General features: G+C 39.3%; 1 protein-coding gene across 1 annotated transcript; it reads right to left on the bottom strand.

Moving 5' to 3' along the window:
- Window positions 1-1,217: 1,217 nt before the first annotated feature.
- On the bottom strand, window positions 1,218-38,531 carry klf13 (Kruppel-like factor 13). The gene is given in 2 exon segments (NM_001100220.1): window positions 1,218-2,084; window positions 37,777-38,531. Coding segments are annotated over 2 exon segments (777 nt in total). The 5' UTR covers window positions 38,261-38,531; the 3' UTR covers window positions 1,218-1,791.
- Between the last annotated feature and the right edge of the window lie 26,092 nt (window positions 38,532-64,623).

Here is a 64,623-nt window from a genome sequence, read left to right on the forward strand (position 1 = left end):
GTTTTTCTTTGGTAAATGCATTATAGGGATCAGCTAAATTCTGCAACAGGTTGTAATCCTGTTACAATACCATAATCTCCTGCTTTTAATAAAGAAAATAAGCTTGATGTTACCCATTCCCAAACCACAAATGGGCCCATGTTTTGCAGGCAAAACAACAACGCTCCAGCACCTGGCCACATCTGCACCAATGCACCATTTTAAAGGCTTGTACACAGTGGTGTAAAGTCATGCATTACATTGCTCCTCATGGGGGGGTGGGGAGGAGGGTAAAATCACTGCAGGGAATATGAATGTAGTGTTGCCAAAAAAAACAAAAAAAACAACACCAAATTTCTAAGTGTCTGAAAATACATAGATGAATGAAAGCCCAGAGTGTACAAGCATTGACCAAAAAAGTGAGACATTTAAATAAACTGGTGAGTAAGTAGCACGGTTTGGTGAAATAAATTGGGTTCCCCCAAAAATTTCAGTCCTGCAGGATGAGGTACATTGGAAGCTGCCATTTGTGTGGCACTGCTGCAGGAACACAAATGCTACTTACTCAGGCACGTATTGCAATTGACTTGGTTGGAGACATTGCTTTCTATTGACCAAACTAAATTTAAGAATGTGCACTTAACCTTAAAGACTGAAGGGAATAATGCTCATTGCAGAGCAGGGATAGGCAATGTTGGTACTTCAGCCATTAAACTACAGTTCCGCAGAATGCCTGTGCCATCTCTGCTGCGAGTTGTAGTTTTACAACAGGTAGAGTCCCAAAGGTTGCTTATCCCTCTTGCAGAGTTTACAGTACAACTCATGAGCTAACAAAAAGTACAGATTAAAAAAAAAATGTATGATACATAATATTTGCAAATGCCCCAAAACTCAACAAAATGATTCACTGGTAGCATATATAAATGTTTACAATTTGACATGAGTATGCATAATATATACATTAAAATTATATAAGACTATTTGCAAATAAACCAAGTTTTCCACCCATGTAAAAGGGCACCATTTTCCAGTACTGGCATTTCCCAGTGTGCCTGAACTCAATATACCTTTGAGTGCAAACAAATAAAAATGTAGAGAGGGAGAGAATAAGGCTGCAGAAAAAGCTGTGACATCATTATATAATCTAGGAATTCATCCCTGAGATAGGGGAATATTGAAGAAGAGGTGAAATTCAACACTGAACTTTAAGCTGTAGATCAATGCTTCTCTTGTGCAACTTTTTTTTTTTTTTGAGTCCTGAGGTGAATTAGTTTAAGATTTTTTTGTCCTTTAAAGTAAAAACTGCTGTTTTCAAATGAGAGATGGATGCAAGACACAATAGTTAAGAGACTGGTAGTGAAACATGGAGGCGAATGAAACCCTGGAGATCCACCAAGATAAGAGACATAAATTGTGGAGGCTCAACGGAAGCCAAGTATAGAATTCTGGAGGTACAAAATGTGCAGATTGCCAGACGTAGAGATAAAATCTAGGTAAGATATGGTAATCTGGAGGTAGAAAACTGGAAGTATTGAATTCTGGAGATCCAAAACTGATTGATTTATATAATTCTGGAAATCCAAGAGAAAGGCAGCCAGGATAAATTTGAGAAACTGACCTAAAGGAATTACAGAATTTCAGATTTATAAAGGTAACTGATTCTGCATTGTTAGTTTAAAATAAGCAATCTTCAATCCACTTAAAAAAAATACCAAGGAAAAAATTTAAATGCATGTAATAAAAAAAGAAAATTCATTTCACAAAGTGTTCCACATTAGCAGAAGCAAAGTGCTAATGTCCAGTGCAAGTAGATTAAGGAGAGCTTGCTGGGCTAATGGCTGGACTAGATGCATCAGAACGGCTGTAGTCGCTGACAGACCCATTCCTTGAGCTGATGCCACCCCGCCCCTTAAGCATGCTGGGCTGGAAATTGGCATGGCGGCGGGCATGCTTGGTTAAGTGATCGCTTCTCATAAAACGCTTTTCGCAGATAGGACAGCTGAATTTCTTCTCTCCAGTGTGAGTACGGTAGTGTCGGGCTAGTTCATCCGACCTGGCAAATTTCTTGTTGCACTCATCCCAGCTGCACTCAAATGGTCTCTCCCCTGTTGGATGAAAGCACAGAAACTCAAGGTTATTCTCAGTTTCAGGTGACAGTGATTCATTATTTAATGTGATTTTTCATGCATGGAGTTTTACAGTATAAAGTGAAATTAGTTTATGCCAACACCATAGATTTTACAGCATGTGGTACTTAAAGAGTTAAACCTCTGTTGCCAACTGACATCTGTGTTACACTCATGCTTTCAAAGCTTTATACTAAGTAGTTCCCAACACTTTTCATGAAAATTTAGAAAACAGTGATCTCTGCTTAGACAGTGTTATAAAATGTTTAGCAGAAGTTTAAGTTCAGCTAAGGACAGCAATACCATATCTTTGACACTGTAGATCAGTGCCACCCAATGTGTTAAGATGGCCATACAAGGGAGGATTATAGGTTGCAAGGCTCTGCCCGAACCATATCTGGCCCAAAATAAGTTAGATTGGGCAGGTTTGAGAATTCTTTCAGGAAAGCATGGGCCTGTGCTGTGATTGCATCATTCTGATTTGGGCCACCAAACAACAAGATCTGCTTGTTAGGCAAGCTATATTATGCAAAAAGAGACTATGGCTTAGTAATGCTGGAGTAGGGTGCCAACTTTTTTAAAAGAAAACTTTCCAGCCAGTGGGGGGAGGGGGTGTTGCAACAAAAAGGGGGGTCCATGAAGGTGCTTCAATGAGAGATATGGGTATGTTTTGGGTGGATTCTAGTAGGATTAGGGGCTTAAGGAGTTGGACCAGGGGCTGTACTTTAGGGTACTACAAATTTATCAGCAAGGCCGGTAAAATACAAGCCGGTGGCAACCCTATGCTGGGGCCATAAAAATGAAAGAGGCCTCCAGATCAATATTCCTAAGCTAAATTTAAATGTATTCATTGCTCTAAAATAACTTAGTCACTGTAAACTACCAGTAGCATCTATTCTGCATGCACGTTTGCTCCTTATCTTAAGTTTCCCCCTTGTATCTGCTGTCTGTCTGGGGTCCATATAGATGCAAGGGAGCACAGTCATCCACACAGTAATGTAGGTGGCTTCTGCCCCACCATGTATCATTCTGAGGAAACTGTACACCATGAACACTGCTTAACACATTAGGCTTAAACCCCACGTAGAGATTTAGTCGCCTGCAATAGCTCTCTGCAACTGCGGACGACTAATCTCTCTCTTACGCATTGCTTCGGCTTTGGGTTACCAAAGAGATGCATAGGCCTTTCCACCGGCAACAAGGGGAAAGAGATTAGTAGTCTGCGGTAGCAGAGATCTATTGCGGACAGTTAAATCTCTCTGTGGGACATTAGACTTACACAAAACACATGCTCTACATATGGCATATTTGCTCCCTTTTAGGAATATATCACCTCCTTAAATATTAACTGTACGTTACGTATGTTCAAAAACTATTTAGGTATAATTGTTGTTTTCAAAAGTCTTCTATTTATAGTGCATGGTATTTGTCAGAAACTAGTATTTGGGTTGTCCAAACACAAATGATTATTTAAGAACTTTTAACTTAAAGTTCATATCTTACCACAAATAAGTGTTAACCAGCCTTAAATAAACAGCCTTGCCTTCTAACTGCACATTCAGCTGTCAAATTTCCTTTCAGTGACATTGCCTAAACCTCGGTATATAGCACCTATAAAAACACTTCATGCTGTCTTTGGGTAACACCTATCCGGTTCTTTTCAATTACTCGAGTAAACATGGGTAAGGTGCCAGGAAAGCAAAGCTTGTGGCATGGAAAGCTACACCAGATGCTCTGCACTCAAAGCAACTGTGAGAGCAACACTGTTTACACACAGACTTTGTTGTCTCTTAAAAAGGATGTGGTTTCGCTGTCTTGTATCACAGGGTTTCCTTTCCCTATCTCCCCAACTGTAACAGAAAAAAAATTGAAAGTGAAAGCTCTCTTTAAGTTAAACAAAGTGTTAGACTATAAGTATAGAGTATTGCATGAAAAAAGACACTTCTGGTGCTCCAGCAGTAACAGTAATTCAGTTTCAGCACACTTATACAGGTGTGGAGCTCCAACTGTTGCAAACCAGAGCAGCAGTAAGGCACATGGGATTAAAAGTGCCACTCACAAGAATGCTATCCAAGTTACGTGCAGCTATTCAAATAGGACACCAGGCCCATGTCATGGACCTATTTGAGGGCCTGCTGCTCACACTACCTTTTTCCAGTATTAGTTGTGTTGTATGCAAGGAACTGTGCAGAAGCTGCCATTAGTCGGATATTAATCAACAAAAAATGTGATTTTGCATGTTGTGTTCTGAACCTTTACTTCAAATTCACAATTAATGTTATTGATGTAATAATAACTTATTTTATATGCAAGAATTTGATCCTGAAACATCAGTATGGAATGGTCACTCCTTGATAATTGCTATGATGATCCTTCAATCCTTTTGCCTCCTATACGCCTAACAGCCTAGTTACTAACATTGCCCTGCTGCACAGCAGGCTGAGGAGAGAAGAGTTGCGTAGGAAGATCATCTCATTAAGCAAATTTCCTAGATATTGTTTGGTCAAGGAGGCTGTGGTTCTGGCCCATCAAGTTCAAAAGACATCTTAAGCCTTTTAGAAGGAGAATACAAGAAAGTAGTTGAATATAAAGTATACAGAATGTACAGAAAAATAAATATCTATAGTTATGGACTTTGTAGCTCAGTTTGATTGCTGCTCACTTAGAATGTAAATAATGAAATAATGACTGAACATATTTGATAACAACATGCAGAACAAGGTTGGGAGGAGTGTGAAGAACAAAACATCTGAAACTGTGTAGTTTGTATGCAAAGCACGCTTGTTGTCTTTGGCTTGTCTGCAGAAGAGACCTAGTAACACAAGCCAAGGCACAAAACAAAGCAGTTAAAGAGGGAGGGTTACACAGATAAGGGTGAGAAGCAGCCCTGTCTGTGGGATGCATATGAGGGGACAGGCAGACAACGGCTTCTTTAAGTGAATTTTATAAATATCTCTGGAATGTGACTCGGGAAGCTATAGTTTACAGCAAAGAGATAGGGAGGGGAAAGTTTATCCCTGCAGCCTGTTGTTGAACTTCAAATCCATCATGCTCAGTCATACCTAACCTGTTGGGGAAGATGGGTAGTGCAGTTTTATAAAGTCTGCTGAAAACCTTGTGCTAGCTGAACACACACTATCAATGATTCCATGCTTATAAGAACAAGATAAAGAAATAACTAATTTAGTATTCTGTATTTCATGCCAAAAACAAACACTCTCCCTGCAGCTATGAAGTATCAGTGTCCTTTGTATGACTCTTAGGGCTCTGGCACATGGGGATTTTAGTCGCCCGCGACAAAACTCCCTGTTCGCGGGTGACTAATCTTCCTGAGTTGCCTTCCCCTGCCATCCCACCGGCGAGAATGTAAGTCGCCGGTGGGATGGCACACGTGGCGGCGCGATTTCGGGAAATCGCGCCGCTGCGTGTGCCATCCCGCCGGCAACTTACATGTTCGCCGGTGGGATGGCGGGTCATGACAACTCAGGGAGATTAGTCGCCCGCGAACAGGGAGTTTTGTCGCGGGCGACTAATCTCCCCGTGTGCGAGAGCCCTTAACGGTCTTTCTTGATCAAATACTTTAGGGTTGTTTTTAACAGAACCCAGTGCTTACTGTAGTGCTGACCTCTATATTTACAAAGGAGGTTATGGAGTTCATTCCAGTTACTGAATCTCAGTGGACATAGCCTACTTCTGCAGGCACAGCCATATTCTTGACTCAGTTCCTGTCTTTCCATAATCTGAGTCACATGTGGCCCAAAGGTTTGTATATATTATTATATCACTATTTGTATATGCAGTACTGTACATTTTTATATAACAGACACAGGGTACAAAAACACTGCGATAATGAAATATACACAGCCATACTCATAAATAACAATATTACAGACATATACATTACATTATATACAGTTGCAAGAAAAAGTATGTGAACCCTTTGGAATTATATGGATAAAATGTGATCTGATCTTCATCTAAGTCACAACAATAGACAATCACAGTCTGCTTAAACTAATACCACACAAATAATTAAACGTTTCCATGTTTTTATTGAACACACCATGTAAACATTCACAGTGCAGGTAAAAAAAAGCATGATCACATTTTATGACCAATTTGTGCAGAATTCCATATAATTCCAAAGGGTTCACATACTTTTTCTTGCAACTGTACATGTTTTATGGTGTTCCTAAGAACACTGCATGAGAACCTAAACTCTGAAACAAGAAAACACTGTGCTGTATAGGACACCAGTCTATCTTTTTCTAATTATGTATAAATATTATTATTATTATTATTATTATTAAAGCAAATAACAATTGGCAGACTCAATAAAGGTCATAATGACCTTTAGAATTCTATTTTTCATCCTTTTCCATCACTAATTTTCTATTTCAATTCATATACCTCTTAATTTTCTTAGCCCTGTTGGGCAGCATATTACATTACTGGATGTCTATTAAAAAAACATTTTCAACAAAATCCATGGGCATAGGTTTTGAGGGGTTGGAGGGTTAATGTATCATGTTACACCACTGGCAATATGACATTCCTTCTCAAGAAATACTGTTCTGTAAAGGAAAAAGGGTGTGGACATTTGGCCAGTGTTTGTGCTCTTCCTACATGTCCTATGTGCGCATATTTCTCTTTCTGTGAAATTCAGCCTTATGAGCTTAAACATTTTAGGGCTCATTTATGTCCACAAGAGTAGTGGGCAACTTGCACTTTCCCCTTTCATTAAAGGTACTTGCGTCAAAATGCACTCCTTGCACTTTCATATAGTTGCGCTCAGCATTGTTCACTCCTTCCTGCCTCCTGTTTCAAAACAGTCACTGCTGTGCCTATTTACACAGGGGAACATTGGATCTACTAGTACAGGTATAGGACCTGTTATCCAGAATGCTCGGGACCAAGGGTATTCTGGATAAGGGGTCTTTCTGTAATTTGGATCTCCATACCTTAAGTCTACTAAAAAAATCAATAAAACATTAATTAAACCCAACAGGATTGTTTTGCATCCAATAAGAATCATTTATATATTAGTTGGGATCAATTACAAGGTACTGTTTTATTATTACAGAGAAAAAGGAAATCAGTTTTCAATTTCTGAATTATTTGATTAAAATGGAGTCTATGGGAGACGGGCTTTCCATAATTTGAAGCTTTCTGGATAAAGGGTTTCCGGATAAGGGGTCCGATAACTGTACCTCCTGACCAGAGGGTAGCTACAGGTTTCCCTTCACAGCCTGTGTCAATAGGTGCAGCGCACTTGCGCCCAAAGAATCGGGCTTAGACTTTAGCACAACTATGTGCTTTGCAGCATCTGCTTGCACTGCTCAGTGTGTCTGCGGAAGAAATTAGCCCTTTTGTTTGATATATAAAAGCAAGCTACTTCCAAAGCATCATGACTTCAGTACATAGTACAGTAGAACCCCCATTTTACGTTTTTCAGGGGACCATGAAAAAAAGATGTAAAATCAGGGAAAATGTAAAATCAGGGAAATGTGTTAAGGACACATAAATGTCAATGATTTAAAGGAAATAAGTACAGGAATAATTTTTTATTTGCAACACAGTTCCTTTACTGAGTTATTTCACAGGTTTTAGCAGAAGTACTTAAACAACTTTTTACAGTACTGTAAACATTTTGCATTTAATGCATGTGTTTGCTAAAAGTTTGAATATCACTATAAATTAATAAGATGCGGAAAAGAATACTGTACAGCACTGAAACAAAAATCTGTACGCTTTTAAAAATCTGCACCTTGTACAGCTGTTCCCCATACTTGTGCAACTCTCGCGGTATTTTGTACGCTCCAGGATAGGTACGCATGCGCAGTATGAAATATGAGGCGTTAGTGGTGCCGCTGACCTTCCTAAGATGGCGCCTGTGATCGCAAGACATGGGGGAAACTTTAATTCCTAAAGTAAGCTGTATTTTTACCTTAAAACTAAGCGATTTGCTAGGGAGAGGCATGATAAAAACAGTGTAAAATGCGGGAAATTCATATGTAAAATCTGGGAATAGAGCCCATAGGAATGCATTAAAATTGGTGGGACCACAAAAAAACGGTGTAAAAAGCGGGAAAACTTAAAATCCGGGGATGTAAATTGGGGGTTCTACTGTATTTAATGGCTTCACTAAAGCTAACTACACAGAGTAGGATACACCGAAAACATCAATAGGCAGGCACTCCGGGATTTCAGGTATAAAAAATTGCAGAAGTTCACAAAAAATAAAGTAAAATCAAAGTATATTTATTTAAAGCTAACACATGTAACAGCAGGCCTTACGCGTTTCGTACCTTGCGGTACTTAATCATAGGCTGGCCTTAATCATTAAGTACCGCAAGGTACGAAACGCGTAAGGCCTGCTGTTACATGTGTTAGCTTTAAATAAATATACTTTGATTTTACTTTATTTTTTGTGAACTTCTGCAATTTTTTATACCTGAAATCCCGGAGTGCCTGCCTATTGATGTTTTCGGTGTATCCATGATGGCTCCCTCTGGCTGAAGGTCTGGGGCATGAGCACCTGGGCCCAACTACACTATGGGTGAGATTTGATTTAAACCCTCTCTTCTTATGAGCATATGTATCCCCCTTTTTTCGTTACACAGAGTAGGAACATACAACTTTATTTCAGAAAGGCAATCCCAGCATGGCAGTTTTTATGCTTATAGGCAGCTTGTCAGCAGCTTTAGGCAAACTAAGTGACAGAGTTCTAAAAAGAGCTCTTTCCCCACAGAAACAAACAGCACGAATGCTTAAGACATGATTTCAGACGTAGAGCATGGGCAAGTCATAATGTCTGTAACTCCCATCTGTTACTCTGCTAAAATTAGGGCAGAGATACTCGGGGGAGTGGGGCTAAACCAATTGTAATTGCTTCCTAAACAAGATCTTGTTCAAATTAAGAAATGATCCTGAAATAATTATTATGTCTGCCATTCTGCTGTCTTTGTGGACCCTTTGTCCAGGTATAAAAACGCGCGTCCATTTGGGTTGGATTCTAAAAGACAATAGCACAATCAAGCTAACACATTCTTTATCATAATGCAGCACTGTTCCTAAACAGAGTTGTCCAACATTTCTGTCCATAACTCATCAAGATCTCACTCTGGTATCAGAGGAAAGGCAGCAGGACATGTCCAGACAGTGCACGTCTTTTGTTTAGTCTTTGCTTATAGAAATAAGTCTGGTTTTCTTGTACCAACAGAAATTATGCAGCAAAATAAAAGCAAATCATGCTTATCCCCCATACGTTTAGTGAGTAAAAAGCATAATGAGGATGTTAATGCAGCTTCACTGTGGGGCAGATTTACAGTCTATCGTTAACTTTTTACAAGTGGTACCGATGCATACAGCTCGTAAAAGAGTTAACAGCTCAATATTTAACAATTTATTTTCCATGCTGGGACAATTCGTTCTGACACAGAAAATAATTGCATGGTGCAAACTGCATGTGGGGATTGTCGATTCAGATAGAATTCAGCATGCAGTGATGCTGAAATGAGTTTGCATGACTAGTCAAAGCAGCTGCCCACTTTCAAAGAAGCAGGGCTATAAGGATAACGCCACACCATGATGTTTCTCCACCTGCAAAATAGCCGATCCCCTCCCATCCACTCCAAGTGCACTGGTAGGGATGTTGTTGGACTGTGTGCAAACACGGAGTGGATTTTTTTTCAAAAATGCACACTTAGAGGGTATATTTATCATACTGTGTAGTGAAGGGGAGTGAAGCATTACCACTGATGTTGTCCAGGGCAACCAATCAGCAATTAGATTTTAACAGTTAGAAAACCAAAGCAAAGCATCTGATTGGCTGCTATGAGCAACATCATGTCTTACTCCACATTTTAAACAGCATGATAAATATACCCCTAAATGTGGCATTGCCCTAAGCTTTGATAAATTAAAAGGAATTGATGTATACACAGGGTGCTTTTTTTGCACAATTTTGCAATTTATATTACATTTCTATTGTTATGGTTTCTGTTCGTAGGGTTAACTGAATGCACAGCAAATAGTGAGGGTCAGTGACACTCTTGGCCTTTAGAGAGGCCCAAGCCTGCCCAGCAGTATAACATCTAAGACTGGGAATATCTTATAAACCTCTAAAAACAGAAAATTCATGTAAATTGCACAAGTGCTCAGAGATGACTATATATATATATATATATATATATATATAAACTCATGGGAAACTTCCTATCCTGCTATAAAATGTATAGATAGTCTGGCAGGTGAAGGCAACCGGACCAAAATATGAGATAAACCCAGCTGATTGAACTTTGTGCATACAAGGGATACCCAGTCTGTTGTTTAACTCTTTTGGAGGTTGAAGTTTAACAGGTAGAGTGCTGCAGGATGGGAATCCCAGACAGTCACACAGCAGTGTTTGAAATTCCCAGTAAGACTGCAAATGTGGCAGTATGGGCAGAACTGTTTGCATTACTTCAGGCCTTGCAAACTGGAGGATAAACTGGTGCATCTTTTTCCGCTTTCCCTTGCACGAGCATATAAGTAGTACTGAACATGTTATCCAGTTTTTGGACCCCAGTAGCTGTCTTACCATAGTGTAAAGCATAGGTAACAGGACATGTCAAGACATCGCACATCTTTTGTTTAGTCTTTGCTTATACTGTAGCTGTAAGTCTGGTTTTCTTGCAGCTACAGAAATTGTGTGAACAAGGTATATTGTCTGAAATACAGTGTTGCAGTTTTCCACCAGGTTTCAGGTTGCACTATGCTGAAAGGTGAAGAAAACAAGCAGCTATACTGAGAGACGGTATTGTTCAGCTATTTTTGGTGCTATGACTAAGGAGATATAGGCTGAGTTTAGCAAATACAACAGCCGCACAGCAAATAGTTATTGAAAAATATACAGATAACTTTCGCACCTTTCCTAACAAGAAGAACATCACATCAGTCCCCTTTCTTTCACCTGACAGTAAACTGCAAAAGTACGAAATGCACCTAAATTAAACTGCAAAAGTGCTTAGAACAGCACTCTCAACAATTTTACACTCACATATTTTAAAGACTTACTAATCCTTTAGTTGTTCCTTTATGCATTGTTTCTATGTTAAAGAACTTCAGGTGCTCAAAAAGTTAATAAACTACTGACACACTGAGTTAATATTCATTCTCTCAGCTGGACTGAGGTCCTCCCCAAAGTGAATGAAAACAGTATAATTAAAACTTAACAGTTTTGGCATGGAAGGTTACCTGCAGGGAACAAAGCCAAAGTCAGAGTGGCGGTAAACCTCTCCTCTCTGACTAAAGCAGAAGAAAGGATTCCATTTTTCTTGACCTCACATAACAAAATGTCCCACACATTTGTATTTCTTTGCCTTTATCTAATTATAGATACAAAATTTTTTAGCATACTTTATTGTATCATCACCTAACAAGATGGCAATAGATACTTTTTAAGAGAGCAAAAGTTAACAGCATTTTGGGGAGAACCTGAATACTCTGAAGACAGTTATACTATAGAACTATTCATAAATATTCCCTTTTACAATTCAGCAGAAATATTTTACTTTACTTTACCCCTTGGGGAAAGTCTTTCACAGAACTGTGTGACCACTTGTACTTATGCATTGCACTGTAGTCATAAGTACTGCTCATTGTATCAGGTATGCTACAGTGTCCCCAGTTCAATGGAGAAGGAAATGAGACCTTCTGTGTACTAGGTAAGCTCCAGTGAATAGAATGACCCAACAGTTGAAATGCCAAATATCTGCCAACAGCATCATGCCATCAATGCATACAGCAGAGTTGCACCTGTTCTGTCTTACTTATGGGATTATTATGCACAATCAATAGTAGATCTGGAACATAAAAACATGTTCACACCTGAGGGAATTGGCATTGTGCCCTCGTAAATATTTAACTATCTCTTTATGTTCACTTTCCTTTCAAACGTTAAGATATTCTTCATAAGTCTTTTTTAATCTCCAGCACACTCAAATCATATGCTTTGAAAGTTAATAAAAGTTTTACTTCTGGGACAGTGTCTGGCAATTGAAAGACATTCCTACATTGTGTGAATATTGCCAAGTTTTATCCAGTATGATAATCCTTCAAATTCTAAGTATGAGAGCAAAAAATAATGTTAATTCAGAGCATATGTCCATAAGCATCTACTACAATGCAACTCATTATCTCTAGCCTCATGTTTCTCTATGCATTTCTAGAGAAGGGCATTAAAAATATATTGTGATTTGTTAATTTTGGCTATTTGACTCTGACATCTGCGGCTGAATTTGTGGCTTTTCTTCACAAAATCCACCCTTTGAGCTTAGCAGGTGCAAAGTGCCAACTTCCAGACGGCTCAGCTGTCTAAATAAAACACTATAATTTTGGAACAGGATGGAAACGAGTTCATGTAAGGTAAACCTCTGGCTGCTTTTCTTATTTTCCTTCGCCTCGTAACAAGTTAAACTGGGGTCTCTGTTTTAAGTTGTTGCCGAAGACGATGCCAGATGATTTTCTCCAGAGGATTTATTTATGTATAATAGTGAAGTTATTTCTGGGAATGGAAAAAAAGAAAGTCCAGCTGATAATTGGTTATTCTCCTGCTGCATAAGTCACATAACCATTTTGTGAAATTCTATGAGTGCATAAAGCACATTTAATAATATCAGATCTCTTAGTAAGTGTAATAGCTCACAGTTATAGCTTGGTAAATACATGTAATCAGTCTACAAATCTTAATTAATATGTGGGCAGTTGAAAATACTATTCTAGGTCTTTGGATACACAGCCCAATGCTGTGGTTTTAAAGTTTGGTCTCTGGCAGGAAATGTTGTAGAATATTGTGTGGCTATGTATAAGTGAGTGTGGCTAGGCATGGCTGGGCACTGTGGGTTCTAAAAAGTGCTGGCGAGCAAGAAAAATGTCTCCCTTCACAAGGAAGTAAAAGCAAATGGAATAATCTGACCATCTTCTTTTCTGTATTACCATAAGCTCATTAAATATGACTTGCATTAAACATATTTTTGGCAATTATATCTATCTACTTCATGGTCTATATGGCAGAAACCAGGGAAAGAGGTACAATCCCTGTTCACTTCCACTGTATATAACAAACAGTTAACTGGGAATAGTTTTTCAGACTTTAAGGGCAGTGGCACACAGGGAGATTTGTCGCAGCATACGCATCGATCTGTTTTCCTGAAGGTGCCTTAAGTTTCCTGTACAGAAAACTTCTGGCTACCTCGAAAAACAAAGGGCCGTGTGTTCTTTCCTAGAGAAGATTTGCTTTATTGCTGTTGGGAAAGCATTTTAGGGCGATTTGTTGTCAGCGATAGCTGAGATTTAACCACGGGCAACAGATCTCCCCATGTACCACTTCCCTAAGGGAATCTTAAAATGAAAGATAGCACAGAGGAACTTATAAGATGGCTTCTATACTTCTATTCTTTCCATTAATTTTTGTAAACCTACTGGCGACACCTATATTTGCATTATCAGTGCTGATCATTGCCTTTTATTTGTCTCTTGTCAGATGCAATCATTTGCTCAGGTTAGAAAAACACAATTTATAATCCTGTTTTTCAACCAATCTTTCCACCAAAATCACTCACACGTAAAAACAACTAATCCTGTTTGTCAATGAATCTTTCCACTGAAATTAATCATACTTTAAACTTCCAAACAGTTATTAAAACTCTGGCTTGGCGGTTTTAACCGTTTGCTTTCATTAATTGCAGTGCCCCTACAGCAATCTCTTCTCTAAATTTTACTGTGCAAATAAAACATATAGGATTCCATAAAGCTAATGGCACATTTGGTCTGACAGAACACAGAGGAGGACACAATGTCTCTGTCTTCCCATCATCACTCCCAATATTAATGCATTAAAAGAGCCAAACTCTATGCACATGCAGTGGCATTCAACAAGGCATTTTACATTCAGTTCTTTTAGGAGCAGTGACAGGCGGACAGGGGTGTTGTGGTTGTCACAATTTACCGCCAGGGAGCAGCAGTAGCCAGTATGCTTTCTGTGCCGTTAGCCAAATCAAGTCCTAAAAAGACCCATCCTGTCACGTGTATTTTGCTTAAAAAAAAAAAAAAGATGTGGCTCCACAAATAAATAGAAATATGACTCAATAAAAAGCCTTTGATCAGACAAACAAACCATGTTTTTTTCTGTAGAGCTGCCAATTCACACTGTATCATTACATCCTGCTAATGATAGAAAGCATAAAGCGTCCCCTAGAAAGTTTTGGAAAGATTGTTACAATTTCCCTACTATAGTCCCAGATGTATACCGAACTGCCCCAAATTTCACCCTATCCTCTATTCTGCTACAAATGTCTTCATTTATGGTGTGTCCACTTTAAGTTCTGTAATAGAACTTAAATGCATTAAAATACATATTCAGCTAATTGTGGAATCCCTGTAAAAAGCGTGTGTACACAAAACAATATGAGAATGTGAACAGACAAGCCCAGTTTTTTGCTCAGTTTAAAAATTAGCCAATCTGTTTGTTGCCATTATATCTTGAAACCAATCTCCAGAGAGGATTTAAGTGCACTTCCTGTTATTGTTCACCATGTGGTATAACGTAATCTTCCATTTAAACTGTAGCCTAACGTGACCTAAAAACCACCATACCACCAATGTAGTTACAACATATTTAGATAAGTCCCAATGAAGGAGCAGTTTTATAAAAATGTAAACATAGAGTGCTGCCTTAGCATAAAAGCCTTTATATTCACTATATGAAATCAAAGCATATTTACTAGGGAAGGCCCTGGCATGCAGAGTTCTACTACATAATACAAGCTTTGAGTTAATGTTCTAACTTTGCCCTTACTTATCATTAATTGCAGATTGTGATGACCACTATGTTACCTGTGCTGGGAGGGAGACACCAGTGCTGGCAGCCATTTTGGGACCCTTGCATTAAAGTCACAGCTCGCGCATTTATGCACATGCTTGTACCGTCACATACATAAGCATAATGTGCACACTCGGAGATTCACTAATTATGTGAAAGTCACCAAATAGGGAGATCCCAGTGTGGGTCGCATAGAACTCACTACAAGCATTTTTCCATTGCTGACCTTAAGGCTAATGTCCCATGGGGAGATTTAGTTGCTGCAATTTTTAAAAGGCGTGTTCCAGCACTAGATTGCTAGAGATTTCAACAACGGAGCGATTCTGTTTCCCACAAATCCAGGTGTCATATTCCCACAATTAGAAATTACATTCAGTGACATTAGCCTTGAGCCTGATGCCTGACTCATCTGTTTGACTCAACAATTTGATACACTTTTAGGGGGAAAAAAGCAATTGAAAAAACCTATTTTAAAACAATATGTTTTGTAAAGGTGAACTACCCCTTTAATACCCTGCCATAGACAATATTGAGAATTGCCACTACTAAAACACAGACACAGAGACAATTATCATATTTTCTGGCGTTTAGTAGCTGTGACGAGTAGCTGCTACTAAGTAGCTCTGTGTGTTTTCACACTAAAACCTAACAATTTTGGAACTTATGAGACCTACCAGTTTTAGGACTCTTTAGTTTAATACAAATAGTGATTGAATGACCTCAAGATCCTTGAAGAAGAAGAGGATGTTTCTCTTCTTCTGCTTTAAAGAAGAAGAGAAACATTTGTTTACCTTACTTTGTACAGAGTTGACTTTGCCTAAAAAGTAAATATGGTGAGGGGACAGCTCTACAAAATGTAAAAAAGTATTTTATTTGCTTGTCTAGCAGCAAGATCCTGTGCTGACTGTCCCAATCGAGGCGCTGATTTATTAACAAAAATTCTAAAGTTCCAATCTCTCCGCCTTCAAGAGATCTCTAAAAACGCATTTATTTAGAGAAGCTTACCCTAATCTAGTTTAGCAACACCCTGTGCCACACCTCTCACAACTCTGGTCATGCCCATTCCCACACCTTGTGTCTCAACCCTTTCTCCTTGTAGGTTATTGATTGCTTTATATGTTACTCTGTATGTCCAATGTATAAAACCCACTTATTGTACAGCTCTGCGGAATATGTTGGCGCTTTATAAATAAATGTTAATAATAATAAACTTCCAGACTGTCTTGTGGGCCGACTGGACAGATGTCTCATAGAAGACAAGGATATTGTAGGTTCTTGAATATCTGGGGTTACCAGTAATCTGATAAACACCCTAAAAGGGGCAATAGGGGCCATCTGTCAGCCAAGTGTACATAAAAGTTGACCAGTTAAAGGATCATTTAAAAAAGCACACATCAACAGCAACATATATTACTGATGGAAAGAGCTCACAAAATAAAACCAATGCTGTCCAGCTTCTTTAATTCAATTGGACATTAAAAACATGTTTACTTGTTTAGGGCCTGTATTATCCTGAAATCACATTATATAATTCAATCTGTTGAGCCTTTGAACAGACTGGAAACCCACTGAAATTTCTTTGATGGTCCCATCCAGTTTATGGACCAACAGAATGCTCTATTATAAAGACTGCAACAATCACCCATTATACATTATATAATTGCACCAGAATTTCCTTTTCAGACATATAAATAATTAACTGTCTGATTTTTGAGTAAACTACTCAGATTTACTAAATATCACAAACTGTTAATAGACACATATACAATTTTAGACTGCAGAGAGTGCTTAGTTGCTAAGATTTCCACCTCTGCCAGTACTTTAAAGGAGAAGGAAAGGTAAAAACTAAGTAAGCTTTAACAGAAAGGTCTATGTAAATACAGCCATAAGCACTCACAGAAAGGCTTCAGTGACTTCTCTGTGAAGAGATTTCTTGTGTGTGTAATTCATGTGCCAGAGACACGCAGCTGTCTGCTTCCTGCTCTCTCCTGCTCCCCCCTCCCTCAAGAATGCTAAGAACTCACCCCCCCCCTTAGGAATGCGGATCTGAGCCAATCAGCAGGAAGCTGACTCATAGTCTAACTAACTGAACATGTTCACTTGGTCTGGGTGTCTGTGCAGGAGTGAGGTATTATGGGAACTTTCTATACACAGCTCAGTGTTTTTTTTTCCTGTTTGGCTTCAGATCTTCTGAACTGGAGAAATATGGGGAGACTTAAGGGCACTATTGAGACAACTGAAGGTATGCCTGCAGCTTGAGATTAACTCTTTATTAGCCTTTCCTTCTCCTTTAAATGTAGTATTTCTTAACATAACTTGCCAGACATTTTGGCAAATAGTGTCTACTGAAGCATTTTGTTCCAAAATCTCAGTAGTGCTTTTATTATTAATTTATACAAGCAAATTAATTAGGATAACTGATACAAATAGAAAAATTGGTCTAAAAGGAAAATTGTTGTGTGAAAATGTTGTGACCTACACTGATTAGTCGGCGCAACTTTTATTTAACCCAGTAGCGACGGCTAATCACTTCGACTTTTCGCACATGGAGAATAATTGTGTCACTGCAACAAATCACGCGTTCATTTTCGTCTCACGGATTAGTCGCAACAATGACTAATCGCCCCGTGTGTCTTCGCCCTTAAAGTCAATGTCTCCCAGCTTAGCTCACCAGCAATGAGAATGATGAGAACCATAAGTTTGTCCTGTCCAAGTTTAAGTTGTAGATTTATACAGATCAGAAATGTTTCTGCTTAAATAGGAAGATAAGTAATAAAAAATATTTAAAAATGTACGCTAAAAATGATGTACCAATAATAATGAATGGTTAAAAATACTGACCCGATACCTACTGTGCATTAATAATTGTTTAACATATTTATTTCTTCTGTTTGGTAGGTCAACTTCATATAACTCAAGGAAACACAGAGGGCCAGTGTTTTTTTTTTTTTAGGAAACAAAATGTCAAATATTCTTCACTTAACATGCTAGTGTTACTTAGTCAATACACCCTCCCCAATAGCCCTAAATTCTCAGGGCCTGGGACACACGTGCTCTGTTGGAAAATAGAGGGTGCTTTGTTGCATAGCCCTTGTCATGTCTCATTGTGAGACCAGTTTTATGGAAGAGGCTTTTAACAAAGCTAGTAGCATTCACTAATTGTGCTAGATGGAACAGATGAACAAATTAATTCTCTATATGATATTTCAATGAATTTTTGCTGGATAACTCTTTTGAAAATGTAGAAGTGTGTCTAGTATCTATTCAGAAGAACTCCAATAAATAGCACAATCCTGTCTATAACCAGCTATAGGATTGCAAATCTTTACTGAGAAGGGTTAGGGGGCTGAACAACAAGGCTGATTTATGAATTTGCCCAAGTGCAGTTGCTAATACCAACCACTCAAGTCTTTGTTTTCATTTTTCAGCCTGTAGTAGACTATTTCAAAATAATTGCTGACTGGTGTCTACTGGCAACTGCAATTTAGCACGTTAGTTTGTAAAGTCCTAGTAGTTTTATTACAAATCTGTATAGTTTGCACTTGTGGAATTTTAGCAGATACACTGAATGCTCTTCTAACTATTACTATACAGATTCCCTGACAGGGATTCTGAGGACAGCACAAGCCTCTAATGCCACCACAATGTTACATCTTAGGGCAAGGGCACATGAAGAATTGGCTCCACTGCTCTACTGCAGCTACCCACAGGCAGAAGCTGTAATTGTCAATACAGCTATACAGAGAGGCAGAAGGGAGCGGCTCCACTTCTCTTAGCCTGCAGAAAAAATGCTGGCTAAGTGAAGCGGAGCCAACACTCCATATGCCCTAGCCCTTAAATGCTAAATGAGCTTGTTCTGGAGGTATAGCATTCCATCTGTGCTATAGTTCTCATACACAAATACACAAACGACACCAAGTTGCCCACTTTACATCCTTTAAATTTTTCTAGGCATGCACCACAAGTTTAGTATCCCTGATTCCAAAGAACATTATTGAAACAAAGAAAGGGGAAATTAAGGGGCCCACTCACAAACTGCTGGTCTGCCAACTCAAACCAAAATGACTACACTGGAAAATCAAGTTGCTCTACATACACTGCTAACTTTAGAGGGACCTTTAGACCTAAAGGCTTCAGGATATAAACAAATGGATCAGTGTTCTAAAATAACAGCAACTAGTTTCATACTACACCCTTTCAGATGAGGTATGACCGGTGCAGACTTTACCTAAGAAATTAACCTGTGGAAGTGTAGAAAACAACAACCTGCATATTACTAAAAATAGGTTTATAGTTTCCCATGTGAAACACACATTCCCAACAATTACAACAAAACTAAAATTAGTTTCTTCTAAAAACAGACACTCAAAATGACATTACTTATATGATTGCCCAGTAAAAACCACTTGTATCCTGCACTTAAACAGAGTTTGGGTGCCGTTGTTGTTTTTAGCTTTGGCTGTATAGCGGTCAGGTGCCCCATGGTTTCTCCCCCTTCAACTCATTGTTGCTTATCCATTTACCCCTTACTGCCTCCTCTCAATATCTACTTCCTTGTTCACACTTCACTGACCCTACCCGCTGTCTTTTGGTTCTTGCCTCGTTGGTTTTTTCCCCTACTCCCTTATGGTAGCTCTAAGAAAGTACTTCATGGTTCTTAACGCTCTAGACCTGCATGTGATCTCTTAGTCCTTGCATCAATGTTCTTTCCTTGTCTGGTTATTCCATTATTCGTTGTTCCTCTTTGCTGTGGTACTTGGCTCACAGTGGTTTTTTCTTTGCTATGAGCTCTGGTGTTATTCTACCTCCTTTTTCAATCTTATATTTCCTCATCCATAAGCTGTCCTATTTTTATACTTTTTGGTATGTTTAACTATAAGTATATAAATAAATACATCCTTTGTGACTTTAGCAAACCATAATGAGCTCCTGCACATTGCTTCACCTGATCATTTAGGATGATTTACATGGTCCTCCTGGCTTTTTCTAGTGTGTTGTAGCATAATTCTGTCTATAATTGTTCCAGGTCGAGTCAAATGATCAGAAATCTGTACGTATATAAAAGACTTTATACAGCTGCATGAATAACTGTGAGAGTTTCAGTAGTAGGAAATTTAAACAAGAAACCAGGGGTTTGCATGTGAATGCTCTATATTACATCCAATTGAGTTTCTAGGGAACCAACTGTTTTTATTTACATCTGCAGAGTCATAAAGGGATGTCCTCGAATTACCCATTTTCTGAAGTGGAAAATAATGAATCTGCATTTCCTGTATCCTGAAAAGTATATCTCATATAAACATGACTGGCCCACTGGATACATCTAGGCTTAACTGTTAACAATTATTTTGACAGTTGCTAAACTGACCACTGCATATTTTCTGGCTGCTGCCGCTGAATGGATGTGAAATGATGCAGGAGCTTTGGAGGAGTAGAGGGATGCCAAATAAATAGTGCTTGTACAGCGAAGACCATGTTGAGATAAGGGGGAGTAAAATTCCTGTCTCATGACTATAGCAACGAAGGAAGGGGAGACAAACAGCACTGAGTTTATATACACATCTAAGAAAAATAGTCCATTACTTCTAAGAATAAAAGTAAATGATTTATCTATCTAGGGTTGCCATTTTAGCCTTTCAATTAAGAAAACTGCCATTATGTGTCACTTTTACTTTCTGGGTGAGCAAAATACCATTACTTGTCAACTTTAATATTTTATTCAGTAAAGGGTATATTAAGCCTTTCTTAGGGAGACAGGTTAGCTATAGTCTCAAAAGCCCTGTAGAAGAAGGCTTTCCTATAATACATAGGGAGCAAGACAAGACACAACCAGTAATAGCACAACTCATATTGCCGACTTTAAGAACAGAGGTGAACAGCATACAATGAAAAAGGGCCAGGTGAACCATCCCAAAATCTTCAATAAATGTGATAGCACTGATAGTTCTACAACCCTGTATGTTGGCATATTACTGAAGCAACATACCCTAGAGACATTAAAGCACACAAAAATAACTTTAATAAAGTTAAAAGGCATTATGTATCCTCACAAAAATATCTATCAGCACAATTAAAAACCCTAACCCATACAAATTACAGTTCGTAGTGGAATCAAGCATTAGAGATATATCAATTGAACTTAATTGTCTAAACACCAGTTGGAGTTTCACAAGTCTGTAAAATTAGATGGCTAAATAGCAGTCATTACATGTAGGTGCTGCACTATATCCAAAGCTGTAAACATATTCAATAATATCCCCAAGTCTGTATGACTGATAAAGGAAAAAACCAGGGGAATGCTGGAACAGACGCAGCCCATTCTTCCCTATCCTGCTATACTCACACAGGCGTATGTATGTGGCAAACACAGATAGAACACAAAATGCTGTGTTGGGGGCTTAAATGAGCCTGTGTGAGTAAAGCACAATAGTTTAGAAAGGGCTGCATTTCGCCCTGTGTTCCCCTGCAGTGGAATGTAGGAAAACACCAGTGTAGGGGGAAACACATGTGTACGGACCCTTATAGTAGTGGAGAAACTTTATTTGAGACAATATGAGGCATTATAGAGAAGTTAGAATATTGTGATTATAAATGTGAGTGTCATTTGCAGTGTTAAACAAAGACAATCCATAGATTAATGAAGTGTCACTGGTTTCCAGCTAATCATTTAAAAAAAAAAGCATTAATTCAATAATAAAATATAAAGTAATTGCTTTCTGTAAATCTTAACCTAATTGTTAAATTCCCCTTAAATCAACCAATAAACAGAACCTGAACTGCTGAATAAAAAGCAAGAAACAAGTGGCTGGAACCAGCAATAAATCTGTACTGTGTTGTTTATCCCTGTGGGAGCCCAGGAGTAGCACATACTGTACATGTAACTGGAAGGCCCTGTTCTGCTGCATACCCAACAAACAGCAGCCTTCTCAACACAAATTTATTCTCACTTTATCTTTATTCCCATCGGATCATTTACAACAACTGACACTGAGCAATTATTTTCTGACAAATATTATATCTTTCTGCCTTTTGTGGTTTATGGTTTGTTTTTTTTTAAGCACATTGATTTTACTACAATGCTGCAACCAAAAGCAAACATGCTGATGCTGACTGCCAAATGCCACTGACTTGACATAACCAGAAATCTCATTTGCTGTTTAAATAATGTGCAAATTTCTTCAGAACGAACTTTTGGCTACAAGGTGGATGAAACCAAACTTGTACCACTACATCAAGTGGTAATTTGCATCCCTTAATAAATGTTGGGTCTACTCACCTGCAGTTAGAATAATCTCTCTGCCAGATAGTTACTGACTTATTTGTTAAAGGAGAACTAATGCTTAACTAAAGTTGTAGGCTAGAAATGTTGTACATTATGTTTAAAGCTGGCCATACACGTGGCGATCCGACGATGTTTCGTACGACCATCGGTCGCACGAAACATCGTCAGATCCGCCACACACCATTCAGGGCTGAATCGGCAGGTAAGGAGGTAGAAACAATAGGATTTCTACCTCCTTCTGCCGATTCAGCTCTGAAGGGAGAATTTTGGTCAGGCGCCTTCTATGGCGCCCGATCAAAATTTTCTAACCTGGCCGATCGACGAGCCGACCGATTTCAGCAGCTTCCTGCGACATCGGTCGGCTCGCTGACATACCATACACGCACCGATTATCGTACGAAACGAGGTTTCGTACGATAATATCGGTGCGTGTATGGCCACCTTAAGGCTTTTGTACCAGCCCAAGGCAACCACAGCCCTTTAGCGGGGAAGATCTGTGCCCCAGAAATGACCCCAGCCCGCTGGTGCTGTTCTCTCTGAACAGGGGCACCAGCCCGGGGTAAAAGGTAGGCTATTGAAGTCACTTGGGGTGCCTAACATTTTGGCACCCACAAGTGACTTTGACTTTCCTTCTCCTTTAAATGGTGTATTTTTAAAAGATGAACAATCCCACTTCCAAACATTAAGCTGAAAACCTTTTTCTGATCACATGCTGAATCGCCAAACTTATAATGCTTGCTCTTAACAGAAGAATTTTCACAAACATATATACAGCAATCCTGTAACAAGTTTTCATTTGTCCTTTATGCTAATAAGGTAGCTCTACACACACACAAACATTGTCAGCCAAGCATATAGTTACAAAATACAGTATATGATTTGCATAGCACATAGTCCCTGGTATAAAGGCACTGGAATGGGGAACTTAGTGTGTTCAGTTTTCAACTGTCTCAACTTCACAGTCTAACTAGCTACAACAGTAACATATAATAAACCACAGGGTACAAGGGGGGTTACGATATAAAACGTCGCGGGCGACTTATCTCCCCGTGTGCCAGAGCCCTTAGGGTGAAGACACACTGAGCTCCTAGTAGCAGCTACTTTTTCATGGCTACTAAACCACAACATATCTTGCCATAGACAATACCTAGAATTGCCTCTGCTAAAACACACATAGAGAAAATTATCAGTAAATTATCAGCATTGTCTTTTTTAGTAGCCACTACAAGTAGTTGCTACTAGTAGCTCCATGTGTCTTCACCCTTAGGGGCGTATTTATTATGCTGTGTAAAACTAATTCGCCGAAAAAACGGAGTAAAAAGCTGTGTAAAATAAATGGAAAAGATCGCCATCTGAACACCCGATATTACGCCGTTATTTTCCATAAGTTCCGGTGGAAGAAAAAACGCGTAAAACAATTATGCCGATTTTACACCGTTTTAACGCCATTTTTACACGGCGAAGCCTGGTGATGTGTGGCGAATTTTCTCACCGTTTTTTACACAGCATAATAAATATGCCCCTTAATGTACTACAACTGGGAAAGAATATAGCATCCTCATTGGACTAGAGATCTCATTTATTACACAAGTGCAAAACATAATCAGTATGTATTTTTTTACCCACAATGTAAGTTACTTTCCTCATTTCCAGGTATCTGAACCCGGCACAGTCAGAAACAACATTTTATGACAGATACTGTAGGACTTGAGCTGGTTTGGTAAACTATACACAAATGGGCACAACATGGAAAACAAGGAATACCATAGAGGCAAAACATAAGAGTTAATTTGTATATCCTTTCAACAAAATAGGTGCAACCAGCAAATTCATGCAAGGCACTATCATAGATGCATAGAACCACTTTGTATATAGCGTGATTTGGGGCATTTCTGTGGCAAGTGCTGTGTGTGTCTATCCTCTATACCAGTGATCCCTAACTAGTGGCTCAGAGCAACATGTTACTCACCAACCTATTGGATGTTGCCCAGTGGCCTCAAAGCAGGTGCTTATTTTTTAATTCCTGGCTTGAAGGCAAGTTTTGGTTGCATAAAATCCAGGGGTATTGCCAGACAGAGCCTCCTATATGCTGCCAGTCCTAAGAGATGCTACCAAATAGCCAACCACATAATAAGGCTTGATGAATATTTATTTGAAGGCAGCTTAAATTGGAATTTTTTTTAGATCTGGAGCCTCTGGTATGTTTAAAGGGCTGCTAGCTCCAGTCTAATCTATGGCAATGTATGATGGATACAGCCTAAGGAAGTGTGATCTATGGAAAGGCTTATCACGTCCCATAAATACATATAAGAACATCTCCCCACTACAATGGAGAATGCAGTGTATAGCAAATTTCTCTTAAAGGTTGTGGTGTTTTTATCCCACACAGAAAATAGAAAAGATAGACTTCTCAGCCTAAAACAAGGAAATGCTTTTCATTTACCCTAAAAAAAATGTATCTTAGAATGGAAAGAACATTGTTTGAAGCAGCCACTGCCATACTTTTGCTGATTAGCTGCTATGTTATTGTTGGAGGACTACAGTTCCCAATGTACCTCATCAGTTATGCTGGGTGTGGTAGAAATAACAGATGAAGGGCCAACAGGTTGCAACAAAACACACATATCCCTTTGGATTTTTCTTGTGCATTAAGGCATAAAATAGGAAGGAATAGTGCCATTTGCAACTCAGGCTCATGCTGGCTATTTTTGTTGGCATTCTGTGATATATTTACTCACGTTAATTAAATCTTAACCCTCGGCATTCACACTGCATTTAGAGGTGTTCCCATACACTTTGTTTCAGGTGAGAAAGCTCACTGTCCACAGAACAAGGAAGGCCAAACAAAGAAATATGCAAAGGAATTGCTTTTGTCACTTTAACCCAGGACCCAGACCTTTTGACTGAGATCAAGTCAAAAAGTCACAATCTTTAAATCACTGGTGTATCTGACAGACAATTTGATATGTAGCCAGTCTGGAGTAAAATTTTAATTCTCCATCAAATCTCCAAAGAGATTAGTTTTCAGTAAGAATTACTGTGAATCCTAGTGAAGTAGGAAGCAAACTTGGCAGCATGTACTTTTGGCAGCAATTTCATTTTTTTTCAGCTGACCCACTGAAGGGCCTGATATTACATTATTGTAAAATAGAATGCAGCCAACTGCAATATTCAGTCCTCTGGGATTTACATCATTATTTTAATGAGTAAATGGCTATTAGGGATTTAGAGGAAAATAAGTGTTCCTCGATAATGTGTTTCTAAAGCTGCCCTCAGCTACCAGAGCAGCACATCACAGAAAATGCCTTCTGGGCATAACCAGAGTCCAATTTGCCTGGTGCCACATAAAATGCTTAAAAAACAACTGCAAGCAGTTTTGTACCAAATTCAGCTGTGTGTGCCTGCACTTGGGCCGAAACAATAGCACCTGGTGTGGCATAGGCCTTAAGCACCTTTATATGTTTTAGCCTAAAATGTCCACAAAATCTTCTTTTAAAATGTTATCATATATACATTTATAATTGCTTGTTTTTTGGCCTCTGTACAAGACCAAAACAGCTGCTATTGTGGCCTTGACAAAACACTATATACCTTTGCACCAGGGCCTTACTAATATTGCCTAATTTGTACATAATTGGGTTTCCTCAATATCTTTAGTACTAGTTATTCTAATTTACATGTATGGTCAGACTAAAAATCAAAATGAGATCAAAATGAGAGATTAAAGCTTACCATAGAAAAATGTACCCACTTTCTATTCATTCCTATGGGATTTTTAGAAGTGTATTTATTAATAAAATGGTGAACTCTTTCACCCATTGATAAATACACTTCTACATATTTTGATATATCTGCCTCTAAAGCTGGCCATACACGCACCGATAATATCGTACGAAACCTCGTTTCGTGCGATATTCGGTGCGTGTATGGCAAGTTGGTGAGTCGCCGATCGGCCAGGTTAAAAGATTTTGATCGGGTGCCATAGAAGGCGCCTGAGCAAAATCTGCCGTCAGGGCTGAATCGGCAGAAGGAGGTAGAAATGCTATTGTTTCTACCTCCTTATCTGCCGTTTCAGCCCTAAAGGTTAGTGGCGGATTGTACGATCTTTTGTGCGACCTAAGGTCGCGCGAAAGATCGCAAATCGCCACGTGTGTGGCCACCTTAAGACTTTTTCTGTGGAAGTAAAAAGGAATTTGTATAGCACCTTTGTTTGCAGATCCTTTAATAAAAGAAACATTTCAGAACGTCTGCCCTAGATTGTATTTGAATACATGAAAATATTTCACGAAGAGCTACTAGTAGCAGCTACTTGTGTTGATCATTTACTGATAATTGTCTCTGTGTTTTAGCAGAGGCAATTCTTAGGCGCATAATCATTAATGGACAATTCAGTCCGAATACTAAATTTTTTTTATTTTTTTTAAGTTTTAAAACTGTGTATTTTCTACAATATTTTCGTCAATTTCTGTGACTTTTTCGAACTTTGCTACGTTCGTATTTGTCGCAATGAGTACATGCGTTTCGTTATTCATTCAAGCTTTGGTATCGTGACTTTCCTTGGGCCAGGCTGGAGCAGCGTACCATTGAGTCCTATGGGAGGCTTCCAAAAACATGCCCTAAAGGTTCAAAGAAAGGTTTTTGTGCGAATCGACCACGTTCCAAAATTTTCACGCTATTAGCGCACATCAGAAATTATCGCATTTAATCCGAATTTTTCCTATTGTGCTTTCTAATGTCTGAAATTCGAACTTTGATAAATGGGTCCCTTAGTATTGTTTATGGCAGGGTATTTTCTGAGTTAGTAGCCTTGAAAAAGCAGCTGCTACTAGTAGCCCAGTGTGTCGTCACCCTGATACAAGTCGGGTCAGATAAAGTTAGATGGTGTTTTTGTTCCTGCATCTACATCTGACAATGTATTTCAATAAGAAAAAAGTATTTCAGACACCATTTTTTTATCTTGTTGGATGCAGGATTCAGTATTCCTTACAACAGGCATGTCATATGGCAAATTTTATGTAGTTTAGTTTACACACTAAATATTGGTAACAGTCCCATTATATTTTTACCATGCAAGTACATTGACACAATCTGTTGATCTGACACATCCTACAAAATTTCCCGTGGAGTCTAGTTCTAATAGTTGAGATTGTATTGTGTTGTGTTTTTCCGAGCCCTTTCTATTCCAGTCTATTCCAACAGCCTTTTTTAATTAAAATCAGTGCATGGTTAATAGGGCCAGTGGCTCTAGCAACTAGATACTAAAATGGAAAGCTGCAAAGTAAAAGACCAACTCCAAAATCCAACAGTTTATTTTACTTACCAATTTCTATAAATACTTCTATATTGTCAAAGCTATCAGATTAAAATATATTACAGTTGGGACTTGACAAAAAAATACCAACCTTTCTATATTTATAACCTTATTCCTTTTCATAACATTGGCATCAAGCATCATTTTTGCCAGCCTGGCTTTTCCATGTGAAAACCAAGCCTACCAGGGGCACACACCTTCATCAGAGACTATCCCTGGTGAAGAAAGTCAGATGGGCCATTATCCTATGAAATGCACAGTCTATGTTCACCCCTCTCTTACCATATATCCAGTAGCTAATGATTAATCATCAATTTTTAGCAGACTAAGTAAGTTGTTTGTTTTTTCCTTCTGGCTTATGAAAGTATATCCTATTTATGAATATTTATAACCAAAACCAAGCAAAAATGAGTAACAGCCTGTACAGGCTATGAAAAAAAGGTGACACATCCACCAACCAACAGGCCAGCACCTACGTGACCGTGACTGGGAACACAAACTGTGGCTTGCATCCCACCAGCATGGGACAATTTACCATTCAACTAGAGATTACATATAAGATGTGGGTTTTTTAAGCCTAACCTAAAGCATAAGCCTTTATTTTTAGTACATTTATGGACTAATTATGGAGGAGAAACAAATGGGTGGAGTGGGAAGAACCCCAATTTTCCAGAAATTCTGACAAAGTCCAAACACCATCACCACTGAAAAAAGGGCTGATACATAAGATGGTTCTGTATTGTGGGTCGGCGGGAAGCTGTTCTCATAGGAAACCTTCAAGCTTCTGTTTGCTTGGAGGTTTTATTTTGGGAATGATGTCACTTTCCGGCTTCCTTCTAGGTGGTGATGCTTTTTCAGCCCCTTTAAACCTGCATACACCAGTGTATTGTGGTTTACAACATGGCAGCTACATAATGCACTGAATTTTGTATTTAAATAGAATGTGACAGATGCAAATAGGTCAGCACAAAGTTAAAATCCATATGGCATTTTACAGAAACTGACCAAGACAATGTGCTTGAAATCAAACAGCCAGAATACAAGTTTTTTTTTTTCTCATACAGCACTACGTGGAGAAGCTATATGAAGTCAGCACTATTACCATTTAAAGTGAGTATTTTTCCCTCTTAAATACAACACAGTAAATAAAATTATACTAGCATAACTTCCATCTTAATTCAGTTGTGTTTAATTTAAATTACTCCCCTCACTGCTGCTTGTTCTTTACTGCTTCATAGCTTTCATTTTCCTATGTGAATTAGCGAAGCCAAGATCATTCTGGCACAAATAATACAAGCAACATAGTAGCACTGCAAAACACTGAGCTGAGCACCTCCTGCTGGAAAGTGTACTACCTCACCTGCAAGTATGCAGAGCATATCCATAGAAGGGCTGCCCCCCTTCTCTGGAATTCGCTCCCACAATTTATCAGACTTTCTCCCAATCTCTCTGCCTTCAAGAGATCTCTAAAAACGCATTTATTTAGAGAAGCCTACCCTGATCTAGTTTAGCAATACCCTGTGCCACACCTCTCACATGTCTGGTCATGCCCATTCTCACACCTTGTGTCTCAACCCTTTCTCCTTGTAGATTGTAAGCTCTTTTGGGCAGGGCCCTCTTCACCTCTTGTATCGGTTATTGATTGCTTTATATGTTACTCTGTATGTCCAATGCATGAAACCCACTCATTGTACAGCGCTGTGAAATATGTTGGCGCTTTATAAATAAATGTTAATAATAATAATAATAATACTGCAAAGCTGCTTCTGTACTGTAACAGTAGTAATAACAGAGAGTAAATAAGGCGATTCTAACTATACACCTAAGCAACAAGTTCATGTTTCTTCACAAAATTTTTTTCTTCCTGTCAGACGTTTCATACTAATTATGACCCCATTTCCTGCACTGCAGACCAACAATTTAAACTATACCAGGATTCAAAGGCCCCTTTCATTGCAAGCTTCTGGAATAACTACATAGTCAAACAAAAGAGCATTTACAATGTGGCAGTGTGGCAAAGTCACCTGTTTTAGTGCCATTGACTTGCACGTCAGTTCTAAAGCCATCACCTGTTTTGAACCCATTCACTACAGATGGGTGCAAAGCAGACTGCAGAAAGGTTTAGTAGGCCATAAAACTATTGTGCTGTATACACTTTAGACAGATGTCCTTGTCTATCTTCTAAAAGACAGAAAATTGGGCCATAAACTGGTCAATATTGCCAGCCAACACGACCACTCCTGACCCAGTTGGCTGATATCTAATCTGGGCTCTGTAAGATAATCAACTGTTGGTAATCAATTCCTGTTGGTAAAGTACCACATTTGAGGCGTGGCTTCGGCTGTACCGGACCCTAATGTGATTTGATCAACGTCTAAAGAGCCTTTTTTTGGTATTACTCTCTGGGTGTCTAAATTGCACCATACATGAAGATCACACTTTGCATGTATAAAGAGATTTGTCCCTGTGGGCATTTTTCAGTGATTATGCCAGATCACATCATATAAAGTGTCACACTGATCACACAGGCCATACGGTCAGCCTGTGGACTCAGGAACCATTGACACCGTCCGTGTGCAGGCACCCTGGAAGCATTAAATCCGCCCAGGTGCTAGAACACACAGCCTGTATCCACCAAGTACTCTGTATGTCCAATGTATGAAACCCACTTATTGTACAGCGCTGCGGAATATGTTGTCGCTTTATAAATAAATGTTAATAATAATAACACGAGACTTGGCATTTGTTGGAGGATATTGGCTGTGTGTGCCTGCACCCGGTTGGATTTAATGCATCCAGGTACAGACACAACAAGATTTTTTTTAAGCGTAGGGGTGAATTGTCAGTCTGCGTTTATCTGCAGGTTGACAATACACCCTGTGTGAACTTTCCCTTATGATAACAAAGATTCATGAATCCATATTGGTTGCAAATCAATCCTACTGGGTTTATTAAATGTTTAAGTGGTTTTTAATAGTGATCCAAAGTTATTGTGATCCAAAGCAGAAAATCCCATCACTGTACAAAGAAGTTTACAGAGCCACCCTCTAACAAAAAGGATTTACAGCAGTTCCTCTCCTATTTGCCAGAACTGTGTGAAAAGATGTATTGAATGCATTCCCTTCTCCGCAGTACTGGCAGCAAACTGTCCATAATACAAGGGTGTGATTTCTAGGTAGCCATAATCACTAACAACAATTTTGGATTATGAGATTACTATAATTCAAGGTTTAAAAATATTTCAGCCAACACCACGGCTAAACAGGACATGGTTGCATTTTTATAGTTTGGACAAGATTTGGCGGATATAGTAATTCAAAATGTATCCATAAACTGGTTCAAATCCTTATGTTACTGCAGAGCTGCTCACAGCAAACATTCACATACATGCACGCTGTAACTGGCACACTATAAAACATTTGCTAACTATACACACAGGGCTTTAGTGCTAGCCTGAACTAAACCTGCAATGCAGTATATTTTTCTTGCACTTGTACATACTTAACCCACTGTACAACCCATGTGTAACTGTGCCTGAATTTTCCCTCTATTCCTATTTCTTCATTTTGATATTTGGCTTACACCATCAGAGCAGTACTATTTTTATTTTCTGTTCTACCACTGGTCATTGTACCTTCTTTTTAAACTCTTTCTATGATTTATTTATAGTAGTTCTGAAATGAATGGTTAGAAAAGCCGCTGCATCTAAAACCTCTCAAATCAATACCAAACAGCAGTCATTCTACAGTCTCATTAAGCTAGTGGCAAGCTCTATATATCCATATTACTTACAGAAGTGCAGTGTGCAAAGTGTAACTTCAGATGCATAAAACCATATTTTTACTCACAATTCACATTATTTCTCTCAATTCTAGTTTGCCTGCAGTTGCATGAGGAGCTGCACTCACTTCAGTTGCACCCACTGTATCCAAATGAACACAACTGCACACGTGTGTGGCTGCAAATGGTATGCAAGTATGCTGTAAATCAGGGATCCCCAACCTTTTTTACCCATGATCCACATTGAAATATAAAAAGACTTGGGGAGCAACACAAGCATATAACATGTTCCTGGGGGTTGCAAATAAGTACTGTTACTGTATATGGACTGACAGCCTACAGAAGGCTCTGTTTGGCAGTGCACCTGGTTTTTATGCAACCAAAACTTGCTTTCAAGCCAAGAATTTAAAAATAAGCCCCTGCTTTGGGGGTTACTGAGAGCAACATCCAAGGAGCTGGAGAGCAACATGTTGCTCACGAGCCAATAGTTGAGGATCACTGTAAATGTTAATTTGCATTCATAAATGACCCCTACACTATATTCCCTGAAAATTGAAATTTTTACAAGAACATTAGTTCTGTAAAATTGCAATACTCTTATTAATTGGAATCAGAATATCAAGGCATGTGTTTTTTGCTAAAGAATGCTGATAACCATTGAATTTCTCCTCTAGGGACCTCTCAGAATTTAATATTACTATAATATAATAGAGACTTAATAGTAATTGAATATAATAGTATAATGCATTTAGAATAATAATAGTACAGGTACTTGGGTCTATCAGATCAGTTTTTTCACATACTATAACTTGATTCCCTCCTGCTCCTCTCCTGCCTTGTGCCCATACTGATCCTTTGCTGCCAGTAAAGGGGCATGAAGGGATCAGAACGGGGTGATTGAAAGGAGGGGGGCACAAAGGGATTAGTATGGGGTAGAAGTTAATAGAGATGCAGCAAGGGATTAGATGGCAGAAAAGAGTAGTGGGGTCATGAATATGGGATTAGATGGTAGGTGGGATCATGAATATATGTAAGCCTATATATGTAAGGTTACCTGTAGGAAACTTAACAAGGAACCTAAACTCTTGGAGGGTAATATCACTTATTTAATGTTTCTGCACACACTTAATTCTTCCCACAGATACAGTGTCTAGAGAGGGCAGGGCTGCCTGTAGGAGGTGGTACTTTACAAGTACCCTGCATCTAACCTTTACAGTAGTTATACAAGCAGCCCAACCCTCCATACACAGTTTACATGTAGAGATGAAGCTAAAGCTACTGTATGCAGGCTACATGTGTATATGGAACAAAGGAAGACAAGGAGCAATGGCTACTGAGACCCTATCAACATAGTCTTACTAAAGGTGGCCATACACGCACCGATAATATTGTATGAAACCTCGTTTCGTACGATATTCGGTGCGTGTATGGTATGTCGGCGAGTCGACCGATATCGCAGGAAGCCGCTGATATCGGCCGACTCGCCGATCGGACCAGTTGGAAAATTTTGATCGGCCGCCATAGAAGGCGCCTGACCAAAATCTCCCTTCAGCGCTGAATCGGCAGACCGATGGTCGCACGAAACATCGTCAGATCGCCACGTGTATGGCCAGCTTTAGGCATAATCTTCAATAACTCCAAATGTATAAAAAATTACATATAATTAAATATGTTGACCAAAGCATAACTATTTCCTTACGCGCTAGAAATGAAGAGGACCACCATTTGACCTAAACTGCCTTTTTTGTTTTTTCAAATTCCCAGTTGATCCACCATACATTGATAAACAAAAGCACAAAGGGCCTCTGTGTAACTCCCACCAACAGACACTGGCAACATATACGGAGTTTCAATCTTTTTTCCATGGATCATGCACATTCATAATAAATGGTTACCCATTCTGCCTATAAAAGAAACAATATTCCCCAACATTATTTCCACATAAGAAATTTTGAATCTTGAAGCATCAGCCAAGAAAAGTGTTTTTAGCTACACAATATACGATATAAAAAGCATGTGGATTACAGTGTATTATTATTTGGCTATGGCTGAATATGGAGGCTCCAGAGGCAGAAAATAAACTTGGATCCTAAATATATTTGACATGTGGTTTTTGTTCTGTTTTTAGTATTAAAGCATGTGTTTTTATTTTTTTCATTTGTAAATCGGCTGCTTGGAAAAGCCAAAATGCTGAAAGTGCCAAAAAAAATCCCTCATTTCACTGTCCAGATTTAGAGACATTTAATACAAATAAGATCTTCTACATTTTTCCTCCTTTTTGTTTCAAACCTTTTTTGTGCAGTTTGTTGAAATCATATGACCTAGCAGATAAAGATCTTGCATTGTTAGGATACAATGCAGGTCATATGAGTGCAGACCAAATGCAGACACTTACATCCTGCTTTGCAGACTCAGCAAGTACCTCTCAGTCTCCATTAGGAGTAAGAGCAGCAAAAAAAAAAAAAAAAAAAATAGTTCAAAGTTCTACCCAGGCAGCTAGAAATGGAACAGTGATCTCATGTATTTACTGCTGCAGTAGTTAGCAGGTAAATGTTTGCTCTCTAGGGACTTGAACGTTTAGATTTTAACCACTTCTGCAGCAGAAAGCATTGAAACTTTTGACTGTAAGAAATGTTCCCTTTATTCTCATAAAATAATTATATGGATATATAGAAAGCTGAAATTGTCACAGATAAGATTTCTATAAAGGGTTATTTCTCTTTAGGTATAATTAAGCCTATTAGAGACCGCAAAAGTGTCGCCAAAAGGCAAAGCCAGACTTTAAAAAGAGGAGTAGAATGGAGAGCATAAGCTTGTCTAAAAAGCTGAAAACTTTAATAGCCCTTTAATTTGCCCTTAATTCCGGTTTGTCAGGAAGCTGTGCCAAAAGACTTTCATAGATAGTGTTATTATGACAGGAAGGAAGTAAAAGTTACTTAACACTTATGCCACTCTTGGAAATTTGTCAAAGTACCTATATCATATACAAAAATAACTTTTACATTCCCCAAATTTAATGGGAAAACCTGAGTACGATACATATAAGTATAACTGTCCAGATTGTTGGGGAGATTGTCACAGGCACAGTACTTTTTCCTCTCAAGGCAACTTCCGCGATTTCACTGAAATCGCGCCGCCATGTATGCCATACCACCGGTGATTTACATTTTCGCCAGTGGGATGGCATTTTGGGAGATTAGTCGCCCACGAACAGATAGATTTCCCTATGTGCCAGAGCCCAGTCACTGTGATTTATCTCTAGACAAGCTCAAGTGATAAATGTGATTATTTCTGCTATGGTTATTAGGATGCTGTACACAAGTTGATGTAGAGCAGCCCTGTAAAAATAAAGAAACTGCCCCTACAAACACAATTTTTTCCACTCACTCTCATTCACTATGCTTTACCCTACAGGCGATAGTAAGCTGAAAATGTGTCACACCACTTTTTTGAGAATTATCGCCTAACCAGCACTGACATGAGTGCTTTCCAGACTATTTACATTCATGGCTATAGGGTGTCTGCTCTGGGGGGTTTGGCGGTGCCTAAAATGCCTAAAGTAGCACCATGGGCCTTTGCCCTAAAAGTGAATAGCCAGGATTAGCACAGTACTTCTTTGCTGTAAATTACCAAAAATGACTTTAGTACTCTCCAAACCAACAAATACATAACTGTCACCTAAAATGTGTGCTCATGAATCTGACTGAATATGATTCCCCAAACAAGTTGCCTTGCTGCTGGAAAGATGTTTATTTCCATGGATGGCCAACACGCCAGGAATAAATGTCAGGGGAATTGGAGCACTTATCCAGCAAGTCCCATCAGCAACAATGCATAAGGAAAGCAAAGGTTGAAACGCCATACAGTACTTCACAGTGGTTTATCTGGGGTGGTGATTGGGTCTAAAGGTAGCCACGCTACAATTATGATCTCTCCCATTACCATTGGTTGTATGAAAGATTGTTTGTCCACTCTACTAAAGTTAAGAGCTGAATTGTCAAATACGCAAGTAGAAACAAAGGAATTCTTTACCCCCTATCTGACGAATCAGCATTAATGTTGTGATGTCCAGGCATCTTTAAAGGTGCCCAATCGACAATGCAACCGATATCCAAGGCTTTTTATTACCAGTATCAGTTGCCTTGTTTCCCACCATACACACACTGATTGTCATATGAAAAAAGTTTTGCATGATGATATGTGTGTGTATGGCCACCTTAAACACACGTGTGTTTAGGCACCATGACTTTTACCATGAATAGTTGCAGTTACAAAATTGTGGGGAACGGTCACTGATTACTTACCTTTATGGATGATGGAAACTTCCCCAAGTATGACACAGATGCAGCATTGTCACCCTAAAATGCAGCCATGTACTGAAGTATTAACTCTATATGGTCAGATATACAGAAATTCAAATTAGTCAAACTAGAGGCCTGCTTTTAACCCTAGACCACAGGTTATGGCAGGACTAAAACTCACTACATCATCAAGGGTTATTGTAGAGAACTGTAGTGCAACATCTGGGGACTGGAATAAGAAACAGGCACCTAGTGGCAGTCTACCTCCTTTAACAAAACATTGTGTTTGTGTCTGCATCACCTAACAAATGAGACAGAAGCCCTGCAATAATGCAGTTGAGTGAATTTGAATCCCTTCTTGCTGGGTGTTTGCCAGACAGCCCCTTTAATGCCAGTAGCCCATCCCCCACCATGTCTAGGAACCTAACTACAGCTTGGCAGCGAATCCGTCTGTCTGATTACACAGTGCTTTATCTCCTGCTGTGTCAACAAAAAATGCCTAAAAATTTTACAAGTTAAATGCGGAAGAATAAGAAGAACCTTAATTATATTATTTCTTTGGTTCAAACTTTGATTTGGATCAGTGTTGTAATCTCCCAACCCAAGGCTGCGGTATAGGGTACTTTCGTCAGTGAAAATCGAAATGATAAAATTGTAACCATTTGATTTTGGAAAGTCTGTCTACAAAAGAATGCTTCATAGTCTATGATATTGCAGTTAAATCTAAAAATACAATAAAAACCTTTGCACATGAAATATGTATAATACAGACTTCCGTGCAAGCACTGACCAGTATAACAGAGTATAATATCTCCATTTCTAGCACTGCATTACACAAACACACGCTCCTATGATGAAGGGATAAACTGAGGCAATGGATTTGCTGTCCTTTTCCCACTGAGTACATTTTAAACAAAGTCTATTGTCAAAAGCAAAAAGGCCTGAAATGCAGCTGTAAAACCCCTATACAAATGAAATATTTTACTAGCAAAATTCAAAATGCAAAATGGAGCTAGCACTAAACCTATTTTAAGTGAAAACTTTTATTATGTTAACAAGAGAGTACTATGTGCAGGGTTATTTCCCTGCCATGCTTGCTCAAGCCCCACACCAACTTATCCATGCTTAGCTCAGAGCAAGCCCTAAACTGAGATCAATCTGGGATCCGTTAGTGATGTCTGTTGCTGGCCAGAAGAGTGGGCTGCCCTGCAAAGGGCGAGGTCGCCTGCTTTGGGGGGAGGGAGAATGTGTCTGGAAAGATGGGCGGCAAATGCTTAGAGGGCGTGTCCAAAGGGGGCGTGCTCCGCATAACAAAGAACCCCAGAACTTTTTTGTTTCAGTAAACAAATTATTTCGGAATCGAATGGTCTGGTTTACATTGAATAGTTGTAGTTTTTAGAGCGGAACGTAGACTGCACCTAAACTCGAAGGTGCGCCTAGTCATTGCTGTATGTGCCGGGGGAACGCAGTGCATGTCAGAGGTCATTTGAGGTGCGCTACTAACCCGGGACCCTGCGGGACACGCCCCTCCCAGCGCTCAGCTACTTCCCCTTTTCACGTTTGAGTCCTGTCGTGGCAAATACAAATCTCATCCTACTGTCCCCACAAAGCAGAATTCCTACAGTGTTTATACAGGTAGGACGCAGCAAGCAGTCAATCAAGGGGCGTCAAACTCACCAGCTGATAAGAACTACAACTCCCGGCATCCTCCCTTGCGGGTGATATCAGGAGAAGAAGTTCTTTCCAGCAGCTGGTGCGAGTTTGGCATGTACGTGTCAGACTGATGCTATTTGAGGGGACAATGGAGTGCAAGCGATGTGTTGCACAGACACAATGTAACAAGCCAATTCACTGCGTTCCATGAGGAGCCTAAAGTGCCCCCTCCCCGTCCCTCACTCCCATGGGCCCCAACAGTGGAACGGCCGCCCCTCCCCCTCGCACACTTGTTAGCGCTCGTTGTACGGCACCTGCCTGACACATATGGGTGTGACTGTCACCGGGCGGCCCCATTATCCGTACAATCCGGCTGGGAGGCACCTGATATGAGCACTGAGTGGCGCTTGTATGTAATCCCCCCTCAGCCCGCTCAGGATCCAGCATGGTACAACGTGTGCTGGCAGCATGGCACCACTGACCTGTGTGTGTCCTCAAATGCGCTTTCAGGTGGGAGGATTTGCCATAAACTTTCTCACAGCCGGAGTAGGGGCACTTGTGCTTTTTGAGGGGTGACTCGGGGTCACATCTGCTTTTCCCCCGTCTGGCTCTTTGTTTAGGGCTTGGCTCCGGCAGGAGGGGAGGTGTGGCCGCTCTGTCTGCACGTTTGCCGGCTGGAGGCTCCCTATCCGCCTCATTCCCAGCGGGCAGCAAGCTAATGCCACACTCTGCCTTCTCCCCGGGCTTAGGGGCTTGCTGGTTCAGGTCAGCCAGAATCCGGGCCACCACAAACAGAGACGCGTTCTCTCTCCTGTCTTCCCCCGGCGGCGCAGGAGGAGGTGCCGCGGAGCTGCCTTGGCTTTTCCCATCCGGACTGCCAATAGGCGCAGTATGGACAATAGCTCGGCTGGACATAGAGACAAGGCACTCTGCAGCGAACTGATCCACGCAGGCTGCTGATGACATTTTCCTTCTTCTCAGTTGCACAGTATTTTCTCTTTTGCATATGAAAAGCCGATTTCTTTGCCTTTCTTTGCAGGGTCTGCTCATTAACTGACGCCAGATTGCACTTGGTCCATGGAGATCACGCCCAACTTGCATAGAAATAGAAATCCATCTGAGTGTTGGGGACAGTAGATGAAAACTGACATTGACAGCTCTTGCCAGACCCCCTCATGAAAACGTAGAAAATCGGCGCTACATGCCGAGCTGCCCTGCAGCACCGAGAAGTGCCTATTTACTCGCAGCTATTGCACTGGGTGAATGGGTTTCAGTCCCACGTGGGGGCGTGGCCTGGAGAAACATCTGTGGGTGACGTCACCAAGAAGCCACATCCTGGGCAGAGCAGTCTAAGAAGAAGTCATCCCTGACTCCTAGCAGCAGATCTGCAGAGCTTGGGGTGTTCTGTTCAAGCACAGCCTGTAGCAGAAGGGATGAAACCAGCACCCTCGGCCAATCACAGGCTTGTTTATACTGATCCCATTGGCCCTTGAATTCTTGCAGTTTGGGAACTGCAGGCAACATGAGAAGGGATAACACCACCCTTGAGTTCAATAATAATTTATTCATCATTGTACAGCTCTGACAATGAGTCTACTCAGTGCCTCACAGAGCTGGATTTACAGGCTCACTAGTAGGATTTACAGTTACAATTAATCCTTGCCAACAACCTTTTTCCCCTTATACACTCCTCATTTTATAGGAAAAAGGTATTTCTTTTTGGCAATGGCTGCTTCTATATGGAAGAGTGTCTTTTCCATAAAGCTACTGGAGGCATCATTGTAGTGGCTTTACCATTTATTCCTAACCTGATATACTGATCTTTCCCATGAGGAGGAAATAGATCTGCAACACACAGAGCTTCTCTAGCAGCCTATAAAGAGGCAAGGTGTTTCCCCCTTTTCATGTTGTACTTATATTTATTATTATTTATAGGTTCTTATCCCTTTTTTTCTGTGCCATCTTGATATACAGCTCATACTTTCAGCACCATCACTTACAACAGCATTTAACATTAGGTATATTAGGCACTGCTTGGGGCAGGGGTGACAAGCAGTGCCAACATCAGCAAGTGTCAAGTTTGTACCTGAATGATGTGTCAGCATCAGACACTGGGAAAAGGGAATTTATCTATCTGAAAAAATAAATTTCCATGTATTTCAGATAATTTTCGTGTGCTAAGAAAGATGCTTGGTTGCTTTATCATCAAAGGTCAGTAGTGCTGTCCAGTATTTGCCATATGGTGTGCTATAATAAGTTGGTGATGTACTCTAAAAATAAGTATACCTATATCTGGGCCGCAACATGGGCTATAAAGTGAAAAATGTGTCTTTTTCACTGCCAGTCCCTCAAGTTGGACACAGTTTAGCACTTGTAGAGAGTTCTGCCACTGGCACTGTGGTACTTCAGTACAGGTTTAGTATTTGTTATCTGGAAACCCGTTATCCAGAAAGCTCCGAATTACGGAAAGCCTGTCTCCCATAGACTTCATTATAATCAATGAATTCAAAATTTTTAAATTGATTTCCTTTTTCTCTGTAATAATAAAACAGTACCTTGTAATTGATCCCAACTAAGATATAATTAATCCTTATTGAATGCAAAACAATCCTATTGGGTTTATTAAAGTTTTACTGATTTTTTAGTAGATTTACAGTATGGAGATCCAAAATATGGAAAGACCCCTTATCCGGAATACCCTTGGTCCCGAGCATTCTGGATAATGGATCCTATACCTGTATATGAATACAGTTTTACAGAAATACCAGTAAGGCAGCTCCTTTACATATCAACATATCAAATAGAAAAATATGGTTCTCTGTGCAGAATAATCTGTACTCCTAAACTTTACTGAATGTCTCTGAATATAAAGCTAGAATAAATGTTAGAAATTATGTATCTTTTTCCCTTTTAACACTCCTCTTTTGATTTGCAGCTGTCTCCTGATAAAAAATAGACGTATGCTTGTTTTATAACAGGATTGCCCCCCAAGAGATTTTAATCCTGCTTGATAAGGTAAATTTACTCCTTATGCCAGATATGGCTTCTGTTTTCTGCATTAGTGCTGAAAGAAAAAAAAGCATTTCATTTGATACAATGTAAATTACAAGATAACAGAATAAAAAATTATACTTTATGTTATGTTGCAATTTTTAAAAAATGTGATACAGTAACAAGGAAAGCATTAGCAACAAGTTGTCATTTTCAGAGTATGAGTGTTGCAATATAATAGTGATTAAAGAATATATTAGGATGGAATTCTGCACATAGGGCCACAGGATCAGTTGTTAGCACTGTTGCCCTGCAGTGATTGGGTCCTGGGTTAAGTTTCAGCCAGGGCACTATCTGCAAGGATTGGTATATTTTTCCCATCAGGTAGAATTATTTACTACTGATAAAAAAAAACATTTTTAAATTTGATAAAAACCCCAAGCTAGCTATAAACAAACCAATAAATGTTGCTGACTCGGCCCTTTCACACTGACTTGTCAGCTTATTACACTGTGTGTGGGGCCAGTGGACAGCCTGCTTGGCCAAAAACCTGCCAGATATCTATAGGACAGGTTTAAAAGAAAAAAATTTGATGAGGACTGCATCACTACAAAAAAATAAAAAAAAGTACCTTATACTTGATCACCTAACAGCTAGTATAGAGCCATATGGGTAGCTAATTGGATTTATTTAATGTTTAAATGATTTAAGGAATGGTGATTATGGAAAGACCCCTTATTCAGAAAACCCTGCATCCTGAGCATTCTGCAATAGATCCTATACATATATATATATATATATATATATATATATATATATATACATATATGTTCAAAGTGAAGTCTGCACTCCAACTTAGGGTGCACGGTCAATTGCTATTTATAGAAAAAGGATCATTTTATGCGGTCCTGAGCAGAAAAATGGCTGTGTGGGGTATATTATTTCTAGTGGACTGGTTGATGGAGTAGAGACAAAAACAAACAATCCAATTGCTTGCTCACAAAAATCATCCATACTTAAGGTGATTTCACAGTGTTATATAGAGCAATACTGTGGCGTTAATTGTCACAAAAAATGATGTTTGATCTAAAAGACTCAGCACTGTACTGACCCAGAGAACCAAGCAACCTGAGTGTTATCCTGACTGAACAACATGAATATTAAGTAAGTAGTGATCCTGAAGAATATTATAGGGTTCAATTACATCTGCAAGCACAGTGGCCAAATTGTGCTTTTTCCCAGAGTGAGGTGTGTCTAAAATCTTTCATTACTAATGAATGGGATATGCTCGGGTGCAGGCACATGTAGCCGATATACGCATGAAAACGCGTGAGAATGCAAAGTCTCGCGTTTTCTTGCGTATATCGGCTACATGTGCCTGCACCCGAGCGTATCTCATGCATTCGGGTGCAGGCACAAGTAGCAGGCGTAGGGCTGAATTTTCGGCAAGCGTTTATCCGCTTGCTGAAAAAATCAGCCCTACGCCTGGTGTGGCATCAGCCTTACATTCCATTCTAAATCAGGTAATGCTGCACCTATTGACACAGGGGAACCCTGGAGCTACTGCTATCTTCTGACCAGGTTTGAATCCCTAATGAAGCTGGAATTCTGAGTATAGGATATTATTATGGTGCTATATTATGTACTTTCTGCACAGATCGAGGATGTCTGGTAGCTTGGGCCACCCGTACAGTGTTTGTGTTTGAGTGGATGCTAAGTTCTGAAACTGTATTCTTATACATACATAGTTAAATAACATATAGTTAAATAAATTAAGTCAGGTTGAAAAAAAGACCATCAAGTCCAACCTTTCCAAGCAAACCCCAACGCACATACATAGACCCATACTGACCTATAAGTACACTCACATACATTAACTATATATGCCAACATCAATATTAATTGTAGGTTTTAGTATCACAATAGCCTTGGATATAACACTTGTTCCAGAGATCATCCAAGGCATTCTTAAAGGCATTAACAGAATCTGTCATCACAACATCACTCAGAAGGGCATTCCACAACCTCACTGCCCTCACCGTAAAAAAAACACGCTTCACTACATATCTCCCAACTGTCCCGAAACAGCACTGCTTCAAATGATACTGATACTCAAGGTGAGGCCTTACCAGAGACCTATAAAGAAGCAAAATTATGTTTTTTAAGGAAAGGTAAAATCACTCGGGGTACCAAAATGTTAGACACACCTTGCATGCACAAGTGGTGCAAAGACACAAGCAGCGCAAAGAATTGCTGCTAAATTTTGTCAAAATCGCTCTGAAAGTGGCAGCATCCTGCATGGAATTTATTGTTTTGCCCAGTTTAGAATCATCTGCAAAAACAGAAATAGTACTTTTAATGCCCACCTCCAGGTTATTAATAAGTTAAAAAGCAAAGGACTAAGGACTGACCCCTGTGGTACTCCACTAACAACAATGGTCCAATTTGAAAATGTTCCATTTACTACTACACTCTGTAATCTCTCCTTTAAAGGCCAGTTCTCTCTCCAAGTACAAATATTATGTTCCAGGCCAATATCCCTTAATTTTATTATTTATGTGTGGTACTATATAGCAAAGTCCAAGTAGATGGCATTAACTGCTATTGCAGCGTCGAGGTTCCTGCTCACCTCCTCGTAAAAGGCAATTCAATTAGTCTGGCACAATCTGTTATGCATAAAACCATGCTGGCACAAACTCACATATTGGGATCTGTAATGTATTCAAGTATCCTATCCAGTTTTACCCCTTGCAACAGCTTTTCTACCATTGATGTCATACTAACAGGCCTATAGTTTTCAGTCTAAGAATGGGATCCCTTTTTGAATAACGGCACCACATTAGCAATATTAGTAATTTGCAATTCCCTCGGCACCAAGCCAGACCTCATTGAATCCTGAAAAATTAATTGAAGTTAATCTTTTGGTTAATAAAAGATACTTATCCTTTTTTGTTGATTTGATGAAGTTGCTTTAACCAGCCACCAGCCTGTTAAAGTAAGCAGCATAAGGGTGATGGCCCATGGAGCAAGTTAGTTGCCCGCGATAGATTTCTACTGCCATGGGTGACTAACCGCTCCGAAATACTTTTCCACTGGAGTCCTGCAGGCAAATTTGTGCGACTTAGGAAAAGCTGAAGGGATGTGTAGGCCTTTTCACAGACTCCTATTGTTGCCAGTGGAAAGCCAGCATTGTGTTTACCTCTGCCATAGGGCAGGCAGAAATTACAGGTCTCCTTACCAACTTGCAACAGTTGGTCCTCCCTAACTTGTGTGTTTATGACAACGTGCCAACACCAGCCTGTCCCTCATAAATACAGAGCTACCAAATCCTGCCCTGCCCTGCTATTACCCCTTTAAAGGAGAAGGAAAGGCTAAGTCACTTGGGGGTGCCAAAATGTTAGGCACCCCCAAGTGACTTAGAGCGCCTACCTTGTACCCCGGGCTGGTGCCCCTGTACGGAGGGAACAGCACCAGCCCGGGGCACCTGTAGACACCGCTTCCTCCTTCCTTTGCGCGCTGCCGGCGAAATCCGCCGGCCGGCGCATGCGCAGTAGAGTGAAAAGCCGACTTTAATGTTTAAGTTCGGCTTTTCACTCTACTGCGCATGCGCGCGCAAGCGAGGAGGAAGGAGGAAGCGCCGGCAGCTACCCCGGGCTGGTGCTGTTCCCTCCGTACAGGGGCACCAGCCCGGGGTACAAGGTAGGCGTTCTAAGTCACTTGGGGGTGCCTAACATTTTGGCACCCCCAAGTGACTTAGCCTTTCCTTCTCCTTTAATACTGCTCACTGAATGAAGTACTGTCAAGTGTCAGTCCTACATACTGCTGACTTTCCCTTTTGCTATGGTTTATACAGGAGCAGAGGCCAGCTCTATGTTGTAGCTCACATCACCCCCAACTTTTGTGAGGTGATCCATTGCATCCAGGGATGCAGTGTTATGCTTACAGGAGCATAACATTGCATCCCTGGAACTCCAGCCAAGTATATTTCTGGGCCTCCCACTCCTATCCTCTAACTCATCATGAAATAGAGAGACATATGTTAGGTGTTGTGCGCCCATGGGTACATTATTTAGTGGGGGGTGAGGAGAGGTCCTGGAACTGTACTGGGCCCCCAAGGCCTCCCTGAAGTTATGAGGTTAACTGGCCAAAAGGTTGCACCCCTGAGTATATGCGTGTTTCTCTTGTATCTGGACCCTGACATATTTTTAAAGTCTCTTGTATATTTAAGTTTAAAGTCTGTTGTTCCTGGAATCTGTCATCAACACTGCTTTTGATGAAACAGATATAACAGAGATTAGTGGCTGTTCTGTAAGAAGCTTATCCAGTAATCTTTATTGTGCAGTCAGCCAAATACATAGACATTTAAGACATTTGGGGGACCTAAATCAGATCTGTTCTTTACATGCTCTGCGGCTAATCTTATTCAAAGCATTAAAAAGGTGAAAAAATATAAGTAATAGTGGTTTCCTGCATCATAGCAATCATAGACTGTAGCATTTTTAAAGAAGAAAATTACTCCATGCTTTGTGGTGGAATTGCATAATGTGGGTGTAGCAGAGTAAGTGCTACAGACTGACTAGATGGGCCTTATAGGACTGGTTAATAAAGAAGGCAAAAAAAACCCTGGCTTGTCAGTTTGAGTCTCAAACTTGAGCTTAACTGCTATGGGAGCTTTTGTTGGATGTTGTTGGACAACATATCATGCAAGTCAGATGTAGTAACATGGGTTAAAAAATGACAGGATTGATAGATAAAATCTTATGTGTGAACTACATTAAAGCCTGTTGGAAGGGTTCACTGCATGCTGCATCTGTATCCAACAAGATAAAATCTGATGGTGTCTAAAAGAGTTTTCTAGGATGTAGATGCAGGAACAAAACACAACATCTGACTTTATCTGATCCAACTTTATATTACAGCCTATGGATATCAGATTTTGTAGGATCCTACATTCTTGCTGGTGGGATGGCATATCGAGGAGATTAGTCGCCCGCGGTAATAAAGATTTATCGCAGATGACTAATCTCCCCGTGTCCCACTGCCCTAAAGAAAAGCTCAGAGCAAGGTTTACTGATTCCTGATCTCATAGCTCTTCCATACCATACCTCTTTGAGGACAGGTAAAAAAAACAGAGCTTTAATTTCCAGTCAGATTGTGATTATTGCATAGGTTGTAGCATCACAATTATGACCTGCTGACACTTATTATATGTGAGTTGTGTTACTTGTGTGCTAATTAGCTTTCATATCATCTTATGCTATCTTGGATACTATTTAGATTGGGTGTGGTAAATAGAAATATGTGTTCACAAAATGTAAATGTTTCAGGGTTTTATTAGATGCTGTTATATCCAGGATGCCTGAAAGTCAAAAAACAACTTTTAATCAATTCTGGGTGTTTTGTTTTCTGCCCCACTTAGTTGATAGCGACAAAGCAAGCTAACATGTTTGCATCTTAACAAAAGATAACATATGTTTTGGAGTTTACAGGAAGGTTTGTACAATGTACGTAATAATAAGCAGGTGTGAAAACCCTTAGTACTAACCAACATCATGTTTCCGCAATGTTAACCACTAACTTCATTTTCCAGTAAGCCCCAAAACATAAAAAGATTCATGACATTCGGCTTATTCCTTTTCAGTACTCAAGCAAATGTTTTAACTCTAGAAAAGGTTTTATATCCACTTCTTTAATTTGTTTTAATTTATTATGATTATACCTGTTCAGGCTTAAGACAATGGCACACTGAGTGCTTTCTAGCATTTTCTCCCTCTGTGTGAGGGGTACTGAATTACAGGTGTTGCTGGAAAACACATGATTTCCAGCATATATTGGTGATTCCTGCTGGCAATTTCTAGTGTTTTGCTCTTGTTGTGTTTTTCTGTCTTTCCCAGGATATGTACACATAGGACCAAACAATCTCATTTCAATCATGGGGATAGGAAAAGTTGGATCAATGACCGCATCAATGAGCCTATGCAGTCCCCGGTCCAATGGAAAATCAAGCCTGTCCAATTGATATCTGGCCAATTTTTGGACAGATATTGGTCAGGGAGGCCGATCAGAGGGCCCATGCATGAGCAGATAAGCTGCCTAGTGGCTCTTAAGGACCTGAATCTGCTGAAATCTGCCCATCTATGGCCACGCTAATGTGATCTAGCCATCCACTTGAAAAGCAAAATAGCAATATTCTAGCCATCGTGCTAAAATAATGGATCTGAGAGGAAATTAGAAGGGGCTCCTCTTACTTTTGCTTATGCCGTTTACCTTTCCACACACCAAGGAGGTGTAACATTTTCTGTTACACCTGTTTTGAATTTATGATGTTAATCCAGTAGGACATACTGTATGAATAGCCATCCTTAAAGCCATCATTTTCAGATGAGGTCACACACTACATAGAAATATCCATGAGAGAAAGTGCTCAATACCCCTGTGCAGAATCCCATTGACTATAAGGGCTGTGGCACATGGAGAGATTAGCCGCCCGCGACAAATTTCCCCTGTCGCGGGTGACTAATCTCCCCTATATGACATCCCACCGGCATACTCGAGGCAACTTCCAAATTACAGTATGATCCCTTATCTGGAAAACCCCAAGTGGATAATAGATCCTATTCCTTAAGGAAAACTCACTCAGTAGCACCCAATACCGCCCTTGTAGCCTGCCACTGACTATGATGCCAATTGTATGTCACTGAGCATTAAAGATATATTCATACAGTATGAATGTTGAAATGCGATTTAAGCATACCTGCTTTTCATGTATTATATACACTGCGCACAGGTGCATGCTATAACATTAACAATATTTCTTCCACTGGCTGATGAGGTTACTAATTAATTTTGGATTTTGTTCTGCAGCTCTCTAGTGTGGAATTTTATAAGGATATTCATGGCTCTTGTTAAGCCTGGACTAGCAATCTGTGGATTCTGGCAAAGGTCAGAAGGGCTGCTGTGAGATGCCATAGACAGTCACTATTTATTGGGCTGGTGGGGGGCTGTTTGAACCTCTATGTACTTGGCCTATTTTGAATCCCAGTTCAGGCATGGCTTTTGCGTATTATGGACAGCACAGTGGAGCAATGGTTAGTACTGCTGCCTTACAGCACTGAGGTCCTACGTTTAATTTCAACCAGGAGCTTGTATATTCTCTCCTTCTGCATAGGTTTCCTCCAAAACTCCAAAAACATGCAGGCAGGTTAACTTATTATTGATGAAATTGACCACAGTATGTTAAAAAGTCCTTGCATAGGGCAGGAACTGATGTATAATGTTTGTAAATTGATTTGTTTCCTTGCTGACTGCATTCACTGTTGATCCCTAACTTGTGTGTCTGGATGATGGGCAAGTTAGGGGATAGGTAGGGGAAGCACATACATTCCCCTACCTTGCCATCAGAGAGGGAGACCTGCAGCAATACCTCTACATACAGGGCAGGGAACAATACAAAAACATTACAGATTGCCCTAATTGCACCCTGCTTTGCATGTAGTAAATGATTGGTTCATAAGATCATAAATATCTGCATACTCTTACACAGTGCACTTCCAAGGGATGCAAACACACCAGCATACATGAACTTAATCACACTTGAAAAAAAGCATGGTGCTGGGCATGTGTTATGTTTTAGTTTTCAAAACAATAAAAATCTCTGAATATTACTGAATTCCTACTGTCATATGACAACTGCCACTGTGTATCATTAATAACTGATGAACTACCCTTGTCAGGGAGGAATTTTATGGCTGTTGACATATACAGGTATGGGATCCCTTATCCGGAAACCCATTATCCAGAAGGTCCGAATTACGGAAAGCATGTCTCCCATAGACTCCATTTTAATGAAATAATTCAGAATTTTAATTTCCTTTTTTTCTATAGTAATAAAACAGTACCAACAAAGTACCAACAAAGATATAATTAATCCTTATTGGATGCAAAACAATCCTATTGGGTTTAATTAATGTTTTATTGATTTTTTAGTAGACTTAAGGTATGGAGATCCAAATTACGGAAAGACCCCTTATCCGGAATACCCTTGGTCCTGAGCATTCTGGATAACGGGTCCTATACCTGTACTATAACCCAAACCCCCAAAAATCCTTCATCTTGCAGATTCCCTGCTTTGAATATAATAAAACAGAGCCTTTGTTCTGTCATCATTTAAGGACTCCTGCTTCAGGATAATATATGCCTCCCCCAGGTCCTAAGAGCATATATGCAGAGTAAAGTATATAAGGAAGGAATAAGGAGCACGAACAATAAGAGAATATGAAGGAACCAGACTTTCTGTAGCAGAAAGCTGAAGCTCAAATGGTAGTCTCCATGGTTGTTTGCATACCTGCCAACATTTTGAAAATGGAAAGAGGGACAAAAAGAAACGGTGTGCGCAGTGCAGCAAAAATATTTTGACCACGCCCATTTTTGCTACCGCACATCTCTTAAATACCACTCCCATTTGACTACATTTGGCAGGTTATTTAAAGTACACATTTCTGGGGGTTTTGGGGTCTTGTTTTATGTTTTATTACAGTTTTGTTAAAAAAGCTGAAATTGCCCTTTAAGCTCAAGTCTCAGTTTCCCCCATGAGACCTGTTCAGCTTATTAGTTACAAGTTTATCTAAGTGCAGGTGAAGCTTGGTAAGATTTCTGGGCTCTCTGCCAAAAGCTACTTTTCAACTAAATCTGTATCTTTTTTAGCTTCAGTGCAGGAGATCAAAGGGAAATGAGGGACTTTTCAGTAAGAATCCGGGACTGCGGGTTGAGCTGTCAGAAGAGGGACTGTCCTTCAAAAATTGGGACAGTTGGGAGCTATGTGTTTGTTATGTTAGGCCCCTGGACAAGGAAGTCTGCATGTAGAAGGAAGCCAATAACTGAAGAACAGACTGAAACTGAAACAGAGATAAAAATGAAGGAAAGTTATCCAAAGCTTAAAGGTGAAGGAAAGGTAAAAACTAAGCAAGCTTTATCAGAAAGGTCTATGTAAATACAGCCATAAGCACTCACAGAAACTCTGCACTGAGCCTGCTATCAAAAGAAATACATGATTTCTTGTCTCCTTTTTTGTAAACATGTTGTTCGGGTGTCTGACTTCCTCTCTTAATTCCCATGGCCAGAGTCTGCCCAGCTCTCTCCTCTCTCCCCTCTCCTGCTCCCCCTCCCATAAGAATGCTAAAAACTCCCTCCCCCTTTCCTTAGGAATGTGTGATCTGAGCCATAACAGCTAGACTGCAAACAGAAAACTATTTAAAATGGAAGCTGCTATCTTAAGCAAATGGAGAAAACTTCTAGGGCTCTTTACTCAGGTACGGCAATGCTTTCTGCAGAATAAATATAGTGTTCTATTGGCAATAAAATGCCAAAATGACTTTCCTTCCCCTTTAAAGAAATTCAGGATTCAAGCACAGGTCGGGGCTAGCAGCAAAAATTGTAGTCAGAAACAGGGAGAAATTCAAAAAAACACTTTTTTAGCTAATTTCTGGTCACCGGATGATGCATTGATGACACTAAGGGGCACATTTACTAACCCACGAACGGGCGAATGTGTCCGATTGCATTTTTTTCGTAATGATCGGTAATTTTGCGTTTTTTTTCGGCGTCTTTACGACTTTTTCGTATTTTTTGCGATTTTTTCTGCGTCTGTACGATTTTTGCGTAAAAACGCGAGTTTTTCGGCGTCTTTACAATTTTTGCGTAAAGACGCGAGTTTTTCGTAGCCATTACGAAAGTTGCGCAAAGTCGCGATTTTTTCAGAGCATTAAAACTTGCGCGAAACGTCGCGCCTTTTAAGTTTTAACGCTACGAAAAAGGCGCGACTTTGCGCGCAAGTGTTAACGCTACGAAAAAAATCGCAACTTTCGTAATGGCTACGAAAAACTCGCGTTTTTACGCAAAAATCGTAAAGACGCCGAAAAAATCGCAAAAAATACGAAAAAGTCGGAATTTTTCCAATTCGGATTTGAAATCGTGTCTTAGTAAATCAGCCCCTAAGGCTAAGGACACTACGATTTTGGATTCACACTTTCAAGACCAACAGACCTTGTTTAGACACTGTATCAAGAGCATTGGCAATAGCTACTGCAATGTCACTTTTCAGCTTTCTACAAACTATATTTGTTTGACAAAACCCTTTTTTCACAAAAAATTTTTGTGAAAATTATTATTATTATTATTGCTTATAATGTCAAATTTAGGTGTAAACCCAAACCTTTTTTTAAGTCATGGAATTATATTAGCTTTGGTGCAAAATGCTTAAATAACCATTTGTAATCCAGTTTGGCTACCTACAGAGCCCAGGAATGTGGAGGACACAGTTAACTAAACAGTGAAAAAAAAATCATTTCTTTTGTTCTGGCATTTCACATGAATCTTTGGATATGTATGTGTCCTTCAAGGTATGAAACACACACTGCCTCTGTTCCATTCCTAGAAAACATCACAAATGGATCCTTTTAAGATTAGCAAAATCATTTTGAAGGTTTTATTTATGGAGTTTAAACTCTAATGCTCTGCTTGTGCATGTTCGGAACATTCTATTCACAGTTTCTCTCTGTGCATGGAAAAGTTCTCTGTGTTACTGTAGGGAAGATAAATAATTGCTCAGGCATGTTACCTGATGTTGGCTTACTCAGAGATGCCCAAGAGGTGTGGCATTTAATCATGATATTGTGAACCTTAGGTACTATATTGTGTATAAGTTTACTTAAATAAAAACACAATTGCTGGGGTTCAATTAATCAATGTAATATCAGCTTAGAAAACATCAATGTTGGCAAACACTGGCAAAGTTATTTAAAATGTTCCTGCCAAAACGAAAAGAAAACCCACAAGTATTTCTAAAATCTAAGGGGAGAAATCTGAGAAACTGATATTTCCACTGTTGTTATACTGTTCCATTTGTGTTGCACAGCGTGCTTTTATTATTTCTATAGTTTTGGAACAACACAGCAACTTTCAAAAAATGTGTTTCACATATGTAAATCTTTACATCCTATCCGATATGTTTCCAGCCTGATAAATGTACAGTACCAAAGACCCATAACCTTAATGATATGCAATCTTTGCTACAGAGTGAATTCAGCCATGTAAGATTTATTAAATTTATATTACCCTCTATTTATTATTCTTTTATTGCAGGGAACTCCCAAGTTGAAATAAAAAAAATAAAAAATAAAAAGAAGTAAATATATAATTGTAAGTAGACTAGTATTTATGTTATAAATTGCCTAAGGTATAAACATTTGTATTAGAATACTAGTGACATAATCTGAGCAGTGCATAATTATCAAAATATTACAACAAATATAAGGGCACATGTATGTCCGCAAGTGCAGTGCAAAGTAAATCACCATGTTTTTTTCCATAATCCATCTTTTCCCCCAGAATTGAAGCATCATTGCTGTTGCATGAGGGCAATGCACTTGGTACTGCCCTCATGCATACTTTAACTGTGTCTGATTTGCCAAAATGACCACAATCGTGCACACATTTTGTCAGCCTTGTGTTATTTCCGTTTTTTGGGATATGTGTGACAGCAAATGCACCCCAATTCACTGAGAGAAAGTGATACTGGGCCTAAAGGGAACCCTGGAACTACCACCTGGTCAAGTGGTAGTGGCTCCAGGGTCCCCCTGTGCCAATAGGCTTATCCAGACTCAGATTTGTGACAAGGTCACAAAGGCCCAGGCCCAGGGCGGCTGAAATTAAGGTGTGGCATGCTGCCCAGCCACACCTGAAGTTTTGTTACATTCAGAACACTGGAGTCTAGGTGCATGTCTCCTGTGCTCCGGGTGTAAAGGTGGCCATATACGGGCAGATCAGACCTATTTGGCAGCTTATCTGGCCGTGTATGGGCACCCCCCACAAGCCTTCCCGACCGATATCTGGCCTCAGATTGGCCAGATCTTGATTGTGAAGGTTTGATTTTCCCATTCGGGGACCGCATCAGCTAATATCCTTGTATTTTACAATAAGTAAGGGGTACAATTTTTTTTAATACAAGAGTTTCATTGAGCAACACAAATTATATCACTAGGCACCAATTCTAACTTATGACTAAGCACCATTTATAAAGATACATTTTACAGAATATTCATGCTTCCTTGTTTTTGCGTATTATGAATATATTATACATCATTCAGTAGTCCATTGACCATGAAACGCACAACAGGGAAATACGGGGTATATTAATCATGCTGTGTACAAAGTGGAGTAAAACATCACTGGTGATATTGCTCATATTACCCAATCAGATGCTTTGCTTTTGTTTTCTAACTGTTGAAATCTAATTACTGATTGGTTGTCCTGGGCAACATAACCGGTAATGCTTTACTTCACTTCTTTTTACACAGCATGATAAATATACCCCTATATGTATATATAGTATAACTATAATATTTATGCATATATGACTCCATAAAGGCATAGGGGAGGACAGGCTGAGCATTTATATACAGCTCATGGAACTCCAAGGTTACTAATTTTGTATTTTTAAACAGGAAGCGCATTATTTCTTATAAAACCATGATGATCTAAGGCACTGGTGGACCCAGGGAACAGATTCTTTTGAGGGCCCCATCAATGCACCCCCCCAAAAATATATGAAATGGCTGCCCTCACCCTGCTTACACACAAGTATTGTATAACTTTACCTGGCACCGTGTAGACAGAATAAAGAAGCAAGAATAAAGCAGTCAGGGCAGTCCCTGAAAGGATTCTTTTTTTTTTTTTATTTAAAAAGTCAGGAAGTCTGTCAGCTCCCTACCCCAAGGAGCACATTTACTAACCCACGAACGGGTCGAAATGAGTCCGATTGCGTTTTTTTCGTAATGATCGGTATTTTGCGATTTTTTCGGCGCCTTTACGAATTTTTCGTTACCAATATGATTTTTGCGTAAAAACGCGAGCTTTTCGTAGCCATTACGAAAGTTGCGTAAAATCTGGCGATTTTTCGTAGCGTTAAAACTTGCGCAAAAAGTTGCGCTTTTTTCGTAGCGTTAAAACTTACGCAAAACTTCGCACCTTTTAAGTTTTAACGCTACGAAAAAGGCGCAACTTTTCGCGTAAGTTTTAACGCTACGGAAAAATCGGGCGATTTTACGCAACTTTCGTAATGGCTACGAAAAACTCGCGTTTTTACGCAAAAATCGTATTGGTAATGAAAAATTCGTAAAGACGCCGAAAAAATCGAAAAAAATACGAAAAAGTCGCAAAATGTTCGTTTTCAAGTCGGAACTTTTCCAATTCGGGTCGGATTCGTGGGTTAGTAAATCAGCCCCTAAGTGTGAAAAACCACTAGATACTTTACTTTGCATAGTAAAAAACTTCCACTCAGTAAGATGCAGCCTTAACAATATGTTGGCAGTAGCAATTCAAATTAGGGAAATAAATACAAGAAATTATGAAGGTCAATACTGCAGAGCTTTTCCAAATGATTGATTTGAGGGATTTGTCATTTTAAAGGAAAAATGGTAGAATTCCTGGAGGGGTCCAAGTTGTTAGGCACTCCCCAGTCATTCAAATCACTTACTTCCTACACTGGGTCAATGCTTGTCTGCTTTTAAAAATGCACTGGCCCAGAGTACTATTTATTTGAGTTCCATACTGCCATACTGTTCTTGTGTCCCAGGCTTCCTCTGTGCCTATAGCTGTATTGCATATGCTTTATATAAAACTTGCTAAAGAAATGACTTGTGCTGCCCCTCATTTCTGGTAGGTCCTCTTTTGATCATTTATTATCTATAAAGGGTTAATGATATACAAAAACATTGCCGACAATGACCAAAGAGCAGGCTACTAACCAACAAAAACCACATTTATGATAATGAATCTTTTTTTTCACTGAATACAAGGAAAGCAGAGACGTACATGCTATTTTCCAGCTCATCTGGAATAGGAATAATAAAAACATTGTTTAGCAACTACTATGACAGCATTTAAACCCAATCTTCTAACTACCCACCCACAGAGGAAAGAAGGCCATGAATATTGACATCAGGCTGTAGTCCCACTCATCTACAAAATTATAAATGTAAATGCTCTGCTGGTTGGCTGTACATTGATGCACTTATTCAGCCACAAGTTTTTTAGGACAATCGTATTTCAACAGCTTTTTGAAGATAGTGGGAGTTTGGCAACTAAAAAGCAACAGTTCTCTCATTGTAATAACCTGTTTTCCTTAAGCATTCATAAACTCTTCAGAGTGACCTTAATTTTTAAGTAGAATTTGCCAAATCAATCCTGTGCTGATTTTAGAGATATACAGTTAAATATACATACCTAAAGCTGACCATACACTCACATCTCCATATCTGATGATTTTGCCCTGAACATTAGTGGAGGGTATGAGCGATCTATCCTGCGACCTATTCTGCGACCAATGGTCGCAGGAAAGATTGTAATTGTAAAGTGTACGGTCACCTTAAGGCTGGTCAAATATTGTGCAATCAGATCACATGGGGATGTACAAATTGTACTGACCTGCAGATAACTGCAGACCTTCATACCAGCAACTTGGCCAATCAGTGACTCCATATATGTGAAATTTATATCAGGTGCAATTTAACTAACTCCAATTTCACCAAGATAGGGCACCCAATACATACTAATATTCAGGGAACTGATAGCGTAAAATCCTTGTAGTATTAGGGAAATTCATATTAGCAACTGAAGGAGGAGGAACAGCTTGCCAAACACAGTGCACTGCAACCATATACAAGTATGGGATCCTTTATCTTAAAACCCGTTATCCAGAAAGCTACAAATTACAGGAAGGCCATCTCCCATAGACTCAATTTTAGTCAAATAATTAAACATTTTTTAAATGATTTCCTTTTTTCTCTGTAATAATAAAACAGTACCTTGTACTTGATCACAGCTAAGATATATTTAATCCTTATTGGAGGCAAAACAATCCTACTGTGTTTAATGTTTAAATGATTTTAGAAGCCTTAAGGTATGAGGGTATGAGGATCCAAATAACAGAAAGATCCCTTATCCAGAAAACCCCAGGTCCCGAGCTTTCTGGATAACAGGTGCCATACCTTCAACAAGGTGCAGTAGCATCATGTCTGTCCCTTTTGTGAATGCCAACATAGGTAGCCCCATGTATTATACACAATTCTATTTTCGTTTGCATATGACTTTCTAGGACAATGTTATTGTGACAAGTAAGAAAATATAGAAGCATTATATACAAATTAGTTTGCTTGACCTTTAAACTATGTTGAATTTGTAAGACACATCCCAAACACTTTTTTAGTCTGTTTTTTTTTTGTTAAAAAATAAATACCCTAACTAGGGGTGAAGTACATTGAAGTCTAAAAAAATGATTACACTGCACATGCACCCACCCACCCAGGGAGGCCAAGGGACATCTGGGAGAAGGGAGGAAGATGTCATCTCTTTTAATCAGACAAAGATCTCCTTTTGTACAGGCAACAGTGTTGTAAATGTGTGATTCAGATGAAGGGCAAGTGCTAAAGCTGGCCACACACAGGTTAATACAAACTGCCATCTACTCTGAGCTATGAGCTCATCTGCCCATGAATGGGGACCTCCTGATGCTCTGCCTGACAGATATCTGGCCAATCTGGCAGCTATCAGATTAGCCCACTTTGGCCCAGCACATGGGTGGCATGTTGTATTTGCACCCTTCACTATGTGCAATGTAACTTGAACATGCAAATATGTCAGCCAGCTTAAAGGACAAGGAAAGTCAAAATCTATTAAGCACACTATTAAATAGTACTACTATTGCTGTGTAAAAACGCTATATTTCTGGCTTGCCTAATGAAAGATTTACAGAGAAACACATACTAGAACCTACATACTTGTTTCAGTGAACGGCGCCGCCATCTTGTCCAGCATGTCACAGAGTGTCCCCCCCCCCACCCCACAGCATGTTACAGAGTGTCCTCCGTTCACCACTCACCTGCCACAAACCCAACCCCCCCAACGGCATGTCAGAGATCATCCTCCGCCGGCAGCAGCCCCCCCCGTCGCCGCTCGCAGCTCGGCGGCTACTCGCATCTGCCATACAACGCTGCACTGTGCACTGTCAGGAAGAGATATACTCACCCACCCCCCTTCCCCGCCGCTCCCCGCTCCTGCCACAAACCCTCTCTCTGTTCTCTGTCGCTGTGTCGCCATGGCAACCAGACACTCCTGCTGTGTGCGCATGCGCCGCCTACAGTAACAAGTCGCCAAGTCTGGGAAGGAGCGATGCATTATGGGAATCTTCTCTACACTGCTCAGCGTTTTTTTCCTGTTTGGCTTCTGATCTTCTGAACGGGTGAAGTATGGGGAGACTTAAGGGCACTATTGAGACAACTGAAGGTATGCCTGCAGCTTGAGATTAACTCTTTATTAGCCTTTCCTTCTCCTTTAACTCTCTTGTCCTATGTGTGTATATCTTTTCATGCAAGTACTTACAGTTACTACAGGTAACTTTTAATTTTAAAGGAGAAGGAAAGGTAAAAACTAAGTAAGCTTTATTTAGAAAGGTCTATGTAAATACAGCCATAAGCACTCACAGAACCGCTGCACTTAGCCCTCTATCAAAAGAAACACATAATTTCTTAAGGGCACTATTGAGAGAATTGAAGGTATGCTTGAGATTAACACTTTATTAGCCATTCCTTCTCCTTTAAGTCCAGTAAAAAATAATTTAAACATTTAATAAACCCAATAGGATTGTTTTGCTTCCAACAAAGATCAATTATATCTTAGTTGGGATCAAGTGCAAGGTACAGTTTTATTCTTACAGAGATAAAGGGAATCTTTTTTAAAAATGTGAATTATTTGATTATAATGGAGTCTATGGGACATGGAAACATTCTGGATAACGGGTTTCTGGATAACGGGTCCGTTACTTGTACAACCTTTATGAGTGGACCCATGCTCCCCAATACTACTTTACTTTATATAATATCACATATTGATTTAGGTGGAGGTAAACATGTTGTATTCTGAGGCTAGGGCACACAATTTACAAAAAAGTTAACATGACCTGTTTAATGTTAGCTTGCTCTAGTGAAGAGAATGAAAATAGTTCTCAGGTGGCCAGTGGTAGCAAGGGGTTTGCCAAAATAGGCCACTCACAAATTACCACACATAATGTAGGATCACACATAGTTGCATACGTTTACTCAAAGCTAGTTCAGGGAGACAACATCAATTAGTATTTACCATAGGCATCCCCTGTACTGAACAGAATTAGGCATACAATTTTAGAATTTGCTATGCCTTTACTATATATGATCTAAAATGGGATTCTTTGTTGTTGCTTCTTTTATAATGAATTATAATACATGATTGGATAGGAGTAAATTAGCCTTTGCTACTAGTTAAAGATCTCAACACATCTCAATGCAGAATCAGGACACCCTAAGCATAGATTTAGGTATGTTACAAAGGTTTTACTAATTTATTGTGACCCCTTGGTACAGCACCGAACAACATGTTGTTGCTTTATGAATAAATAATAACACTGAAAGTGTATTGTCATAAGACCATGATTATAATTGGTGTTTAATGTATGAAAATAATCTATAATGCATGAATGTGAAACTAACCTTCATACACTGCATGTAGTGTTGAAATACAAACAAACACACAATAAAGGCTATGCAATCCTTATATACAGGTGGCAAAATCAGAACTACTCTCTCTATTTTTATAGATCCAGAAGCTCATAAAATGTGACAGGCTTTTATTTGCTTCAGTAAATAAGTCACAAGCATGTCCTTTGACTATCCCTGGTCAGCTCATTGCTGAACTGAGTCTGCTATAGGTTTCAAGTGCTTTATATTCCTAATGGCTTTATAATGAGGATCAGTGGCATAACTACTGTATATAGAGGAAGCAGGTCTGTGTAGAAATTCCCTCTCTGCAATCACACTCCTATGTGAAAATGTCTACACTGAGAACTAGCTGCAGGGAGCAGGCACAAAGGATCGGGGAGAGGGGCAGGTAGGGGTTGCTGTACATGCTGGGCCCCTTTGAAGTTGTTTTTGCAAGGGGGTCCCTTGTGCCATGTAGTTATGCCACAGTTGAGGAGGCAACAACTGTGCTTGACAGGGACAGATATTTAAAATCCATAATGTGCAACAAGGAAGGGGTGGTTCACCTTTAAGTTAAATTTTAGTATGTTATAGAATGGCTAATTCTTAGCAACTTTTCAACTGGTCTTCATTATATAATTTTTTTATAGTTTTTAAATTATTTGCCTTGCTCTTCTAAATCTTTCTAGCTTTCAAATTGGGGTCACTGACCCCAGCTGCCAAAAATCTATTGCTCTGCTACAATTTGATTATATTAAGGCCCTCTCCTATTCATATTCCAGGCTCTCATTTGTACCACTACTGCTAATAATTCAAACTGGAGAGCCGATGAACAAAAAACTAAAAAAACAAAAATAATAAAAAATGTAGATGAATTGCAAATTGTTTAAGAATAACACTCTCTACAACATACTAAAACAAAATTTAAAGGTGAACAACCCCTTTAAAATAACCCTTTTATGTTTTTATAACTAATAAGATTTTTATTTCTAAAGCCCAAAACCACACTGCAGTGTTGCCGGTAAAATGTGGCATGTTTCACCACATGGTACTATGTGCAGTAGTTAGTTCATGTCATCCCTGTGGCTCTGCACCTGCCAGGATGATAACAAATGCTGGATGCTGAAAAAATACATCTTGATATAGATTTTTTGTGTTCTCCATTCATCTCCATCCTCTTACATAAATTCCCTAGATACCGTATGCATCGGCATGCAGTAGAACACACTTAACACTAGGCCTGACAGTCACAGCACCAGTTTGCAAATAATGCAAGCAGATAAGGCCCAATGTAGTTTATACACTGGGAATGGTACAACACAGTTATAGAAGTCAGCATGCAAGCAGCTAATATAATAAATATAAGTCTAGATAGAGCAAGTATTCATACCTGCCACCTCTTCCCATTTTGGTGGGAATGTCTACATTCAATGTCTCTAAAAGTGGCAGGTGCTACCCACAGTGGGTTGGGATTTTGGGAAGATCAGGGTGTGACTGAGTATAACTGGCTACAGCCATTACCCTTAGGGGCAGTCACATAAAACATCCAGATATATTAAGGGTTGGAACTTAATGATATTTTGCTAATTTTGGTGTTGGACAAAATAATTTGAATTAAACTGTTAAAGTGGAACTATCATGTTGATATATTTTATATATGTTTTATAATATAATCAATTTAAAGATATAAAGGGTTTAACTCCCACCCCCTTGTCATCATCCATGCTGCTCTTTTCTGATGCTGACCCGGCAGTAGTGGGGAAGATTTGTTTCTACTGTAAGATGAATGAATTGTTTCCCATGAGGTAGCTGCTGGAGACAAGTGCCCTGCTTGCTCTAACAATCTGGCTAATATGCTGGCTAAAGTCACACAATGGAATATCCATGCACCCCCAGAAATAATGGGTAAGAAGACAGCAGCACTGGTACTAGGGTGAAACCTAACCCTTTATAAAACAATTCACCATTGGTCAATGATGTAGAATTATTAGCACTATCTATTTTTCTAGCTTTGCTGGAAAAGGTGATGTACCGTGTTAGCCAGTCAAAAAATGTTTACAGGGTAACCCTTTTGAAATAAAAAATAACAAAAGTGGTATAAAGGTGATACCTTTATTGGCTAACTAAGATAACCATAGCAAGCTTTCAGAACATTTTAGTTCCAAGCTGATTACCTTGAAAAAGGAACTAAAATGGTCTGAAAGTTTGCTATGGTTATCTTAGTTAGCCAATAAAGGTATCACCTTTATACCACTTTTGTTATTTTTTATTTCAAAAGGGTTACCCTGTAAACATTTTTTGACTGGCTAACACGGTACATCACCTTTTCCTGCATCTACAATGAAAGATACCAGAATATACCGGACACAAATGAAGCTCAAGACCCTGCTGAAGAAATTGGCTCATCTGGATAGTGACATCTTCATCTAGCTTTGCTGTAATATGTTTTTTTAACCTTTTGCCTTGCCTGCCAACAAATTGGTGGATTTAGTTGCACTAAGCAACATTCGTTACCTGTAGTGTAGCCTTAAACACAGAAATGTAGGTACTACATCATTGGAAATATGTCACTTCCTCTGAAAACAACATAGTATCTTTATTAATGGCGTTACTAGTTTCTCAATGTATACTAGTTTACTAGTATGTTTACTAGTATGTTTACTAGTATGTTACTAGTTTCTCAATGTATACTTATGGGGTAATGTAATATAAACAATTTCCCATATGTAGTAAGCCATAGCAACCCATCAGAGGTGTGTTTTCAAACAACTGACCAGCCAACGCTACCTGCTGATTGGTTACTTTGGGTTACTAGTCAATTAGCAGATTTTAGACCTATTATGTAAGTTTATTAGTTTACCAACCAATTAAATTAAAGGGAATCTAAGATAACAATATTTATGTAAATGAACTCAAAGTACTTCTCTGAACACTTTTGCAATATACATTTATTTCTGTTATTAACAGTTTCTGGTATATTATCAGTTCAAGGCAGTTTTATACTGCTAATAGCAGGCTTTCAGCTAAACAGCTCTCTGTGAAGGCCAAAAGTGTCAGCAGCCCTCACTGTCTATGCACTTTCTATGCATTTGCTGAATTCAGTTAACCCTATGGTTGCTGACTTTCAGTTGAGCTGAAAACCTGGTGTTAGAAGTCTAAAATTATTCAAAGAAAAACTCATAGTAAGTTGTTGTCAATTATTTTTTGGATTTAGATCCCCATTGTAATGTAATTATTGACAATTTTTTTGACGTGCGATTCACTGTGAATCTATGCTTGGTGAAAAATTTTGCTCAACACTACTAATGGCATTCAGAGCTTATATATGAGACACACCATCATTGCTGATGCTACATCTCTCTTCAATTCAAACTTAGATAGGACCACTTCATTTATCTGAGACCTTTAAATTTGTATAGAAGACTACTGGGAAGTGGTAATTAAATGTGATGGGAAGATTGAAGGGTTGTTCCTTTAAGGCACATGGGCCATTTTATCACCTGCTAGAAATCTACGTTACATTGACCAAAATAATGTCCCTAGTTTTCTGGCCACTGGCAATAATGTAAATAGCCAGTGGGGAATTGCCTCGCGAGGAAACTTCAGGCTACTTGAGAAACCCTAATATTTTACATTTTTTAACCCAAAACGTAAATTGCATTTTCAGGCGATTATTTGCCGACAGATTTACTGCAGCCATTGCCCTTAGTGATGACCCTATTTAGGATTCAAATGCTGCATGGCTAATTTGTAATGCATCTGACTTCATCTAGACTGATTAGCTATTAGAATACAAGCTGATTTTTTTTATCTTGTTATGAACACATAGCAAATACAGCATTCCCTTTAAACCCATATGATATAACATTTAGTAAATGCAGAGATTTTGGCAAAACCGTTATTCTAGCTGCTGTTGCAATCTGTACCCAAAGTCCTGGCACTTGTCACATAAAATGTTTTGATCTTTATTTACCCATAGAAGGGTTCTGCTATGCATGATTACCCCTAGCATCATATTGTTTTTTTCACTTATTTAGCTCATGGGAAAGATCTGCAAGCTTTTAAATAAGTATGTAAATATTCCCAAATCTCTCTGTTTAGGAGAAGCAGTACCAGTAAAGCTGGTTTACACATTTGTGTAAAATGTTAACCACATGGGGCTATATGGGTGCAACTGTGCTAGAACAACAACAAAAAAAAATGCATTGCACAAACCATATGCCAGTCAATTTAACTGGTTGGCTTTAAGCATACTGACCAGTAGGATTAGCTCAACAGGCGTAAGGCTAATATGATTAATGAAGACACTGAAGTGTAAATTCTTAATGACATAGTGTCGGTTTATAGGCCAGGTGGAACCTGACTGCCTGTATTCATTCCCCAGCTGCTGTTCAGTCTTACTGCCCCCTCCTCGAGGCTGTTTCTAAGCATGCATCTCTATAGGGTCTGTGATTTGACAGTTAAATACACTGCAGCTTTTGTTACCCTGTGAGGCACCAAACAGGCTTGGGGGAAGTAGGAACAATAGGGGACAGGGAAACGTAGTCATTATATGAAATATGACAGTACTGTCTGGGGTTTTATGCTAATATTTTTCCATTCAGATATAAAAGCACACAATCCTGTTGTAGTGTTGTGACTGCAGAACTCTGCAATTCTGCTCTGGCAAGGAATTTTTAAAGAGACATGACCAGACTGTGACAGCATAACTCTGCAGGAGGCCAGATTAACAGAGACATACGTGCAATATAATTTTAAAAATGCCAAGTTATTTTTGCATTTGTTTTTGCTCCCGAGAATTCCGACTGCATACCAGATTTTATCAGTAAATTTGCACATGTTAAATCCAATAGCCTTATGCTTTAATAGTTATGATTGACAGTATGATTGCTTTTTGAACTGATTCACTTTTTTTTTCTAAATTACAAAAGTAACCACTGATCTGTATCAAAGGGCCTTCAGTAGGCATTCAATATCCTAGCCAATGAGACTTTCCCCTTCCCTTTCTGCCATATCTGCCCAGTTACATTGCCCTGTAACCAGTTTAATCACTCCTTTTTCTGAAAAAGTTTTATTTTTAACAAGGATGTGCTTTAGGCAAATACCAGCCATAAGAATAAACTCAGTACAGGACTCATATATGAATGCCAATAGATGTGGTTGGAGTTCTCTACACAGAGCCAAACTAACACTTGATTTACCACTCCATAGCCGCTGTTCAGCCTGACTAGTGTGTCTAGGGTTGCCACCTTTTCTGGAGAAAATTACTGGCTTCCCTACTTTTTTTAACCTTTTCCCCTATTATAACATTAGCATCAGGCATCATTTTTACTGGCCAGGCTGGTGAAATAATGGGCAGGTGGCAACCCTAAGTGTGTCTCCACTATTAAATGGGGCTTTAGGCCACAGGCTGGCCACTTTATCAGGATTAAAGCTTCCAGCATTAACAAGCTGAGACTTCCTTTCCCTATTGTTTATGACATTTATTGTTTCAGTGCCAGCATCTGTAATGTGTAAACAAACAAATCCTCATTTTAGTTAATCACTCATTGACTAGTTACTTTTCTGTTAGTTAGTTGCATGTGGAAATAGTTAATCCTTATCCTGTATGTCTCATGCCATTTTGGGCTGAGAAAGGAAATCTTGCCCGTGACTTTATTGACTGTTGAAATGTTATAAATGTATATAGTATTTTGGAAGGGTTGAACTTAATTGTGTCTATTTTTACTTAATTATGCACTATTATAAGAGAGCAGTACAAAGTGAAGATCCAAAAGGATCATCCACACCAATTAAAATAGACTTAAACAGGTTAAAGCCATTTTGTAATCCCGTTTCCATGCTTAAAAGTCTTTTCAGTTTTAATTTCAAAAACTAATTTAAAGCAACATATTTTGCCCATTAAATTTTTTAATCTAATCTGATTTATAGTACGAGGCTTTAAAAATAATGTTGAAAGTAAGTGCCAAACATTTCTTTAGCCATGTTCATTAGCATCAATCAATTCTTAAAGACTTAGGGGGACATTTATTAATGTACGAACGGTCCGAGCGTATTTTCTGCGACAATTTTGTACCTTGCAACAAAATTTATACAACAAAATCGTATTGTCGTGCCGAGTACGAAAGTTTCGGATTCATTCAAGCTTCGTTATCGTGACTTTCCTTGGGCCAGGTTGCAGCTGCCATTGATTCCTATGGGAGGCTTCCAAAATCATGCACAGAAGGATCAGAAGTCAGAAAGGTTTTACCGCTGTTTACAATCGTTCGGTACAAAAATGTTGTGACTTTCGGAGCGCCAATACGATATTATCGCGACTATTACAATTTTTCCGTGGTATTTGCGATCATCAGAAATTATAGTATCCAATCTGAATTTTACCCATTTCAGGATTTAAACTCGTGATTTGATGAATGTGCCCATTTGTGTCTGTTTCTGTGTTTAAGCTAAGAGGAGCAGTGCTCACAGATCCTCCTAGACTGCTGACATACTGTATTTATACTAATATCCAAAAAAACATAGCCTTAACAAAATAGTGATTATAAAGAAATAGAAGGCAAGTTGTGGGCCCAAGATATCCCTTTACTAAAGTTCATTAAAAAATTGGCTATAACTCATCAACCATTAAGGCTGCGACTAACGTCCCCTTGTGCCACCAGCCTTAGGCTACAAATTGTTTTGAGGCAAAAGTAATACAACAGTCATTGTATTGACAGCCATTCTAAAAATGTGCATTTTTTTAAATGTAAAAAATATAAAAAATTAAATAGCATG

The sequence above is a fragment of the Xenopus tropicalis genome, chromosome 3 (genome assembly GCF_000004195.4).
Source record: "Xenopus tropicalis strain Nigerian chromosome 3, UCB_Xtro_10.0, whole genome shotgun sequence".
Taxonomy (NCBI): domain Eukaryota; kingdom Metazoa; phylum Chordata; class Amphibia; order Anura; family Pipidae; genus Xenopus; species Xenopus tropicalis.